We start from the raw sequence: 71,311 nt of genomic DNA, 5'->3' as shown, positions 1-71,311 counted from the left end.
TTACCATTCATTAGAGTGACTATTTTTATTGTGTTTAATTTCTTTGTGAGAGTGTCACTACCTCCAGTGAGATTTTGGGGTTTGACATATCATTCTTGAAAGTAGCTATGACAAAGTCTACTGGGCTTATTCATGTGGATGGTTAATGTGGGTGTGATGTTTCTTTAGACTGAAGATAATGCTTATACTTTTATTTAATTGTTATCATTAGTCTGATTGAATAAACACGAGTGTTCTAACAAAAAAAACATTTTGAATTTGAATTTTGTTTTCGCTTTATTTGCTAAGGACTAGCAATAAGCTAGTTGGGGGGTGTGTTGAGTGTTAGAAAATGCATATTTATAAAGGAGAAAATCGTCATTTTACATTTCACATCTTACTAACAACACTTACTTTTATGTGTTTAAACTTCTTGTAATTTAATTATGTGTATTTTATTTTAATTAAGTATTTTATGTATTTTAGGGGCATCATAGTCATTTCACAATAAACGAGAGATCAAACGGCAAAACAGACATCACTTTTGAACTTAGGACGGTCGAAAATCTTAGGAGGAGCATAAAAGGAAAAATGGCACTGTTCACATGTACGGTACTGTCTACGTTACTGTTCACGACACTGTTCACATAGATGGATCGATGACGTGCATTGACCGATGATGTGGCATTGACTGATGAGGTGTCACGATCCTGTTGGACTAAAATTCTTATGCACTGTTGATCGATGACGTGGCAGCATATCAGTGGACAAAAAATCTCGCGTACGGTACATGCATTACACAGGATTATTTTCAACCAAACTGCGTCACTGTTCACCCGGGTCAAACCGTGTTACTATTCATCCACGTGGTCAAACCGCATACTGTTCACGCGTACTGTTGACTGATGACGTGGCGAAATCCTGAGCGTCCAAACTGTTTTAAATCCGATGGCCACAATTTACTCAATGTATCTATAAAAAGGGGGCCTTCCCCCCTCCCCTAATTTCATAGCTCTGAATCCATTTTTGGGATCCATTTTCTGTAATTCCTTCTCCATCTTGTATTTTCTACGTACTTTAATAAATTCCCATTTTACCCCTAGTTCAATTATGAGTAGCTAATTTTCTTTCAAGCTTAGGTTGAAGGTGAAGTCTCAACATGTGTCATGGGCTTTATTTGGTAAATTTATTTTCTTTTCCTCTCTAAATTTTGTGGATGATTTGACTTTTCATCGACAAATAATAATAATCTTGTCTAGATACCGCCCTGGTTACACCGGCTCCCTAGTATAAGGTTATTATTATTTGGCACGATATGCCCTTAGCACCATATTGATTAGAGCGTGGTTCATGAGGTGTGGATTCCCCCCTCATGATTTAATTGGTATTAATAATGAATATTTAGCCCATGATGCATGTTGATACGGATCCAAATACCCAAGTACGTCAATTTAATAGATTTTCACTTTAATTTCTTCTCGCCATTTTAATTTCAATTTTAGGATAATCCAAATCATTTTCATCACAAATCCAACCACTCGTTTACAAAATTAATTCTACATATAATTAAAATCCACCTCCTCGTGGGATCGACACTCGTCACCATTAGTCTATTCTACAATAGATTCGTGCGCTTGCGAGTTCAATAAAATTTGCACATCATCATCTTTGTACTTTTCCTTTCCTGATTTTTAAAATTTGTTGTAAGATAAAGTGATTTTAATAAAAGTGATTTTGAAAAGTTTACCAAATATTGAAATTAGCTTTTAGCATTTCAAAATCACTTTTGAACCTTCCAAAAGCAATCTCAAATGAACCCTAAGTCTAATAATGAACTAAAAACTATACTTTTTGTCTATAATTTCAAAAAATATTTTTTTCATATAAATAGATATATTTTCTTTTTTCGGTATCAAAATTGTTTCATTTTAAAGTACTTACATTTTATTGTTGCAACATGATAAAAAAATTTCTATATGAACTTTTACCTAATTTCATTTTTCTTTGGAGAGTTGGGAATTTACTAGAGATGATGTTATGGTATTTTGCTAATTAAGAAATTATTTTTTTTCTTTTTTGAGTTAATAATAATTTTACCCAAAAAAAGACAAATAAAAATGATAATTTGAATATATAATGATAGAAATCAACTTTGTTTCTTGAAGAATAACTAATGATTATAGATTGTGGTGCTTCAGTTGATAAAATCTCTTGAGTGCAAATAAGACGTTTGAAGCCTCACATGAGTACATGGAAGTTAAGTTACCATTAAGGCCAATTTAGTAATGTTGTAACTTTTAAAATAATTCTTGTTAGTTGTGCTGTAGAAATAATCAGCTATTCATTTAGTAAAATTTATTTCGAAAGTACAATGAGTTTAAAAGCAGTCGTATGTGTTTAGTAAATCTTACTGTTAAACTGTTGTAAGAATGTAAATGATTGAATTGGACATAAAATTGAATTAAATTTTTTAAACATTTACAAATATGTATATAAAATATTTTTTTATTGTGTACATGTAATAATTGATAACTAAAATAAATATTTTATATTATTAATTTTATATTTTATTTTGTTATATCAATATAATTGGTAACAATAATAATGTATTTAAAGTTAATGATTTTAGTTCTTAATTAATAAGGATAGTTTTGAATTTTATAGTATATATAAGGATATATATGAAATTGTATTAAATATAAAATTGATTTTTAAAATTAAATTTTGAAAAGTTATTTCTTCCTTACTCCTCAAAATTTGTTGTATAATGGGGTGATTTTATCAAAAGTGATTTATAAAAAAATTTACCAAACAAAAAAATTAACTACGGAAAAAAGAACGATTACCGATCATTTTACTTCTTTTGTAGCTAAATTTTGAAAAAAGAATGTTATACTACTCAAAGGAGTTGTATTTTTTCCTTTACAGGTTGAATATGCTGACCGATATTGTAATATTTATTTGGGGTAATTTTCATTCACTTTCTATTTAATGTCTTTCTTGAGAGCATATAGTTGTTTCTTCAAAAATGGTCATTAAACAAGGAGAAGCTCTTAATTTTGTAAGTTAATATAATTCTAATATAATTTGAGAGTGAGTGTCTATTTTAAAAGAACAATCTTGTAAGAAGCAACTTCAGATACTGAATATAATGTTTGTGCATGTCAAGGAGTTGGACGGGTAGCACAGCATCACTATTGACCTATTGGTGATTATAACTTCACAAGAATCATCAATGTTATTATATTATAGAATCAAGTTTTAAGATTTGGTGATTTAGATGAAAATTTTAGAATATTTTCATGAAAGAAAAATATGGGAACATTTATTATTATTATTATTTTTTTTTTTTAATTCTACAACTTAGGATGGCAAAAGCTAGTTTCAGGCCTGGAATGACAATACTCGGATGTGGTTGAACATGTTCTTGGACACCGATCGAGCTTAAAAAGCCTGCATTTTATATTTTCCAATATTATATGTGTATATTTTTTAAATTTATTTTATAATTATATAATATTTAAATTTTATTTTAATGAAATTGGGCATAAAAACATGAACGTTAAATGTTTAAAATTTTAAATAGATGTAATATATGGACTAAATAAATATAACTGTTTAAAATAATATACATTTTATAATTTTTTTATAAATATTGAGTTTCAGCTTGGATCCGGGTTTATCAAGTGATGTCCAAGACCTGACCTCACTCTGGACCAGATAACACTTGCTGCCATTGCCTGGGTCTCGGTCAAACGGTTATTTTTTATATCCCTACTGTAACTTTGAATATAAAGTGATTTGTGATTTAAATAGGTGTATATTTTGAAGAAGTGGGATGGTTTTTGAAATTTTTATGGGGATTTTATTAAAGAAGTGACATTTTTTAATTTGATAAGGGAACATTATTTAATTACAAAGATTCAAACATATCTGATGTTAAAAGTTTTCATTATCATCTAAATTGATTGGGAAATTTATGAAAATAACCATTAATATTTTATTATTTTCGCAATTAACCCTGTCAATTTTTTTCTATCAACATTATCCAAACACAAGCCTTTCTTCCTAAATTACCCTTCTTTACAGAACAAAACCAACATTGTTTCTCCCATATCGCCAAACCAAAAGCAGCTTGTCACTCTTGAATCATCAGCCAACGGCGACCGCAAAAGACAACGATAAAAGTGATATCCGATCATAATCTATCCGGATCCAACACAAATCGACATCACTTAGTGGTATGAATTATTTTCTGAACTTACTGAACTGAGTCGGGTGAATCTGAATCTGGCGACAGGCTACTGTCGCAGTAAAACTCGGTGCGACGGCGCCTGTCGCACCAAGCAAGGTGCGATAGGCACCCTGTCGCACCAAACCTTGGAGCGACATGCACTATGTCGCACCAAACCTTGGAGCGACAGGCACCCTGTCGCACCAAGATTCGGGCGACAGGTTGTCTGTCGTACCCACCCTGGAGATTCGACAATTGACAAGCGAATCAAATGCTTATCAATTTGAAACCATAACTTATCCTCACGGCTATCTTCTTCATGGGCCACTTGCCGCAGTAAAAGATTGTGCAAAATTACCCCACTAAATGGAAAACTTCAACATTCCAAGAAATGCCCAAATATATCCTTTTTGAACATACTCAGCTGCCGCATTGTTAATTTTTCCTCGATGGCTTTTACGACCGAAGATAACATACACATGCTCGAAATTCGACTAGGAAAGTGATCAGCATAACGAAAATACATCTTGCCTACTTCAATATCCGGTGATTCTGATTTCACCATGTATCTATAATATTTATAAAATTATTACATTACATTTACAGAAAAAAATATACTCGTTAAAAAAAAAAATTTCTAATTTTTGGTGCGACAGCGTGCCGCGCATGGGTGCGCGCTGCTGCCCAGCTATGGGCGCGCGCGCGCCCCCTACCCCCCTCCCTCCCCACCCCCAAAATTAAGAGCAATCACTCCAAAATCGAAAACAATACTCCCAAACACCACCAACCACCACAAACATCATCACCACCACTATTATTCTCAAGCTATAACTATTATTATTCTAAAATCTCATTTTAAATTAATGAAAATAAGAAAAATGACTAACCTAGGTTTTGTTGAAAGTTGTAGATCGTAGATCGGATGCCGGTGAGAGATGGAGCCGCCGTCGACGAGGGTTGATGTCACCGCCGATGATGGGAGTTGGATTGGTTTGGGAGAGATGAGTGCAAGGGAGTGTTGGGGGAGAGATAGGGAGGGGTATTTTGGTCTCAAATGTTGTTTTATGGCCAATGTTGATAGAAATATTTTTGGGGGGTTAAGATGAAAAAAAGCAAAAATTTTTTGGTTATTACTGTAAATTTCCCAAATTGATTACTAGAGGACTTGAGTTTTCATGAGAACTATGGAACAAGTACTTATTGGGCTGGGCCAACTCGTTTGGACTAGTCCAACCCATTAAGGCATTCACATTTAAGCTTGAAAACCATGCACGGTTGCTTGTACGGATTAGAGATAGCCAATGGGCCGGACGGTACGTGGAACGACACGGGTACGACACAACACGAGTATATTTTGGTGGGGCATGCGGCACGGCACGGCACGCACGTGGGTTAGGTTGGGCTTAGAATTTTAGGCACGCTGGCCTTAAAAGCACAGTACGACTAGAAATGGGTTAAGCACGGTACGATGAAAATGTCCGTAATAAGCACGTTTTATTTTTAATGAAAGTAAACTTAAAATTTTATGATTTTACAAATAACTTGAAATTGAATTTTTAAATTCATTTAATTCTTAATTTAAAAAATACTAAAATTGATTTATATTTATAATTTATTAAATAAATAATTGATATCATGATTTTATAAATATGCATTAATATTATTGTGAACTATAATCTAAACTCTATGTAAGTCTAAGTTAATAATTAAGTTAACCCTTAAGAAAAATTTATTATGATTATTGTTGTTAAGTGTTAAAAAAAACTCTAATACTATAAGGTCAAATTTAGTAATTAATATTACATTTTCTTACTATTATTAGTTTATTATTATTGAATATAGACTTGAGTTTTAAATTTTCGATTTTATTAAATTTAAATAAAGGTATAGACCTAAAAAAAGTACATAATCTTGAAAAAAGTACACTAATAGTTTAGCATGCGCTCTTAAAAAATTAAAAAAGAAAAAGAAAAAAGCTTGTTGGGCTTTTTTTATTAGGCACAGCACGGCACGGCACAGCACATGTGGGCACGACACGAGTGGGCACGACCTATGCAAACAAAATTAGGCACGGCACGGCACGAAACACATAGTGGATGACACGGCACGAGCACAAGCACACATGGGCCTTGCTTTGATGCGCGGCACGACCCATTGGCCATCTCTAGTACGGCAAAAATATATAGATCTGGGCTGGATCCGTAAAGATTCGGATCTGAAAAAATCTAAATCGCACATTAAAAAATGTGGATCCAGATCCTTGAAATTAAAATTCGTGCGGATCCATATACAAATGCATCCGGAAAATCAGATATTCGGATCATCATTTTTTAATTAAATTATTTATTAAATTAAAATTAAATGAAAAAATATATAAGTTAAATGAGAAAAAACATAATCGGATTAATTAAAAAATATAGAAGTTATATTAAATTAAGAAATATATTGGGATCCGCATTATTTTTTAATTAAAATATTTATTAAAATTAAATTAAATAAAAAAAACATAATAGAATTAATTAAAAAATATTGACGTTAATTTAAATTAAGAAATATATCGGGATCCGCATTATTTTATGTGGATTTGTGATGTTTTTATAATTTTATTTGTGGATTTGTAGTGATGCTAGACTTGGATTTATGTGATTCTTAATGTTGGATTTATGTTGTGGTATTTTTATTTGTGACTTTATGGTGTTGTATGTTATTTTAAGTATTAACTTGTTGATTGTTGAATTATGATTAGATTTTATTTGATATTATTAGGTAAATTATTGAATTTTAAATTATTAAATTTTAATTTTTGCGGATTCGAATATGCAGGATATTCACCTGCAATCCGTGCGGATATTACCCGCGTCCATATCTATATATTTTCTTGTGGATATGAATATAAAAATATCAATCCAGATCCCGATGCACCAACATCTAGATCCGAATCCAAATTTTACTGTCCCTAATTGCGTGCGCAGTAAGATAGTATCGATAGGGGTTTACAAGACCTTCACGCAATCTATTCCCTGACCTCACTTTTGCATATTTAAAGGTTTTACTTTTTGTGAACATCTGGTTCAAAAACTAATCAGCCCAGTAGACTATTCTTGTATTTCTTCTTCTTGTCTCAACTCTTGGCTAGGCAAGTTCAATTGCTTAACTATCCTATCCTGGGTTTATGTGTTTCTACAATTGATCTCTCAATTCCTAATCCAAGTTTTGGCATTTTAATTTCCAGAAGTTGAAAAGGATAAATGCTTTGGGAGAATTTTTTTTTTTTTAAAAAAAAGATTGAAATCAAGGGGTCATTTGGAGGTTCTTGCAATTGGAATTGGAGTGGACACTCCTGTGACAATTTAAAATGTTCTGAATTTGATAATACAATTTGGAACTGAAGCCAAGCTCTATCTCCAATGGTAAAGAGCAACCAATCTAAGGCTCACGTCCTGCGTTAGGGTTTCAATGAGTACGTGAGTTATTAAAAAAATTTGAGCTAATAATAATTAGATACTTGATTAATTTCAAGGTAAAAAGAAGAATGATAATAGCATGCAACTAATTAGCAAATAAAGCAATAAAGGCAAGTAGTAATCAATAATGTTAGTAAATGTACAAATTAAGGCAGTTTTTGCTACACTTTTGTAAATAATTGATACAAAGGATGAATCATCAGCTAAAAATCATCCTGGGTAAGAAAAATTATTAACCTGTGCTTTGGAATTCATTCTCAAGTTTCTGATCAGAGTCATGATCCATAGGGGAGAATTCAAAGTGTCCCTGGCGCCTATTTGACTCGCTGAGCATCAAAACAACTTCCCTCATCGTTGGACGATCAAATGGTGAGATATTTGTGCAAAGCATAGCAATCTTTAAGACTGTAATCATGTGAGAAACGGTTTTCTCATCTTGTAGATTCAATCTAGCATCAAGCATTCCGGATACTAATGAATTATTCCGAATGAAATTCCTCACCCATGTTACAAGATCACCGCCTTGGTCTAGTGGCTGCACGGGTGCTCTTCCCGTCAGCAATTCCAGCAGCACAACTCCGTAGCTATAAATGTCACATTTCTCTGTAACTTTCATCGTGTATGCATACTCTGGCATTATCATAAGAATACAACTGTTAATTAGCAGATATACTACAAGGCCAAAAATATTATAAAAGAAATTTACTTGACTCGTTACAGCTACAAAGCTTAATATTTAAGCTCATTGGCATTAGAAGTTGAAGTTCAATTGACAGTTCTATATGATTAATATAAGTGGCTTTTTTCAGCATCATTTGGAAAATTCGAAAACTAGCAAAGTTATAGTGAACGACAGGGTTCAGAATGTAGCTTACCAGGAGCTATGTAGCCATAAGAACCAGCAATAGCAGACATTGACTTAGACTGTGGCATGTCAATCACCTTTGCCAATCCAAAATCGCCAACATGAGCTTCAAACTTGTCATCAAGAAGTATGTTATTGGACTTTATATCACGGTGAAAAATCCTAGGCTTGCAATCATGATGCAAATAAGAAAGTCCCTCAGCAGCCCCCAAGGCAATCATGAATCTGGTTTGCCAATCAAGAGTACTGGATGCCCCATGAAGTAACTCCCCCAAACTTCCTCTTGCCATGTACTCGTACATAAGCAGATTGGAACCTTGGTGGTAGCAGAAACCATATAGCTTCACAATATTCCGATGCCTGATTTTTCCCAATGTAAGGATTTCAGCTCGGAAGCTATTGTCAACATTGTTATTGCCCTCTCTGTTGGATGCTAGCTTCTTAACGGCTACAGTATGACCAGTTCTCAAGATTGCTCTATAAACTGTTCCACAAGCTCCTCTTCCAATCACAAACCTCTCATCGAAATTGTCAGTGGCAACAACCAAGTCTTTAAAGGTGAATCCTTCCTTTGGGGGGAAGTAAATGTCTGAAACAGTTGAAGATAATTGCTTGTCTTGCAAGGGAGCAACTACCTCAACAGGCTGTCTCAAGAAATATATGATAACTGTTATCAACACAAGAGAGACCCCACCAATAGCTGCCGCAATAATAGCAACAAGTTTACCTAAGCGGGCAGTTGGACTGTTGGTGCCTGAAGGAAAAGGAAGCGAAGATGGTGGTTGAGTACAATTTTGAAGAGGTCCACCGCAAAGGCCTTTGCTTCCAGAGAAGCTGTTAACAGACATATTTTGGAAGGTCTGTGAGGAAGGTATAGGCCCTGTTAAGTTATTGTAAGAAAAGTTGCAGCCAAGTAAGCTTGACAGATTCACAAAGGACCCCGGAATTTCACCAGACAAATGATTGTTGTTGAGCAGGAGGTATTCTAGTAAAATAAGATTCCCAAGCTCTGGAGGTATTAACCCAGAGAGATTGTTATAACTGAGATTCAGTGCAATCTGCAAGCTTGAAAGAGAACCCAACTCAGCCGGTATCCCGCCAGAAAATGAGTTGCCACCCATTTGTAGCTCAGTCAAACGGGAGAGATTTCCTATCTGTACCGGTATGCTTCCAGAAAGTTCATTCTCTGAAAGCTTGAGAAGCTCCAATTGGAAAAGGCTGCCTATCTCTCTAGGTAAAGCACCAACAAATTTGTTCCAGCTGAGATCAAGTCGTTGAAGCATCTTGCAACTAAAAATTTCCAGCGGTATCCTTCCGGTGAGAAAATTTGATGAGACATTAAAGGTCACAAGATTGGAAAGGTTGCCAACCTCTCTTGGCAATTCACCTGTAAAGTAGTTATCTGAAAGATGTAGCCTTTGCAAAGCATTGCAGTTACCAATTTCAGTAGGAATTGGACCACTAAACTGATTCTGGTCCAATTCAACTGTAGAGAGGTTTGCCAATTTACATAAATCAGATGGAAAACTCCCAGTAAAGCTGTTTCCACCCAGGCGAAGCTGCACCAGTGATTTGCAACGTGTTACTCGAGTTGGGATACTTCCAGTGAGCTTGTTAGTCTCCAGGTTCAAGAAAATCAGGCTAGAATTTCTGCAGATATGGCGTGGAATCTTTCCTGTTAAGTGGTTATCTGATAAATCAACCACCCAAAGTTGGCTATATGCACCAAGTCTTTGAGGAATGCCACCAACCAAGGAGTTGTCAAATAGCTGCAACATGATCAGATTGGTCAAATACTGGAACCCCAGTGGAATAGTACCAGTGAGAGAATTGATTGAAAGATCTAGCTTCGTCAAGTTCTTCAAAGTGGTGAGCTCAACTGGAATAACACCTGTAAGCTTGTTTTCAAAAAGGTAAAGCAATTCCAAACCAAGTATCTTACTAAACTCAACTGGTATCTCTCCGGTCAATGAGTTCTCCGAGAAATCAATCTCTAATGCTGAAGAAAGTTTCCCAATCTCTCTCGGAATTGTTCCATTCAGCTCATTTCTGTAAATGTACAAATACTTCAAAGAGCCAATGCTTCCAAGCTCCTTAGGTAGTGGTCCCACTTGCTTGTTATCATAAAGTGCAAGTGTCTCCAAACTGGTACAATTGCCAAGCTCTTTAGGAATAACCCCAGAGAGTTGATTGCCCCAAAGGATCACATCTGTCAAATACTTGAGCATTCCAATCTCTTTTGGGATTTCGCCGCTGAGTTGATTTTGTGCCAGACCAAGATATTGCAAGCTCTCACATCCTCCAATCTCTGAAGGCAAGCTTCCTGATATCAAATTCTGTCCTGCTCGGAAACTCTTCAATCTTTTCAAGTTCCCAAGAGTAGGCGGCAATGATCCACTAATGTTGTTGCTATACGCGACCAATTGTGACAAGGCAGAAAGTTTTCCAATCTCCTTCGGGAAAGGGCCCGAGATCCGATTGTTATAGATATTCAAGATGGTCAAAGAAGAAAGGTTGCCCAATTCTTTGGGAATATGAGCTTCAAGTCTGTTGTTGTTCAAATTAAGAACCTCCAAACTCGAACAATTTCCAATCTCTTTAGGTATGTTTCTTGACAATTGATTAAAAGAAAGATCAAGAGCAGTCAAATGAACTAATCCACCAATGTTTGGAGACAAGTAACCGGAAAGATTCATCTTAGTCAAATTAAGAGAAAAAACAACGGCGCCAAAATCATTGGTAGTGCAATTAACACCTATCCATCCACAAGGAGTGGAATCATTTGGGTTCCAATTACCCAAATAATTGGAATTATCAACAAGCTTACTCTTTATCAGTAGAAGAATCTGACCCTCAATGTTAACAAGCCCTTTGGTTTGATGAACCAAAAGGCAAATGATCGCAAGAATTGAAGCACTAAACAGTCTATATGAATAGGATATTCTCCCCATATTCATAAAAATAAACAACACAAATTAAAGAAAATATATAACCGAATGTTGCTTTCACGTCAAGAATGAACCCGAAACACCAAAATACAAAAAAATCAACCACCCACATACAAATCTGCCATATGTGTACATCAAGATCATTTAATCAAAGCTGAGGAAACAGAGACAAATAGTTTCAATATCCTACAGCTTAAAGAAAGAAGTATTGAAAATAATCTATGACACTTTACATACCTCTTGAGTCTTGTATTGAGGTAAAAGAAGAAAAGGAATATGCATTGAATGAAATGAGCAGTTTAATGTCATTTTTTTCCTGGACTTACCAAAAAGAAAAAAGAAAATTACTCTTTAAGTGCAATGAACATCAACTTTCTTGAAAATAATTATGGGCACAGAAGCCCATAAGTAAATTCATTTCAGTCTTTGCAAGCAATGATTTGGAAAATCTTATTGCTTTTACTTTGTTTGTGCTAATGGCATGGTTATGATAGAGATGGCCGACAAGCGTGAGCATGCCTTTTCACATTCTCTCTTTCCATTTCTGCATTATTTTATGCGGCGGTCAGTCCTAAAGGTGAACTGAAAGTGAATTTTCTTTTATTAGTTTCAGTTTTCATCTTACACAAAAAGATTTTTTGGGACAAAATTTTCAGTGCAGCCTTCAACTGTTCTGTGAATTTGTATTTTAGTCCACGTGTTGCATTTGGCTGAAAGTCTGTTCAAGTTTAGACAGTTATCCTGCAGAATATGATTAGTTAGTGTTGTACAGCCTCATCGGGGTCTGGTTATTTCTGAGATTTGCTTTTAAGGTTGACTTCTACAGCACATCATCAGTAAATAAGCTAAAGATTTAATGCTGAGCGAAACGGAGTTTTTGTCTTGACAAAAATCAATGGTAATGATTGTTATAACTATGACTATTGATTTAGTATCCTACAAAAATTAAGTTCAACATTAAATTCTAATCTTAGTAAATAACCTCATTTATAATTATTATTATTTTTAGTTGACAAGCTTTTACTTATTAGTAACCAGATTACACATATCAATCCATAACAAATATTTGCACAAAAACACCAAATTATAAGCATAAAGAAAAAGTGGTTGCTAATAACAAAGAAAGTTGGTAGGGGATCATTTAGTTGATAGGTAAAATCTTTAATGTTATAGTATAAGAGATATGAGGTTTGAACTCACTCGCACCAACGACACATTAGGCCAAATAATAATAATTGAAAGAAAAAAAAAATGTTATCAATAAAGAAATTAGAGACGCTTCTTTTTTCTGCCCTTTGCCTAACTTTCACGGAACCAATGATTTTAGGGCATAAAAATTCCGACCATACTTTGTGGCATACATGTGTGTGATGATGTAGCCTTTATCCTTCAGTCCAAGAAGAAAACAAGGAAAAAGAAGTGTTGTTATTCATGCATTATAATGCCATGTGTGGTAAAAGGATTATGTTCAATACACCTATGATTCCACTCTATGATTTTATAATTTAATATTGACCTAAGTTTTGTCATTGCTGATGGCATTTCTCACATCATGATTACGTTAAATTTCTTTTTATTATAAATTTTCAATTGCTGTACTAGTTTCTTTATAATTCGGGGACTCGCATGTTGTAGTCTCTTTATTTATTATTATTATTATTATTATTATTTTGGGTTAATATAGCCTACCCCACTTCATCCTCACACTAAGTTTATTTCGCTTAAATAAAAACCTTTAATCTCCTCCTTTCATTATTAGAGGTCAATCAACTGCACTATTTATGTGAGGTTACATGTTTGTATTATTGTTTGTTATGTTGGTAAAAGTACAAATTTTATAAAATAAGGTAAGAAATCCAGGCTGCAAAAAAGAGCTTGTAACTGTGACCGCCATTTGGAGAGGGCCCCAAAATAGACCATGTGTGACGATAAGATGATTTCAATTTTCTTGCCTACGAATAACTTTTGGAAATGGATCAATTGATTTGAATTGATGCAGTAATCTTATAGCATTTTTAATATTATATACTACAATATAATAATAATAATAATAATAATAATAATAATAATAATATTTGTAATAAAAAAATTATCAAGATTCTACCCAGTGACCGCCCAGGCATCACGTGCTTACTTCTAATAACTCCAATAATAAATAAAATACAAGTATTTATTTTCTCAAGAAGTTATTTCATGTAAATTCTCTCATCTCTCTTTTTTTTTTTTTTAACCTAAATCACTGGGAGCTTAATTAAACATTTTACTTAGGGCTCCAATAATACTAGTTTATGTTAGGAATAAGAATTTTTTTTTTCCTAGGGCCTTGGTCACCACTAATTCCTTCATAGATCTGTCACTCAGTCACTCTATCTAAATAATTTTACTACGCATAATTTCAATGTGTCAAAAATATGTTGAGATCCTATTTGAATAAGTCTAATTAAGTCTGACACAATAAGTCATGTTTAAGCAGTTTTGTGTCGTTTTTGTATTGTATCATGTTAAATTACACATACACAAACCCATTGATTAATTTATTGGGTCAAAAAATTAGAATCTCAACCCACTTGTTATTACTACATAGTACTCAAACCGACCCATTTAACCCATTATATTTGGTATCATATCCTTAATTTAAAAAAAAAAAGAGTAATTCTTAAAGCTCTTTAAGAAGATAATACAAAACAAAAGAAAATATTAACATTCCTCACGTTTAACATCATTGATTAAAATAATATACAAAAAAAAAAAAATCAACTATCTAGTTCTACAAATCGATATCAGTGACTAAAATCTTAGGAAACAAATTATAGAAAAAGAACATAGTTAAATGAGAAGATACAAATGTACAATAATGACTACAAATTTTAACCTTTCTCATAATTCTATATAAACAGTCAATTTTATTTTTTTCAAAAATTTATAATTTAAGTTATAAAAATTATTAAATTGATAATAATAAATTTTAATGGGTAATGGGTGAAATGAAATTTTTATCTTAAATGCAAACTCGACCCCTTATTGAATGGGTTTTAATGGGTTGACCCGTTAATAATTTGATATGAAAAAAATCGACTAAATAATCGCTTTTATCTTATGAATTTGCATCGTATTAATAAGTCGTATGAACTTTTGTTAGGTCAAAGCTCTATTATCACCACCCAAATATTTGAGTGAGCTGAATATGCTTTTGGATGAATGAGAGTTTCAACAAAAATAAAATAAATTGTGCAAGCTCTCGTGTTCAAGCTAAATTATTATAAAAAATAAATCGTATTACTAGTTGACGGATTAAATTATTACTTTCTCTTCATAGTAAATTGATTAATGAAATACTAAATAAGATTGAATCATGGTAGGATTTATTGGTTTTTCCAGGTCATTAAAAAAAAAAAAAAAAAAAAAAAGCCTATTTGCCTAATGTAAAGACTATTCGATAGTCGATTGAAACAGTTTAAAATTAAATAAAAAAAGGAAGTGGAGGGGGCTTGACTGTGAGTGCAAATGTGCAATAAAACGATAAAGTAATCATGAACCTTTTGAATAGCGCAAACTCATGGTTGGCCACAATCCACCCATTTTGACATTATGGGCCTCCAAATCCATGAACACCTGCCACCAACATTTTTAAACAAACAAATGAAACAATGAGTTATGTCATGTACATTACAAGTAGTTTATAATTTTATTTTAGATGTCAAAATTTCACATTTATGAGTTATGACCACATCTGTATCATAAGAAAACCCTAGTAGTTATTATAATTGTAGTATGAAATCATTTGAGGAATAAAAGTACAAGCAACATTATGTACATTACACGTATTTGTCTTATTGATGATGTACATAAAACCGTCGGTGAAGCAACATGAAGATATGCTTAAGATTCATAATAATATGCAATCATGCCCAAATACAATATATTATCTCGACATTGAAAGAATTCTTACAATATTTTACATACCCAAAAATCTTCTTTATTAGTAGGTGGATTGAATCAACAACAAAGAAATGTTGGTAGATCAATTTTATAATCTCTTTTGACTGACTTTCTAAACTATACTTTTGTGTTTCTTTATACACCGTTTTTCATTCTTTAATTGTAAGGTTTTGTAGGCTGGTCAACTATATAGAAACAAATAGCATGTTGATAGCACATTGACAAAAAAAGTGATAAAACGGCTTAAAACGATGTCATTTTGCCCTTGTTTCTGTCAGGATACTGTTTGTTTGGCATTTCTCGTCTCTCCGCCCTTCATTGGATGAGATGAATTGAATATAAAGAGATTGACACTTATCCCTACGGATTTTGGGTTTTCTTTCCAGTGAAAACATTAGAGTGAAAGTGTCCATCTCCCTTTCACTTAAGACATCTCTTTACATAAAACATTTTTAAGAGACTTGATGCTGAATTCAATCGGTCCTAGGAATACCCACTTGTTTAGAATTCTAAAATGAAAAGAAAATAATTAAGACTGTGAAGAGATAGGAATGGGGAGGCTTTCGCATTTCCATTTAGAATACATATTTGAAAATTCAACTCGGGGTTAGGGGCTGGAGGTGCTGGCGGCACGGGGGCATAAGACTTTTCTACGAAACTCACAAGTATACTAGAAAGAACAAAATTGGGACATTCAATATGGACACCAACGTTAAGATAGCATTCGGGAGGTATATACATTTCTTTCTGAATCCTAATAATACATAATACATGGAAACAGTTTACAGAATATGACTAAATCTACTTTGTGTCGGAGAAAATAACATAGATGAGAAGGCAACAGCAGTGGGTAAAACTACCGACTATCAGACACCTCTCTGTGGCAGAGTTTCAAATGCCGAGACAGTATTCTCAAACTTAATCCGATGCAGGGGAGCACCACTTTGCTTTATAGCACAAGCTGTCTTGTCTTCGAGGGGACAACGTGCTTTCAGCATGGAGAATACATGGTTGTTCAGTCTCCTTGCTTTCTTCATTGCTTCTATTAGGGCTTCCCATCCCTTTCATCAGAAGAATGCATCTCATAAATAAATAAAAACAATGAAACCCTAGGTGCCATTTCAAAATTCTAAAGTTTCTTTTCAAACTTTTACAACACGAACCTCAACAAACAACTGAAGCTTTGAAAAAAAAAATTCAGATATATAAGCTGTTTGTTACTGTTATGGGCAAGGGTATCATTTTTGTCCAGCATTATGTGTTCTTCCCTTTACTCCTAAGGCAACCTAATGACATAATAGGTAGCAGATCTTTATTTGCTGTTGTGTATCTAAGTCTGAAAAAACTGTCAACTGTTTTTTGCTTTACTTCATCATTGTCAAAAGAGAGAGACCATGAACTTATCCATCATATATGATGTGGACTGATCTCAATCAGGGAAAGTTCTCTGAAGTCAAAAGTGTAGAAAAGAAAAATTGCATACCTGGCCAAAATGGGGATGCTTTTGTGACTGTGGGACTGATATAGCTTCCACTTCAGCAACATTGAGAACTTGATACGAAAAATCAAAAAGCTCAAAATGTAGTTGTTGCCCAAGCAAGTATATTATGGTACAACCACCCCATGCCACTGAATCACCAAGCACTTTGTGATTGTTAGACGGAGTTTGAGAAGACTCCTCTAGATATCCCTATAATACAAGAAAACAATAAATTAGTGACGTGACATATCAAAAGTTCATTCCACAACTAAGCAAGGTATAAAAGTGATGTGCATACTTGATACCTATCACCTACTCTCAGGTTAAGTTCTACAGAACATTAGATACTTAGATCATTGTGTGGTTGTCGCATGGACAGTTTAAATGGTCACTCTTGAGACACCTAAGTCTTTTTACTAGCCTGCCCTCTTCTTTTCACGTCCCACGTGGCTTTAGGGCATCAACAACAAACAACTAACATATATAGTTCATGACTACCAATAAAAAAGTTATTTCAACTGTAGTTGCTGCATGAAGTAATTTGGAAATCTTCTTGGTTATTTGTTGTAATTTCAGTGCAATAGTCATTATATAAATTCATGTGCATACTTGGATCATTTATTGATTATATTCTTAGAGAAACAACTTATTTATTGAAAGAATATGTGTTGTCCAGTAAAAAACAAAAATTTAAAAGAATGAATGAAAGCCGTTCCTTACAATTTGAAGACCAGAATATATGCGATAGAAATCCTTTGAAGTTGTGATGTCAATGAACCCTGTCTTGGGAGTGGCACTCCATTTACTACAGTATTTATCCAATGCAGCACTCGTAAATGCAAGGGCATATTCCAGCACGCTTCCAGTATTCATGTTGGCCTTGTACAAAAGATCTGCAACAGAATGGCAGATACAAAAATTTCGATACTGAAGCATTGTAAAGCAACAAAACACAAAATAGGAATATGATCATGCGTATCTACAGGTTGTGGTAGTGTTTGGTTCAGAAGCCATGCAGGTGAGGGAGTTTTAGAGTTAAATACTATGTTGGGACTTTACCTACTAGTTAAGCTTCTGGTTGAGAGCTATTTATTTAGAAAAGTGTTGATTATGTTAAGATTTCAGAACAGAATATGGAAGTAAAGGCATGCTAAACAATAATACCAACTTCTTTCCACTTTTAACCACTCTTGCTCTTGCTATTTGACATATATAAAGGCCATATCCTTATAAAGTTGGCATAATATTTATTTCACCTATTGTTAGCTAAGTTGGTCAACTAAACAGCAAGAGCAAGATAAGCCATTACACACCTGCAGCTTCTGCCTGCTTTGACATGGTGTGGAAAGATGTTGGATTTGGGCACCCGGGGTTCGACACAATTGCAGCGGTAGCCGATTTGAAAAGGTTGACAACAGGGCTGTCTCCACCATCTTGGTGATAGGATATTTGCCCGTCTGCACCAGGGAGAAAGCCTAACCAAGGGGCCGTTTGCATGAAATGTGTGGTATCTACTTCTCTCTGTAGAGGACATGAAATGGAGATAACAAGAAGCGCATAGAAACTTCAACTAAATCAGAAATCAACTCAATGACCTATCATCAAGATTGACTGTGAAAGATCATATACAATATAGTTTTAGGATATGCAAAATCAATGTAAATAGCCTCCACCACAATCCAGTGCATTCTAATATCAGCGAACATAAAAAATTTCTTATGTGTTTGGATGAACAAGTCAGCAACTAACCAACACAATATCAAGAAGCCCCATCCAATATAACACACTTCCAATCTCCTTAATCCCATGAAGCACCTCTGCTTTGAGCTCAGACTTTGTTCCCCAATTAAGTTGTTCTTTAACAAGCCTCATACAACCTGCATGAATTACACATACATACGAGGAAAGATGGGATGAAGATGCCAACAAAAGAAAAAAAAAATGGATACATAAATTTAAAAAAAAATGAACATGCATTTCAGATTTTCAAACTGTATTGATGTTCTTCTAGACTGCTGGTCCCTGTCTGGTATCTTTCTTTCTGTTAAGAATATTTCCCATATCTTAATCCAAATAAATAAATAAAGAAAGAAAATAAATAGACACAAGTTTGAGAAGTGCCTAACCATAAAATTTTATATCTAAAGTCTAAATTTTATGTAACATCCAGATTGTTTTTTATATTTCACATGTATCTTTTATTGTCAACGAGTTTCCCTGAAGGTTTCAGCTCATAAGAAAAGGCGTTATCATTTCCATTCACATACAGGGAAAAATTTAACTAACGGACTTGTAATGTGGATCCAAAAACAGGCCCAGCTTGCTCATAGGACAGAACCGAACAATTATATTTAAAAATCTTATTACATGCTGCTATTCTCACTGTATATATTAGCATCAAAGGTCTTTTTGTAAAAACCAATAATCTCCTAATATTTTGAAATTAATATATATATATCCATGATCCATCACTGATTTGATCAGTTTAAAGTACAATAATTTTAGCAACAACTGCGTTTTGCTTCAGTATCACCACTTATAAGGAAATATATTATTTGTTAAGAAGAAAAAGATATTCAATTATTTAAAGCACCACACCCGCTTCCAGGCCAAGCAGCACATTTAAGATGAAAAAGAAAGAAATTTTTGTTTTAGATAAAAGCTCAGTAGAATTTATTGAGAGAAAAAAGATGTAAAAAAGGTGAAAAAGCAAGAAACTTCACGAAAGTTCAACGCCACCGGTTACCTGTTACACCACTATCAAAATGCAGTAGACCAATAGACTTTGGCAAGGTTTCTTGCAACCCCATAATCAACGGTTCCAGTGTTGTTATCTGAAACATGTGGTGCATGAAACATTAGCCTGAACCTTCCCAAATGTTTAGTCAAAATACACATGTAATGCTATGTGAGATGACGCAAACACCAGAAGTGTTTCTACTAATACAGGAAATTTTGCTTTTTAAACAATATTTGGAATGATGACAAAGATCCAGATGTATATTAGACTTCGCCAATGTTATTCTCAATGGAGCAATTGACCACTTACAGAAAGTGAACACTGAAAATTCTACTGCAGGGAAAGAGTTAACGAAGGGTTTGGTTCATAGTACTGAATGGTTGAGAAAAGGATTTCAGAGTATGAAACAAAAAGTAGTTGGCATTAAGGATATCTTTGATTTGAACTTTGAACTAAGAAATCAATTCACACTTTTGACTACTAATATGTGCTTGAGCAGGTTCTGAATGGGACATCTCATATCTGTGCCAGAAAGCAAATATTAAGAATTCCACTTTGTGAATTCTGACAGATTGATAACATGTATCCCTCAAAACTTAATATAAATATAATAATCAGTGAACATTTATACAAAAGAACTCTTTGAACTACAGAAGGAATAATTCACAATGTTGATGTTCGGATTGCCCACTGATCCAGAGTAGCACATTAAGGATGGCACATCAATTATAACTTGCAGCATTTTAATCCTTTGCAATGTACATTACAAATATCATTAAAATATCTTAACAGAAAAGGCTTAAGAGGTTCTTCCCAATGGATACTTGCAAGAGAACAATAACATGAATGTTAAACAGTCAGAGAAATGGTTTCAGAGGAAAGAACAATCATTTGCTGAGCAACTTCAAATAAATCATTCAAAAGATACCAAGTTCCTAGTGTCATGCCCCCACAGTTGTGGGCTTTAGGAGCATGCACAGCTCTCTAAACATGGGGTGGTTTTATGGTTGGCATGTCTTACCTTGCTCAGGACAGTTGTGTACATATTTAGGGGATTAGTTGGTTTCCTAGTTGCGTTAGAATTACAGTTTCCTAAAAAGAACATGTACAGATTATTTTTTTTTTGAAATATAATATATTACAATCAGAACGCTACTGATATTTACAACCAGAAAGCAATCGAAACTCTCCTTCATGATGCTAGTATGGCACAGCCCGAACAACGACCTTCACTTAATACTGGAGAAAACTTTATTCTACCCCAAGGCGGGAGCCAAATAAACCCCTATCAGAAGGGGAGTCGAGTCCCAACAATTGCTGGGACTCGAACTCATGCGCCCAAGGTTATTGGGCGCATGAGTTGCCAATGGGCTACGAGCCCATTGGCAACATGTACAGATTTGTATTTCCCTTTTAGACAAGGATACTGCTTATTACATAAGGATACCTCCTTCGAGCAGTTAGGCGCTAAACTTGGCCTGGTTTGGTGGTTAAGGCCGCACGTTACATTAAGGGCGTGACACTAGAAAGTCCATTTTTGAGTAATAATGCAGCACATTGTTGCATACCACAAAGCATGGCATACCTTATTTGATATATGATCTAGTAGTGCTCGGATAAGCCAAGGCAATGATCTGGATCCAAGAAGCCGAACAATAGAAAACATGTGGGGTATTCCAAAGAATCCACTATGCAAACGTGCAAAGCTTTGATGTGCAGAGTTCAAATCCTATTACGAAAAAAAAAAAAAAAAACACAAGAAGAAAATACAATGATATATTAAATTACATATCCAAAAATTACAGCACCATAAAGCTTGATACAAGATGCTGAAACCATGAAACAGTTTCGCTATGCAATATTCAATGAAATAGAACATTGAAGTACAAATCAGAGAGTGATGATTAAGCATTATTTCTTACTTGAGTACCGCAGTAGAAACTAGGCTTGGCATAGGGAACAGAAGGCTTTTGAACAGAAGCAAGAGGAACTTTTGATGATCGGATGAAACGCTGAGTAGTATTACAAAGGATAAAATTCGGCAAGAAATCGCTTTGCATCTCTGACCAAATCTAGAAGAGCGCAAATAAATTGATCAACTGTATAAAAGCAATAGAATGACCCCCCCAAAAAAAAAGAAGCTATAAATTTTAATTTAAAACTCTGACCTATCAACAAAGCACCTTTTTGTGGGGGAAAAATAATAAGAGTATATGTAATTTACTTTTGAACTTTTGCAAAGAAGATATAGAATGTGGGAACTTAAGAACTGCATACGCAATAATGAGTGGCACAGGTTCATCTAGTTAATTATTCTACCATGCATTTATCCAAAGTTTGAATTCCTTGTTGACTGGCAACATGAAACCAATTTTCACATTCTCTGGTCCTAAAATCTAATGCTCATTTTTCCTCCAAGGACACATACAGACCCTTGGGTTCTATATACAAATAGCTAGTAACCACAAGAAAACTAATGAAATATGCTGATTGCATTCTCTCCTGGCATGAAGCTTCATTATTACCCATTTGAAGATATAGATGTCATGAAAGACAAAGAAGAAACATTTACAAAGTAGTTATTCTTAAGTTAAATGTTGGTTTGAACTCAAACTAGAAGAAAGACTCTTTGTTAAGATTAATGGTGTACTATGGCTCACAAGAATCCATAAATATTTAAAACATTATCAAGTTTTCTCATTATGTATCTTTAGAATACCAAAAATTGTAATTGTGTAGCATAGCCTACTGTTTCTTTATTCTTAGTGAATGGGTATTCATGACGGAGAAGCTTAAATACAACGCAATATAAACCATGACTGTCCATTCATGGTAGCTGGACTTATTGCATTTGCAGATATTAGTACACGCATACTAATAAACAAATATGCACGGAGAGAAATAGTTAAAAATAATGATAATAATAAATTAATATAGAAAAGGCAAACCTGAGAAGCAAGTCGACTAGAAAATGACACCAGGGATATGTTTTCTTGCATTTCATTCAAGATGAGCCTGAATGAATCTATTGAAAGATCCTTGGAAAGCAATTCATGGGTATGCTTTAAAATATCCAGCAGCTTTTCTAATTCCTGCAGCCAAATCCCTTGTTCGCTATCATTTTAATGGACTAAAATAGAGAAAATGCCCAAGTATTGACAAGAAAATAGTGAACAAAGAGTGAATATTACCACTATGGCACATAGATCCTGAGACTCAAATCGATCGAATAGAAACTCAAGGTTCTCTCTAAATACTTTATTCATCCGTTCAGCAATTAAACTTCTTAAATTAATGCTCCTCCCAAGTAACTATAAAAATTGAAAGCAAGTGAGGAAATATAACTAGTTAGAAGAGTGTAGCCCAAACTAAGAAACAAGTAATGAAGATAGCTAAAATCCCAGAACGAAGAAGGAAAAATATGGTTGAATTCCTTTGCTTGAGATTGATATAGATATCCCACACGATTCGATGAATCATCATGGTTTTACATGAAAATTCGAAACATTTGGCCAGACACTACAGCATGAAACACACAATATGAAATTACATTACATGATATTACATGACATTTTTTTATTTTTTATTTTTGGCAAAGCTCGATGGATTGTGGGAGATTTAACATCATGATCACATTACATAACATAAATACATTACCTCACCATGCATTATGTGAAATTACATGACGTGATATTGAATCATATGATATCTTTTATGAAAAAATTTATTGTTATATGCCAAATGCTATAATACATTACATCATCTTACGTTATGTGAAAGTACATTATCTGATGTTTAATCATATCGCATCGTGTTATATTATGTCACATTGTTATATATGCTAATGCCATGAGATACAATAATATTATACAAATAATTTGGGCATAAACTTCCAACTGAATGCAGAAATAATTGGACATCCATTGGGAGAAAAAAGTAAACAGAGCAAGCCAGAAGGTACACAAGATAAATCCAAGTATACTGGAAAACTAATTGCAATTGCATGAAGTATAAGTTTATATCCTACTATATGGCTTTTTTAATAACAAAATCGCTTTTGTACAATCAAAGGTTTATATGAATATTTTAAAGAACTATAATTTTGACGAAAATGTTAAAAATTAAAATATTTCTTTTCCAAAATTTCACATGCAGGACAGAAAAATAAGGCTCAGGATTATGGAAACCCATATTATTACCTTCACTCTAGTCATCTTAAAAAGTGCAGATAATCTCATAGGCTGGACTGAATATTTTTCTCCATTGTCCGAGGAAAAAAGGAATGATGGATCAAGCAGCTCACTACAGATTTGGTGACCAACAGAATTAAAAAGCTTAGTTTGAAAAAAGAAATTAATGGTACAAGGCAAAAGGCATACCTTGCCGCCCAGCTTTTGTAATATGTGAAAATAGTCTCACACAATCTTGAAACAAATATGTCAAAACAATGGTCCACCTACAAATTCAACAATAACTCATTTTAAAGAGATCATTTTGTTGTTACAAAGAGTCAGTCAGTTACTACACTACAAATATAATTAGCATTTATAGATTCATACTAACATTTAACTACGAGTCTCTAAATTTTTAAGAATCCCTCTACAATTTTCATGCAAGAAAAATCTTGAAAACAAATGAAAATGGTTTTAGATAATTCATTAAGTAAATATTCCGGACTGGTTTTCCTTTTCTAAGTCCAGAAGCAATGAGGACATTAGTCAAAGCGAGAATTCAAATTTAGATAGAAGGCCTAAAACAATTAGCCAGAGCCAATAAAAGTGGAAACATTGAAAGGTAATCTCTCCAAAGTTAAAGGAACTCCTCAATAAATTTTCTTTTTTCACCAAGCTAAACTGGAGGCACAAAGTTGCCTGTGCAGCAATAGATTTTGCCAAAGTAATTACACGAGCTATGGGAAGTGCACCAAAGATTTCAGTTATTAGTCTGAAGAGACTAAGTAATCAAGTTAACATGACAAAGATACCAGTCACTTTAATAGGGTCAAGAATTTACTTAAAAAAAAAAAATTCTGTATCATGACAAAATTTGCAGATCTACAAATTTGTTGACTAATAGATGGAAGTAATATAGAATCAGTAAAAATATAAAAGCACCTCAGCCTCTATTTCATCATAGAGGAAACGCTGTTTCAATACAACCAATGCCTGCTGCGCCGAATCATTATAGATGTCAAATGGCATCATAACACTTTCTAGAAGACCTGCATTCTGGGACTCAAGCACATGATCCACCAGCATCCAGGGAAGAGAGCATTCAATTGGAAACTAATCACATACAACGACAGGTTCTAATTAATTCGAGAATACTACATAAGAAAGAAAAGAATAAAACAAGGTAACAACTTTTTACAGAAATGCTAAAACTGAACCCGTCAATAATTTTTTATCCAGTTATATTAGCCAATAAATTTTCAGTGAATGCATAACATATCATCATATGAAGTGTCTCAGATTCCTGAAACCCAACAATTATGTACTAATAATATTCATTTTTCTTTACCTGAATTACACGAGAAGACTCCAGATAAAATTCTCTAAACCATAAGAAACCAAGATCCGTCAAAGTAGAAACAGTCGCTGCAAACACCATAATTCCAAAATCAAAACCCACAATATAACTGCAGACTAAATTACTATTGTAAGAACTTTTTCTTCTTAGACAACAAATTGAAATTTTCTATTGTTAACATACAAAGAAATTAACTTTTCTTCTTTCTTTAAATTATTGCACATGCCAGGAGGACCAAAATCATATAGAACAGACTCAGAAATAAGAGCTTAATGAAGAAGGACATTCACAATTAGATGCAAATATTAATAAACAACTTGACATTGTATCATACTGCCTCATCAAAATGACACCAAAACAAAAAAGAAACAAAAGTTTGTTACTATACTACAATCTTTTTCCTTTTTCCTTTTTCCTTTTTCCTTTTAAACTTCAGAAACAAACACTAGAGCGAAATAAAATATTAAATTTCAAGAGCAGATATAAAATGTACTGCCAGCGGTTAAAGCAAACCAGTATGCAGATCCTCTGACAATCTAATTTTATGTATGGTTGATATCAAATGTAACTGTAGGTGATGCTGATTTTTCATACCATGTTCAATAAAGATCACTGTAGGATGAAAGCAGATGAAGGCTAGTTTACCTGTGTAGTCCAATATATGCAAGAAGAAGCTAAGCTTGTAAAAGAAGGATTCCAACTGCTATAATTCATTAACAGGAATCTCAGACCCAGTATTACCGAAGAGTCCCCCAGGCTTCCTTAGATTACCACCAGATACCACCTCATAAATGAGGAACTGCAAGCAATGGACCTGAATAAAGAATTATACATTCAGTTAAATAGAGTGTACAATTCACAAACTTTTGAGGTTGGTAAGTTAATTGTTTAAAAAACATATAAAAAAGGACTTCCCATGCCAAATTTACTTCTATATTGCACACCTCTCTAATGAAAGCTGAACAAAAATAAATCAAATAGAAAAGAAAAGAGGTTTGGAATAGATTTGACACAAGTATGATGACTGCCTAAGAAACAGTTCAGCTGTTATGCAGGTAGGTTGGTGCACAAGGGAGAAAGACTGCCATCAATTTATCATTCTGCTACACCACTGCTACCCCATGTTGCAGCTGTTTGAATTTGATGGTCCGGAAAGCAATATTCACTTTGGCCCAACAGAGTAGGTATCCCCATCAAAATTTTTTTAAAAAAAGAGAGAAAATCAAAAGAGAGGAACACAAAATTGTACCGAAACTTGGGCAAGGAACTTCATGAAAGACATAAACGGCTTAGACATCATAGTGTAAAACATAGTTTTGGATCCTCACTATATATTACTATGCACAAACAGAGATGCTTTTGGCATTGATTTTATCCAGCCAGTGATAGGTGAAAAGAATGAATAAGAAAAAGAAATCAATGTGCATAAAAAGAGATGTACAATTGAGGGAAAACTTTGAAAAACTTTTGATTCTAACAAAAAAGGAAAAAAAAAACCATTGGTTCTTATTATAATCTAAAACACAAGGATAAAGCGAAACCTGTGCAGCTGTGGGTGCAACTGCCCTTGGATAAAAGATATTTCCTCTGCTTTCTTCACCAACATGGTGCATAGATTGTTGCTCTGCTTCAGGCCTGCTATTGTTTGCCATCCAATCTGCTGAAAGGGTCCTCATATCTGAAAGAATCCTGAACAGTTGAAAAAATATACATATAAGTAATTGAAATCAATTAGTTGGAATACATAAAGAATAAGGTTCATAAAAATTAGTCAATTTATATATGTCCACATGACTTCTTTTGGCACATCATAGAAGTTTGAAATACACAGTGATAAATTTATATCTTATGTTAGCACAGTCCAGTTCTTTCATAATTGGAATACATAAATATAAATGAAGAGGAAAGGATTACAAAAGTGAACCAGAGGTGCACAAATTAAAATCGTTCCTACCCTCAGGAAACCGAAAAACTATACAATTAGATCTCTATATACAATTCCAAATTCAGTCCATAATTGGAAAATACTTAAGGAAGCAGGTTCTTAAGACTTAGCCAATTCTACAAGTCCATAAGACTTTTTTTTGCCACAGCATATAAGCTAGAACTATGCAGTTGTGAAATGATAACAGATGTTACCAATGGGCCTACTACCAATTAGTCATCAAGCAATAGTTAACTTAAATCTTCAATTACTAAATATATATAGTATTTAGACCATTGGATCAATGATCTTCAGAGGAATAACCTAGTTGGTCTTGCCCTAGCAATAGGAAGCAAGAGGTCAAGGATCGATTCCCCCTCAAGCCAACTTAAGAGGGGAATGTCTTTAAATTGTGCTTGTCTATGAGGAGGGAAAAAAACTGTTGGATCAATGCACTTTCAACAGTTTAGATTAATAAATCTTACATGTTTTACGTTTAATTAATGCATGATGCACCATAATCCCTTTGAAGTGTGGTGAATCCACTGGTGCAAAATTTGTGATAATAATACATGTAAGCATTAAAATGATGATTAGTGTTTTAGTATTTTTCTCCTTCTTATCCTTTTTTCTCTCATTTCTACCAATCTCAAGTTAGAACACTACCACCTCCCCCAACAATCCTCTCAACCCTGATGCATGTAAGAATAGATCCCCAGACTTATTGTAAAAGTACAACAGACCATACAAACTGAACTAACTGTTAACCATGGAAGAATTAAGATCTTTCTCTTGACCAATCATTTTAATCTCGTGAAACTGATTTACAAGCCCACCTTGAAAGATCTTTCTTCTTTCGGAAGGTAGTCCGTAACATAGTGGCCAATGTGTTTTGGACAAAATCTTGGACTTCTGCATGTATTGTTTCCCATAAAGCATCAGCTACTAATGTGTCAGACCGCAACATCATTGATCCAATGTTCTTTATGTAGCTAACAAGCTCAACTAGTGCTTTCCTTTCTTCAGCACTATAATTATATCGTACCACCTACAAGATAATTTAACATGTAAGCCAGAAGAAATTGCCAAACTGTAGACCATGTATATTATAAAAGGAGTAAGATGACAAATACAAACACATAAGTATGCATAATTTCAGTTTGTTCCAGTTCATAGAAACTTTTCTTTTGTCTTAACTTGTAAATATAACCTCTCAAGAGAGCACAACCAAGCCAAGAATGATTTTAACTTCCCACATTCTACACAGGCTAACATATGATTGTAATAATCATAAATTATTCTAGACCATCCTAGCGCAGCATCCCAATAACAAATACCATGGATGGATAGAATAGAGTACCTTTTCATAGTCAGAATATGATGCTGACGCTTCGTTCGTTTCTGAAGGAACTGCATCCTTGTATGGGCGAGAAAATTTCCATGCGCATTGTTCCCAAATGCGTGCAGTCCATTTACTTAAGAGCTGGAATCCTTCAATAACCATGTCATACATGTTTCCTTTAACTTCTTTGCACCACTCAATATCTGCATTATCTGTTGATTTCAACAGCAATAGCTGTACAAACCGGATTGAGCAGTAGGAAAACACCCATTAGAAATTTCTTACACACAAACACACATGAATACACACATATGCTTCGGATACTCTAATTCTGATACAAAACGGGACACAAACTTGTAAATGTACGTATATCTCAATCCAGTGATTAGTGGATTGAAGTTTCAGACATTAGATCAGAATCAATGGATGGTTAGGAGTTTGTATTCCAGTTCAAGTAGAAAGAATTGACCTAGTAGATTTTATTTTATTTTGTTTAATTTAGCCTAATGGCAAACCAATCCCCACCCCAGTCCTCTAGAGATTTTACCATCTCAACTAGATGGCACCCACAACCTGGTAGATAGATACATACAGAGAGGGAGAGCAGGAAGGCTGCAAGGGTACCTGATTCATGGCTGAGGCAAAGCGGATTGTAAAATCATCATGCTCAGCACGGATTCCTCCAATGTGATTAGCAATCAGGTAATGTCTCTGATAAGTAAATTATGTCAAGGCTTCACTATGATACAAGAGGCTAATCTTTTGTGCAACGAGCAAACTCAAGATATTCACAAAACAAATAAAAAGTGGCATATGTAATGTAACTATAGCAGATATAACAGTGCAATTTGCAGGCAATCAATGAGAACATATCATTCTAAGAATTCAAGTTCCAATAAAATTTCAGAAAAAGTGTTTCTACATTTCAATTGTAGACAAAATTGTTTCATACTAGTAACTCTTTAAAATAATTGGTGCAAATTCTGGTTAGGTGGAAGACAACTTTTTTTTTCTAGCAGCTGATACTTGAGCTCAGACATTAAGTTTGCAGCTCAGAATCAGCCAATGTAGGTTGCAATCAACCACCCACCATAGTGATAAAAAATCAAGTAGTACAAGACATATTGCAACAAAAATACAAGAAAATCGTGCATGGGAAACACTGCCAAAACCAATGTATATACTTGTGTCGGACTTGGATCAACAGAAATTCATTTTAATTCCAATAAGAACCCCTTCCGTTCAGGCAAGAAGGAATACCTCTATTTGTTTGCCTGCACAGATTGTCTATAGGACAATTATATTACTAAATTCATGTTGCTGAAGTTTCATGAAGAATCACAAATATTCTTTGTATTACCTCCAGATCTCTCAGATCATTATTTTACTAAATAAGCAAACTCATCAGCAATGGGAAAGATGGAAATTACATGCTTCTCCAATGTGATCCATGTCCCATCAAAATATTTTATTAAATTTACAGCAAGTAGGGACCATTGAACCATTTCTATAATCTGGCCTAAAACCAAATATTCAATGTCAAAACATATGCTGAGAGTATCATGAGATCTCTACTTCTCTTCTTCTTCTTCCTTTACTTTTTTTCTTAATTAAAAAATTTACCAAGATTGTTATGTTTCCTTTGTAAAGATTTAAGCATAACTTTTTTTTTTGGGGGGGTGGGGGGAGCTCAAGAAAAGACATATTATAATATATAACTAATAGATAACAAAAATGATGTAGCGGATATTCTTGTGCCTCACGGGGTGGGAGCTCATGAGGTGCTGGAAGAGTGAGAAGACGAGTTTGTGCAGAGAATTTTTGGAAGTACATTGATAATTCTTTCAATATTGCAGCTGGTGAAAGATGAAGATCTGGGAAAGCGGGAATGACTGGATCACTCTGTCACAGAGGTACAAGATTATATAAATATTTTCATTCATTTTTACCCCAAAAAAAGATAAAAATTAAAAACTAAAAAAATTGGAAGAACATTTGACATGCAAATGTATACCATATATATATTGAGATCATTATACGAACCATAATACCTTAAATATATTGATCAGTCTGTTGATTTTCACCCTCTTATACAGAGACTCACTATCTTTTTCTGATGATGTTGCTAAGACAACAAGTACAGGCAAGACACGAAGAAGAATGTGCCTCTCTGGAAATAGAAGTGCAAAATCCAGCTCCAATGACTCCACAGCAAAGACTATGAGAACTTGAAGGATGTCTTCAACACTATTTTCAGTCAAGGACCTCAAGAGGGATTAAGAAAGGTTGCAATGTCATTGATTTATGTGCAGGTAGCAGCAACAAGCAAACTCTGTTCTAAGCTCTTCAAAAATTTAACAGTAAATAAGATATTGTTATCACAAGGGCCACTCAGTGAAGCAAATCACACAGTACTCAGGTGTCAAATAGAAATGATAACGGTGGACAGTAGTTAATATGAACATGAAAATTGACAGGATACTTGTTCACTCTGAACATCTCAACATGCAAGTTCAGTAAGATAGCCCACCTTGTGCTTAAGAAAATCTGCGAGATTAAGAAAATTCTTAGACAGAGAACAATCGGACAGATAAAAAAAATCCAATGGCACTTTAAACAGGCAGGAAAGAAGAATAAACTGCAAAGTAGAACTAAACTAGACATTGTTATCCTGTTCATCAGTCCAATGGACTATGGTAGCACAAATGCACAATCACACCTGTAAATCATCTAACTCCTCTCTCATTGAATCTGTGTCTTGCCACTGGACACTAACTTGAGTGAATGTCCTGAAAAATTGCGAATAGATAATAAAAGAGTGTTTCAAATCATGTTTCAGTTAAGCTCCCAATAATGTTGTTTAGCTTTCCAACAGCATATACGACCAAAAAGGAACTACCAATTTGAGAGTTACTAAATATAAAAGTTTACTGCTAACAGTTACCACCCAGAAAAACATAAAAAGCAATGCAATTTATATTCAATCGTCTTCCCACTTATATGAAAAACCACTTTATATACAGAAGAAATGAGGAAAAATTTATGGCTCAATACAGATCAGTTATGAAAATCCAGAAATTCTGTGAACTGCTAGCAAGTATAATCAGAAAATATACATAAATGGGCATATTTACTCATCAGATTTTAATCATAACTGCTAAGGGTTGACCATATATATTATTGCAAATTACATTCTACCGTGTCATATTTCTCTGCTCATCCAGCCGAAGATAATAAAATCCTTGGAACAAAATTAAAATTTCAACTTCATGTATTACTCAATTTAAAGCAGAATCTCCTTGATGAGGAATTAAAGAGGCTCAAGAGAAAACACCCTTAAGGTCAAGGAGACGTCCCAGTATACGTTGCATTCTAAAAAAGTTTTTTAATTAAAAATTATTATTATTTTTTTTTTTTTTTTGGTTCATCGCGGGCTTGCCACTATGCAATACTAATATTGAGATGTGCCTTGAAAAAGGAAAGAACAATTGAATCATAAAACACGAAGTCTGTGAAAGGAAAAAAATCTTAAGTGACTATAACAATAACCAATTCAAATCATAAGTTCACATCAAAATTCGAAAGAGATAAGTTACCCCATACAGAGATTGAAAAAGTACAGATAATGAAAACCAACATACCTCTTATACCAAGAAAAATCATTAGGAATGCTCGCTTTAGCATTTTTAAGGTGATCAAGTTGCACAAGCACATCAAGTAACTTTAGCATGGACCTGGAGTTAAGAAGATATTCAATGAGTAAAGCACAAATATTGCCCTAATTGTCAGAACTCATTTTAACCAAAAGTGATAAGTAAATAGTGGTTTGAGCTTGCATTCAAATGTATATTTAAGTTCAGAATTTGTCGGTGAGAACATACATACACATGAAAGTAAAAAGAAAGGAGAAAATTACCAAAGATGGGTTATTGTGGGACCATTAATACGCCGTTCCGGCCTAGAAAAACGCTGCATATCAGCTGCTAGCTGTATCATGATTTATAGATATGGTCAGTGGAGAACTTAGAACCAGCTTAACCATTGAATGAGGTAATTAAAAAGAAGAAAAAGCAGATTCGTGCTTCCATACTTTAGAAGCAGCTGATGCTTGCCATCGTTGAATTTCACGTAAGCGACTCATTTCCAAGTCCAGAACTTGATAAGTTTCTAAATACAAGTCAGCTTGACTGTGCTTCATAGAGTTAGGAAGCTGCCACAATATTTATGGCCACAGATGAGTTGGAAAAATGAAAAAAGGTATCTGGAAACTGGAAAATAAGAATTTCCAATGCATTTGTCTCATCATTACTAGAATTTCTTTGTGCATTCTCCACCACTGCGAAGTATAGGATGCTAATTCACTGGCGTAACTATTCGGGTTCAGTATGAAGCATTGGAACTTCAACTATGGTTTTTTATTTTTTCTTTTTTTTATGGCTTCATCTCTTGAAGGGTTGCATATTCGCTACCAAAAAAAAAATGTTGCATTGGCACAGATTAAGATGATGATGCACTGAGAAACTACTATGCTGATTGGGCAAATTCTTTAAAAAAAAAAACAATGTACAAAATCTAATAATTGTTGCTAGTTTATTTAACAATTTACAGAACCAAAAGCCAGACAATATTCATCCTGTAATTCCCTTTTTCCGTTAATCACGGATGCATTTCTCCACAGAATACAGTATCAATAATGACAAGTATTCTTGATGTCGAACCATATCATTTTTGTTTCAAACTAAAGCAAAAATAAACCTGAGGCAGAGCTTTCACACAACTACGGTATGTATAAAGCACTGAAGCCATCTCTTTCCCTTCTTGGATAAGGGTGTTCTGTACATGGTCAAAACTACAAGGTTAGAAAGAGCAATAAAAGCCATCAAACATCTTTGCTTTCAGAAGACAAAAGAAAGACCGAGCTGTATACCAACTGATTGAGAGCCTTTGTATCTTCTGAGAGTGAGAGGCGGTATGCGTTAACATCACTATACTCTACAAGAGAAACAAATATCCTCAACAAATAAATATAAAAAAATCAAAACAATAAAGAAAGAAAATCATGTAATCTATAAAAATATAACATACTACGTGTGTGCAAGGTGTGTGTGGTGCAATGCAATAAAACAAAGTGGGCTTATTCCATCATGACCATTTGTGCAGCAAAAACCATTTCCATTTTGATCGACCATAGAAATATAATCGAGAAAACCCATCTAACATCAGTAAAGGTTGGAGTCGAACATTCATTTCCAATATTTCCTGAATCTCTCACAAACTTGACCACATGGAGTGACTTTACAAATTCATCAACCTTAATATCAATACAAAAAGAAGGGGGGGGGGGGTGGTGCACAGGAATTCTCCAATCCAAACATCCACATTTACTGAAAATCTGGACCATGAATTCCCAATTTTTTTTAGAAAAAAAAGTAATCATAATATTTTACCAAAATGAACAACATTGTGACTTATATTCAATAAATAGAACCTAACATTTGTTATTAGTTCTCCCAAAATTTCAAAAATAAAAATAAAAAAATGAGGACCAATTGGACTAGCGGTTGCTCCTCTTTCCGTTGAGACCAAAACCGATGGTCCTTGCACCTCCGGTTGCTCATCCTAAATGACATTAAAATGTTCACCAAAAAAATAAGAAAATAAATTACCGTTAAGAAACTTAACTCGCTTAATTTTCAAGCTTAAGTGAAGAAACTAAAGTAAGTTCAGTGATAAACAAACATTTCATTACCTCTAATGAGAATGTGGACAGAGCCGCAATCGCTTCTTCAACAGGAACTGCCGCCATCACGTGTATGGCAAATTGCCGATTACGCTTCGAATTCAAATCTGCTAAAATTTTAAAGTGTCATAAGATTGAATAAAGCTACTGCATTCTCAGCCTTTTTTTTTTTGGGTCAAATTCCGAGAGAGAGATCGGAATGAAGTGATTTTCTTGATTGAGAATTTGTTTAGTTCTAACAAATAAAATTAAACAAAAATAATTATAAGTTGGTGTTCTAGATTCAGTGATGGTGTCCGAAATTGAAGTTGGGGTGATGCAGGGATTTGTCTGTGGTATACCCCAAAAAAAGGGTATTTATCTAAAAATACCCCCATACTCTAAAATTCCTCATATATGCCTTTTTTTTATGTGCAGTTACGAAATTACCCTAATTAAAAACTTAAATCATCCAAATTACCCTGCACAGTCAGTCACAAAACACACACCCATTCCTGTAGTTGAAGCTAGAGGTGAATACAAAGCTCTTCTTCTTCCAATTGATTACCGTTCGTTCTTCTTCCAATTGATTACTGTCTCTTCTTCTTTAAAGATACAACGCTCTCTCTCTCTGCCCAAAGAACATTCTTAAGTAGCGTAGGTGTAGCAAGAAGCCCCAAATCCTGGATTTGGGCAGGAACAACTGTACTACTTTGGCCCCAGAAGCGAAGGGAATGAGCTCGGCTGCTTCTCCTCCACACTGATTTTTCTCCGTGCCCATTCCGCATGCGCTTCGCGCGCCATTGGCGCTTTGCTCTCCTCTTATTCTTCACCGTCCCCTAAACCCAACGCCTTACTCTCTTCTCCTGACTCTCTGTTGCTGCATTGATTATGCTAATGGTGCAAAATTGGACTGTGCCACTCCTTGGAAAAATGTTTCCACTGTAAGTTTCACATTGTATGCTTAGTTTTTTACATCATATGCACTGCAAGTAGATAAAAACAGTTACCGTATTTCGTAGATATATTTGCCGTTACTTGTTAAAAATATTGTCTATATTTCATAGGTGTATTTGCCAATATTCATGAATGATCATTGGATTCTCGGTGTGGTCGATATACTTGGGGGCAAGATTTCCATTTATGACTCCATGATAGATTTAACAAATGATTCAATTTTGGTGAGATAATTGCTGCCTGTTGCAGACATGATACCTTTAGTACTTCAGAAGATAGCATATCACGAAACACATCCAGACTGTAGTGAGGTTATATTGAAAATTCTTTGGCCCATCGTGCGAGTGCGTGACAGCCCGCAACAAAAATCAGGGTATGTACTATATATATAATGTGTTTTGAACATAATAATGAGAATGATGATTTTTAACAATTGATTTCTATGAATTTGTTTAGTGGTGATTGTGGAGCATTTTTGTTGCGGCACTTGGAGGTCCTAACCCATGGACTTAATGTCAATTCATATTGCCAACAAGATCATGTTACACAATTTCGAAAAGCCTTGGCTGTAAAATTATTTGGGCATAGGTCATGGAAAAAAACTTTGTAGTGTCATTTTTTGGACCATGAGATGTAATAGTTATGATGAGGATGTTGTTGATATTTAATGTCATTAAAGATAAGTTGATAGCATTAATATATTTTATTTCTTTGTTAATTATATTAATGATAGATAAGATAGTTTGTACAATCTATGTGATATAACAGGATTGCCATATATGCATAGGGAATACGCTGTAAGAAAATACACGACTGCAGTCGGGTTTTTGCACAGATACACGACTGCAGTCAGGTATTTAGAAATAAACATGACAAGCTCTCTGTGACAAAATACTCGACTGCAGTCGGGTATCTGGAAATAAACACGACAAGCTCTCTGTGATAAAATACTCGACTGCAGTCTGGTATTTGCACAGATACACGACTGTAGTCGGGTATCTGGAAATAAACACGACAGGCTCTCTGTGATAAAATACTCGACTGCAGTCGGGTATTTGCACAGATACACGACTGCAGTCGGGTATCTGGAAATAAACATGACAAGCTCTCTGTGACAAAATACTCGACTGCAGTCGAGTATTTGCACAGATACATGACTGCAGTCGGGTATTTAAAAATAAACATTACAAGCTCTCTGTGACAGTCAGGTATTTGCACAGATACACGACTGTAGTCGAGTATTTAGAAATAAACATGACAAGTTCTATAACAGAAATACATGATTGTACTTGGGTATGTATACATAATAAAAACTCTTTTCAATCATTCATTATATTGATGACACAATCAATATAAATTTTAACATATCAAACTTCAAATAAATGAAACTAACTATAGTCCGGTTGCCTATCAAATAACATAAATCCAATACTTATTGAAATCGTAAATAAGTCGTAATACAATAGAAGTTGTTTAACATTCATAATAAATTTTTGGCATATTCAACCCAAACACTCGGTCCATATTTTATAAGCCTCTGGTCGCCTCCCTTCAATACTTATTCTTAGAAAGCCACACAAACACGGTTATTCATCTGCGAAACAAAAAGGTAGAAATTTATCACTAAATATGAAAGACATTAAAAAAAATAAACAACAAAAAATAACAAGTATATAAGGTTAATAGTAGTACATGTGCTTGTTTATGTTTCATTTGGTCTAACTACGGGCTCATTGTTAGACAGTGGGATTGGTGCACTGCAAGTTAGTCGATTATGTCCTCGAGAACCACACCTACCACACTTACGGCGCAACTTCTTTTCACCTCGTGATAGTATCCTAATTTGTTGTGGCCGATTTTTTTTTCGCTTTTCCACAGGGGGCAAAAGCATATAAGGTTCATAGTAGTACATGTGCTTGTTTATGTTGTGGCCTACCATTTTGCTCAATCCATTCACCACAAAACATAATAAGCACACGTACTGAAGTCATTTCCTGCAATAATACAACAGTTGATTATACAACAAATACAAAAATAAAATCAAACAAGATTTATAACGAAGTGTGGATTTGTCTGCCTATTTACACGACTAACGTCGTGTAATTGATAGTTTACACGACAATAGTTGTGTAACTTGCTAAAATACACAACTATAGTTCTGTAAATAGTCAGATGATATATTTAATAAAATATAACTGTAATCTTTGTACTAACAGAATGCTAGGTGTCATAACAACTACTATATCTTTCAAACTTACACGATGGTTGTTGTGTAAATTCATACATACATGACAGAAGTCGTGTAAGTTACAAAATACATGACTCAGTAAATAATCAAAAGACATATTTCTTCTTAAAAAAATGTTGGGATCTCATAACAATTGGAACATTTTACATATATACACAATTATAGTATGTAAGTTTATACGTACACGCTAGTAATCGTGTAACTTATTAACACACACGACTATAGTCCAGTAATAGTAAAATGATATATATAGTGAAAAAAATATATTTTTTGAACCAATATAATGATAAGATGTCATAATAATTGAAATTTTTTGCACATTTTCGCGACTATAGTCGTGTAAATACATACATACACGACTGTTGTCGTGTATGTCGGGTGCAGAAAAAAAATTTGACAACAACTTCAGGTTTTAACAAATGTAGTTATAAAATCCATCAAATAACAGTCATATGATGCAAATGTAATGAAAATATGAGTTGCTTTAGTGTTTATCACAAACCAAACAAAACCCTAAAAATAATATTATGTCAACAAATTGAATAGATAGCCCAAAATTAAAAAAAAAAACGAGTTTCAAATACCTTATTCATGGGATGAATAATACACCCAGCTGCAAACAAAAATCTCAGTGCATTAGCTGTTTGTGAGTGATTTTGTGTGTGGTGTGGTGTTTTTCATGAGTAGGCGTTTGTGTTGTGAGAAATAAAGAGTGTTGTGAGTTGTGTGTGTTTTATATTTTTCTTTAGGGATATTTTAGACAATGTACCACATAAAAAGGCATATTTAGATAATTTTCAAACATGGGATATATTTAACTAAATACCCTACTTTTAAGGCATATTTAATTAAAAACCCCGGGGTGATGAGCCGTTGTCTCTGCTTTGATGCTTTCACAATATTAGACATGACATTTTCGTTTAATTACTTTAGTGCCATTTTTTTGTTGGCGAAGTCGTATTTGATTATGATGGTAAGGCCCGGGTTCGTTATGATTGTTCATTAGGTGGGGGATTTAATTTAATTAAACTGTGGGTCCTATGACGACTTCTAATTTTCATTTTCACTTTTTCATTTTTTCTTTAAGTTAAAAAAAAAAATCATTATTTTCGCTTCCTCAATTGCTTGAGGGTGAATCAAACATGAATTGGAATTTCCTTTCCTACTAGGAACTTTGATTACCGATTTACTATCAGTCGTATGATTGAAGCATCAAACAGAGAAAATATTGTTTCTTTTTCCTCTCGCGTCATTGCAACTCAAGCTGTAATAGAAAATAATAAATATAAAATAGAAGCTCATTGACTTTTGTTCGAATTGTGGGCACGTTGGCGAAGGAAAGACAAGCATCACCAGGGAAAGTGCACAACTTCACAAGGCAAAAACTCAACGTAGCTTTCACATAGGATAATTCCACTACGAATATGTTGATAAAATTACACTTGCTAAAACTACAACCTCTAACTCGGGCTACCACTTTGAATTTTGCAGCATCCAAAAACCCTAGCAGTCGAGCCACTTTGACGAATGCTGCATTCGACTTTAGAATAGAACTATACAAAGAAGAAATTTGGAGTTTACATTTGCAGCTATGACGATGCATCATCAACAGAAGTTTCACCTGTCTGTCTAGCAGTTATCACCCTGTCCAGGGTTTGGTCAGGCACTGCAATTCCAGTGGTCTCCATATCTGCAACAATTGCAACAGCTGCATCCAGCTCTCCAAGATCAAGACATAATGAGATTATTTCGTCATAAAGGGGACTGCAATTGGAAAAAATAAAAAAAAAGAACGCGATTAGACTTGAAACAGAAACATCTATAAACATCTATAATGCGACACATTTACAATCTGAAAGAGAAACCGAATTTGCATGCTACATTTACAGCCTATTGAAAAACAAATAAGAGTTATAACAGACATCTTTGTAGTCAACATAAAATTCAACAGCTAAAAATTAACAGCACATGAGATATTTCAATTATTTCAAAATCAGAAAGAGGGAAATGGAAAACTTTGAATCCTGCGGTAATTCAATGTATTAAGCCACCCATAAGGGAGCTTGTATAATTTTCCCCTAAATTTAAGATATGTCCTCGAATGAATTTATGTGATTCTGAAACCTGACTACACCCACAGCAAAGACCTCTTTTCCCCTTCTTCTAGTAGAACACCATAAGCATGAAGAATTGATAACCACATTTGATCTAATCTGACAAATACTCCTTTTGACACCAAGAAAACTTAAAAACCAAGCAGCATGTCCTCATTTGATGACAGAAAAATCTTACCTCCCAAACACATAGCCAAGACTGTGTGTTTTCTGTAAGATCTTCAAGAAAGCTGAAGGCAAGGGAGCCCTTATGGCTGCATGTATTATAACAGCACAATCCCCAATAGTCGGCATTCCACCCAATTCAATTACCTGTAGCATATTCCAGTTCAGTCTATATGAGCACATTAAAGCAGTCAACACTTTGGGGATATGGTGATTATTCAACTCCAAAGGCAGAAAATGTAGAAAATGTAAATCAATGTTATAATGAACACTTAATTAGGTTATGGATAGTCATCATAATAGATAGCAATGTGGAGAATGTAAAACAATGTTATTAATGAACACTTAAATAGGTTATTGATAGATTTCCATGATAAAATACTAGATCAATCTGGCAGTTGAATTGTAGAATCTTGGCATTTAAAGATTAACTTAGGAAATGATTCCAGATAACCATCAAACTGAAGAGCAAACAAAAAAGAAGATTTTAAAAATAAGAGATAACACATTGCTGGAAAAGAAGGAAGCGCAAGATAAAGGAACGTGCCTTCAGCATTATTTGGATAGCTAACTCAACTTCCCATTCCTGTGACCACTTTTGGGGAGGTCTATTCTTTATCTCTCTCTCCCATGTCCAACCCCAAGCATCGGCTATTGTATACATGTCTGATACATCAAACACTTTCCTTTTCCTCATCTCCTTAAATGCTTCAAATGGGTCCTCAGGAAACCAGTCTTCATCATCGTCATCCTGCATACATGTCAAAAAGATGCACATAAGATATCATGACCTCAACACTTTTAACTTCTGATAACTAAATCCCAGTGTGAACGGAAGGAGACAAGATTTTAGGAAATTATTTACACCACTGCTCTTCAAAAAGCTGTTTTTTTCCCCTTTTCCTTTTTATTTTCCCAGATTATACCTTGGAACATCAGATCAATTGTCTGATATTTTCTTAAATTGCCCAACAAAAACAATTTTGAACAGTTTAATCCTTAAGTTATTGAAAACATCATTTCTCAATGCTTGTAAAGTATGTTCATTTCGTAACTATTTACGTTTCCAGTGCATTTTTTTATCACTTTATTTCACACACCATATTTATCAGTGTAGATGCACATACATATATTCCTTTACATTTACATGCATGCGACCCATGTCTGCACACATGCTCACACACATATTAAAAAAAAAAGTCATTCTCTTCATTTCCTTTACTTACAATGAGAGAGTATTAAGAAACACTTGAAGAATTTTTTAATAGTATTTAGAAATTCTCACACTTGCACATGCATATGAGGCTGCCATTCCTACAATAAACATCTACACCATTTAAAATTCATAATGGTTTTTGGATAATGTTATTACCAGCAAGTGCTGTTATTCTCTTTGTAATTTATTTCTTTTATTTTTTATTATTTTAACAAGTATTGCAACTTTTTTTCTTAATCATTTTTTCAAGAAATCCATTATATCTGAGGTATTTTGGGGATCACTGCATATTTTGCAACATTGTACACCAAGAAGTAAGTTGTAATTGAACCTGTCAGTATACTATGACAGATACCAAAAGACATGCAGTTTCTTCAGGACTTATGGCAGTATACTCCAACAACACCAGAATATATATATTTCAATATGTGCACTATGGAAGCAGCAATAAAGACAGTTAATCTCTCACATAAGATCAGCCAAAAAACATAAGATCAGCCAAAAAACTGTTTAGCAACTTGATAAGTTGATTCCCCATAAAGCATTAACTTGAAAATAACTATAGATAAAAGTTACTGTCAATACCTCAACCATTCGGGAACTTCTTTTCATAGATCTTTTTGATGTGGTAGTTGTTTGATCTGAATCTTTCAACAATTGGACTCCAATCATTTGAAGAGGCTTCTTAGCTTCAACTAACTTCTCCTTAACCCTGTCAACATCTTGACTCTCAGGCTCGGCTTGTTCTACTTCCTCCTCCTCATCAGCCTCTTCATCAGCCTCTTCATCCTTTGCAACATACTCCACATCAGTTACATCATCATCCAACACATCTGAAAGTTCTGATTCGTCCATCTCCACCGCCTTATCATGTCTACCATTCAATCCTTCTCCAAGAAATCGTCGTTTCCAAAACTCGGTATTTCCTTCTTCCAGCTTGATCCGTGAAATTAATTCATCCACCTCTTCATCAACCTGCCAAATGAATCACTTTTGTATTTGATATTAATTTAAGTGAAACCTCCAGTTGCAAGACAACAGTGTCTTTATAGATATGTGTAATCTAAGAAAAGGTTGGGATGCACATATTAAAGAATATTAGTCAGAGGGGGAAAAAATTATCTGAGTCGTTAACCTCTTCTTCCTCCTCCTCCACTGGTGGAACCCAAAGGGGCCGGCCACGAGAGCGGTTTATTCTTCTTGCCTTTTGCACACGTTGGTAAAGAACATTTCTTGTTCCATCAGTTGGCAGACCTTGTGCATCTAGTTCTTCCTTTAACTCAGATACTACCATCTTGCTAGCAGCCTTAGGTTTCAGAACATGCTGTTCTGGACCCTTTATTAATTTCTTGAGTCTCTCCTCCACTCTGACATAATCAGATTCAGATACATCTCCTAGAACTGCAGGTCCTTCATTCTGCAACGTTCTCAAAAGCTTTCGATGATACTTTTTCCCATCCTCTAGACATCTTTGCTTGAACGAGGTTTCCATGGGGTTTGAATATATAAAACCAACAGCATCAGGATCAAGAGGGGTTTTACCTCTTCTGGGCACCCACCGCTTGCGCTCACCAGTAAGGCCACCCTCAGAAATGTACCTGATTTATGTACAAAGACAATTAATTAAAACCACATCATGCATTAAGTCATTGATGATACTCATGTAAGAAAGAATGAAAATAATCAATGCAAGGCATATTCATAAGGTTCAACCAAAGGACCTTTGCTCAATTTGATTAATTTCTAAGGCACAAATTAAGTTACAGATGGTGGAACAGTTTCCTGACAAAAACACAAAAGTATATGAATTACCAGAGGTTACACCAATGCGCTTGTCATTCTAATGACAACCAATCGAAATCACATGATATCTATACACTATCTTCTCTTTCTCATTTAATCTCATGAGAAGCAAACCCAGCAGCCACTAATTACTTGGTCCCCAAACAACCAACCCTGAAGAATCGCTAAATGTTCCAACAACCGAGCTCTACAAATGAAAACAGATGGACAAACAACTAAACAAAACAGAGGAAGAAAGTAGTTGTCCAATATATGCATGAGGATACATTAGATTCTGGGAATTGGAAACACTGAAAGGGAATAGCCATACTAACTTTTCAAGGTTTAGCCATACTAAAGTGAATGCCTTGTAGCATTTTATTTGTTGATCCTAATAATTATTTGCTTCAATTCCCATTTTGAAAAGGCTGCAGGATGTAATGTATTGATACCCGATAGCTAAGAAAGTTTTGAAAAATATGGTGACAGACATAACAAATGCCCAGTATTTTTCCAATGCAAATTATTAGTTTATGAAGGAAGCACACCTAGCAATGTAATCAATCTCATATCCGAGTTCAGCTTCTTCTTGTAAAGGTTCAATCCACGAGCTAACCAATGTCCGATATTTTCTGCTCAAGATCATAGCTCTTGGTGGAACTGGTTGGTTATCTTTGGCCATGGCTTCTAAAGCTTCTAGTAACTCAATAATCCTTCCTAAATCAAACATGAGACCCAGCTGTAAACATATAGAGATTCAAGAAACAAGATTTAAATACAGGAAAATAATCCAAAGGAAAACAATAACAAGAGTTTAGCCTATCAATTAGGCTAAGTAATTAGGCAAATTTGAGCAAATATTATCATAAGTTTTAAAGGTAAGCAAGGGTAAATGATATCAATATAAACTATAGATGAAAGAACTTTATGTTTACATGAGCCTCACGCCATATGCAATTCATACAACCCGAGTATGTCATACGAAGTTTAGGAAAGTGCTTCTGTCTATAGACTTATAGATGAATTTGTCTAAGGAAGTCCCTATGAGAAGGGGAACTCTCAGGTACCTAGAAAAGAATAAACAACCAGCATAGCAGAGGCAACTGCTACTCAGGCAACCCGTTTCCTTAGCAGAGGAAATCGTGCCCAGTATAATAGTCCCAAACGCAGTCAGAGCTACTTCACAAGACCATATTATGATTTTGTCATGCGGTCAAACTAATCACCTGCAGGCCCTAACCGTTTGTATTTTAACAGATGGTGATGGTAATTTGTCATACAGGGTGATTTACTATGACCTATTAATGTCATAAATTAAGAATCAATCTTCCTTGGCCACAAAATTTGAAACTAAATTGATGAAAAGATTAGGAGCTATGATTAGGAGTTTTATTAGTAGGAAAAGGAAAAAAAAATAAAAAAATTGCTTGTAGGCTTTAAAGTTCCCTTTCCCAGTATGGTAGAATAGCTCAAATCTTTAAGGTAAGAGTCATATATGACAGCTAAGCTCCTTACACATCTAGCATTGTCAACATTAATCTTACAAATTTCTAATTCATGCAATTTCAATATCTTTCAGGCGAGGCAAACCAGAATTTCCTATTACATTTTCAAAATCTCCGACGGTACAGTTTGCAGTAAGAAAGAAAATACTTAAAGATACAAGATTCTTTCACCGAGAAATGGGCATACCTTCTCGACATAAAGCCCGAAGATACAAAGATAGTGGATCTCCAAAGTTTCCTTCATTATGTAAAACTTTTGTTCCCCCTTCATAGTTTTGAAGTGCACGGAAGTGTCGAATAGCTTCCGTTACTGCACAATACTTGGTAAAACACTCCACTAACAGCCTGAGCATTGGACACAACAGAAAAGAATAATAGTTCAGAGTTATGACAGTTACCAGTTGGAATAAGGAGATGCATAAAAAGGCTACATAGTGATATCAAAATGCACAGCTAATAAATAAATGAAACATTGTTATGACTGAAAAGGCCAGACAAGCGTCAGCAAGCACTTCAACATACATCACTATATAATTTTTTATATAAATATTAAGAGTTTTTACATGAAAGAACTTCTCAAAAGAAGTGAATTTTCCTCAAATGCTAGTCAAAACTGTCAAGATGACATTTTGGTACATGAGCTCACATATGTCATAGTTCCAAGCTAACATTCCAGCTACGTGTATTTCTCATCTTTTATTCTAAGAAAAAATATATAAATTGCAACAGTCAAAACAACTGATTTTTCTTTTCTTTCTTTCTGTTTTCAGGTACATGAGCCATAATTTGATTTAAAATGAAGTGATAATATAGTAAAAACTTTAGTAACACTGTCTGCCCAGAGATTGAAGCTTCAGCATTTCTCTATGGACTTCCAACTCTGGAGAGTTCCTCTTGTCAACTTCCCATCTTAAAGTGGCAGTCTCTACCATACATTACCATTCTCTTATCACTTCTTATACATGCCAGAATCCTCTTCCTTTTTTCTTCGAAATTTGGAACAATAAAAATTACCAATTTTGCAAGCATATTTGTTGTTTCCAAATTAGGAATTTTTCCCACAGGCATTTTGTGTGGTTTCCTATAACCTAAAAAAAGGGACCCAGTGAAAGATTACATGCCAAGTCTCACCTTGCTACAATCTACAAGAGATTGTAAAAGGTAAAGGACAACAATATACATGCCACCAAAGAGCAAAACAATGCTTCTATACACCTTAACATTATTCAAATCCTGTCAATCAAAATTTTCCTGCATTACAGCAACAAACATGTTGGCTTGCTAATTAAAAACCTAAAGATCAGAGGTCTAACATGAATTAAATCCTTATTTTGTTTGCATCTTTAGGTAAAATACAAGTTCAAAAATAATAGAGCCAATTTTCTTGAACAGAAAAAGAGAAAATAAAAAGATTTCTAAGACATAAAGTTAATAGCAAATGATACATTGATAAGTTTTACACAAACCAATGCAACATATATAAATTAATTGACAAATTTGCTTTTTAGATGGTTAAGAATGGCAGAAAAAGGTTTTTCTTACGCATAAGTTTTCACATTAGGTTGCAGACGCTTGTGGTCTTCGAACATCATGCCAAGCAACTCAGCAACATCCTGCACTCTACATTACAAATCAAAACCATAGAAACAATGTTAGTGAAACTCTTGAGAATATTACGATTTCCAAAGAACAAAAAAATGTCCAAATCCGGTTAGCTCATGTGAAAGAGTGATCATTCAACCATAGAATCAAGATCACTAGTAGAAACTCTATACATATTAGCACGTAATTGGCAACAGAACATAACTAGAACAGGAGATTAATCTAATATGCTAGACAGTGAAAATTTCTTAGAAGGGCGTCTTTCAACAACAAATAAGTTCGAAAAACCAAAGAAATATATATAACCTCTTTCCTTTTGAGTCCTGGATTCATTTAGATCCCTACCATAAGCCATTAGCAGATGCGATATGTGAGAATAACTTTTGAACAGAATTAGATTCATACTCAAGTAGCACAATTCTTCTAATCAACTGTTTCGCGAATAAGTATTTAAATTTATTCCAGGAAAGAGATGCACCCAAAGTCTTTCAGGGGAGTTTGACTGAAAATAAAGGATTCCATTACTCTTTTATGAAAAGAAATATACAAAATATTGAACCTTATTGCAGTCCAAGCTATCTCCTGTAGAATGCAACTTCAACAAAAATGTAAATGCTTCAGAGAATACATTTTATCCTTAAAGAAAAACTCAAGCAAAATGAGCTCTGTACTAAGAATTATGCAGAACAGGCTACAATCAAGGCCATCCTAATCATGGATTCTAAATTGTTGCAAACTAGATAGTCCATTAAACCAAACATTCATAAGCCTGAATCATAAAAGTCACTGACTAATACCTTGTGTCAATCTGCTAGCCAATGACATGTTCTCAGGTAAGACTAGAAGAAGATTAGCTAGTCCATTATCTTATGTTATAGTGGCAGTACCAGGTGCCATGTACGGGTATTAGCAGCAAGGAGAAAATAAATAATAGGAAATGAATAAAGTGAAATGCATGATAACAATCCCAAGACAATTAAACTTTCGTATCCATATTCATATCATGGTTTTAACTGGAAGAAACAAGGCAACCTAAGTGGTCCAATGAAGAATACCTAGAAACAACCATATTTACTTATAAAAAAGGTAGACTGTCAAAAAGAAACTTTGCCAATGCCTATGTGCTATAAAATTCACCTGTCATAAGATTCAGCTCGTGTGTATGCTTGGATCACCCAATTATAAGTCTCTGTATCAGGTTTCATATAATCTGGTACAAAAGGACAATAAAAAGTGAAAAGGAAAACTTGGCCTGACAAATCAAAAAGTTTAAGAATTTCATACAACTTAAACAAACATTTAATCCAACTCTTGGAAAGGTAGAAGTGTCCACCACAAACTTTACTTATTATCTACATATTTCCATTAAATCCAATTACTTCCAACTTCGGTATACAAGATATCAGTTTGATACTAACCAGATCTAAGAGAAGCCAGAATAAAAATACGTGAGGAAATGATTTGAGAAAATATGAGAAGTTGAGAAACACATGACCCAAGTTAACCAATCGTATGATGCAAAATGAGAAAAAGATTGAGTAACAGCACATTTGTTCCCAGGGCATTGACACTGATTCTTCTGGAGGCAATCAATGTTACTTAAATTTGCCTAAAATTCATAAAACAGACACAAGAAATAGACAAAGTAAAATTTTATAAGAGCAAGCACAATTAAGTGGACCTTCTCCATATTCCATGTTCTCAAATGTTGCAAAAGCTACTTCAGGTATTCCACAAGTAGCCTAAATATAAGAAATAGACAATGTCAGTGTGATGTTAAAAATGTAACAAGAAATAGCCATGTTGAATTCAAACAAATTTGAAATCTCTAGTTAGTAAAGAAATCACTAAGACATAATTAATGCTAGATGTCATCCTGATGATAGACCTCAGCTACAGAGTCTTGGTGTGATTTTCACAAACATGCACTGTGTCAGCTGGAGACTCTTGGTGCAATTTTCACAACCATGCACTGTACAACCAAGCCATTCTAATCAACAAACATGGAAATGTCTTACACGTGAATTTTTCAACTGGTGAGCATATTTATTATTTCTGGGAGAGAAGTGAATAAAGTAACTGAATGAAAGCGGTTTAAAACAAAAAAGAGCAAGTGACAGCAATCACATTAACATTAATCATAATCATTGAAAATCAAGGTTTATGAAGAATTAAAGTATATGAGCAGCAAAATTGTCTCACCACCATAAGTCACAGATTGAAATTTCACAATTGGTATTAAAACAATAAAGATATGGACTTTGAATAATGGTTCATTCATTCAGTTAGAAACAATGCTTTAATAAATCTTTTTCATATGTAAAATAATCGACCATGAAACCAAAATTATCCGTCAAGACCTTTACAAGCTGAAAAACAAATAGACAGCAACATCTGCAGTAAATATATCTCCACATGAGCTGATTTTTGACATAGCCCAAACCAATGCACAAATAAATTTGGATGGTACTCATCTCTAAACTTATCAATTGTTGTAATTAAGGTATGGACAAGAGAAATATCAAACAGACTAGAAATGATAGTGATTAGACATTAAAGAACTACTTTTCACAGAGTTAAAACCGCTTAGAGAGATTATGGATTATAGAACCTATCAGGTTATTTGCAGAGATTGATTTGAGACACCAGAAAGTCCTAGCAAATTTCTCCCTTTTAGATATCTCCTGTTTGATTTTTCTCTGTTCTTAGAGATACACGACTGTTCTATCATTTACAGACAGTCAATCACATGCATCTACTGTTCTAAGAAAATTCTATTATTACATTACCAAATTGTTGTCTCTTAAAGAGCTCAATCAATCACATGCGTCTACTCGATTCCGGTAGTCAACATAATCAAAGCAATTGAAGAATGTATGATTGCCAGTGATTACCAAGTTTATTTGGCAGTAAAGAACTGTTCAAATATGACTAATAAATCCTTAATTTGAATAGAAAACAAACCACATTCAGAAACTTACTTGACAACTGAGGAGATGATTAAAATGAAACGTGGTTGCCATTCTCCCAGCTGCCTCCATTTCATATGCAATTTCAAGGGCATTGGAATGATCCCCAGCTTTACAGTCTTCCGCAATCATCAGATCATAGATTTCGTCAGTAGCTCTCAGGCCACCTTTGGCACCCCTCAAGAAAACCTTGTTGGCATCTTCCAGATACTTGTTTCTGACAAGCTCCTCTAATCACAAATGAATTGGCCAACTTAGGCAAAAACAATCCCAGTAACATACATCAACTAAAATTTCATTCACTACAATTAATGAAGTTAGCAAAAGACTGTATCTGTACCAACAAGAATCAGCCATGCTTGGCGAATATCATAATTTATTTTCTCCATTGCTGCAAGTATTTCTAAGCCTTTGGTTGCAAGCCCTTTTGACCCAAACAAACGAGCCAGTGCAATAAGCGTTTCATGAAGAGGACGGACTCCTGTGCTCAACTCTCTCTTCAATGAATGCATCTGCACTTTTATTACAAGAATCCTTCAATGTCAAGGCATCCAAATTGGTGTAAAAAATAGGTAAATAAATTCAACTCATCTTCTCACATTTCCTTGTACTTAAACATACTACATCTATAAAACTATACTGTTGAATTCAATTCATTTCTAAAGAAATATACAATTACAAATATAAAGAGAGAGAACTTAAGTAATTCTTACAGCGCCTTCATGGTCGCCATTAAGAGTATAAGCGACAACGAGTCCATGAAACGACCTCGGGCCAGGGCTGAGGCCGGCGGCAATCATGTCATAAATGACATCATTCACGCGAGGGGCGTCGCGATTCCGCGCGTGCTGCATCAACTCCTCCATGAATATCAGCCTCAGCCCTTGCTCCGCCGCCGACACGACAGAACCGTTAGTAGATAGTAAAGAATCGCCGTGTTTTTGTTGCCGCCGTTGCTGCTTCTTTCTCCGAGTCTTTTTCTCTGGAGATGACATAGCGGAGCGGATTGGAACGACGCCGGTTTGGGATTTGGAGAGGACTGGGGATATGAAAGGGAAAGGAGTGCGGAGGAAGAGAGACATTTTATTTTAATTTTTTTTTTCAATTTTGCTCTTCTTTTGGAGTGTGGATGAGAGAGGTTTATAGAGGGGTTTGAAATTGAATGGAATTTTGTTGACAGAAGATAAGAGTTGCAGGTCATGTGCGCGGCACGTTGCAACGGTAACTGGCGCTTTTTTTTTTTTTGTTTTTTTTAAAAGGAACCGGGTATTAATAACTTATTTAGGGATGGAAAATGCCCACCCTGCCAACCCGATCATTTTCTTAAAAGGTCGAGCTGGGCTCAAGCTTCACTTAAAAGTCCGATTTTGATCAAAAGGTCTAATAAATATTTTAAAAATAAAAAATATTTTTTATTTTAATTAAGATGTACTTTTTAATATTTATTTAACACACTCATCAGTCATAACATATATTTAAGGTTTTAAATTATTTCGGCCTAACTTTTAAAACATAATCTAATAAAAATAAATTTTTACATCTATAAATTTGTATGATATAATGAAATTTTTTTTTCAAAAAATGTAACACATAAATTCCTGCTTTTAAGCTCGACCTAAAGGAATCCCAACCGAGCTAGAGATTTTGCCAATTCTGGATGCGTTTGGTATTGAGGCTAGACAGCTGTAACTTAAAAGATACAACACTAAAATTTTCGGTAAACACTAGTTGTTGTACCTTAGAAGATATGTTGATATGATATTTCACTTGTATAATGAAAAATCTATTATATCTTTAATAATTTCATCAAAATTATTATTTAAATTTTATATTTGTTATATATTACTAACTTTTATTTCATAATTACAACTTTTTTTCCACAGCAGCTATAGCTTTTAAGTTACAGCACCTCAATCTCAAACACACTCTCTATTTGCTAACTACAAAGTATTCACATTGATAAAATGTATCATTTTATGAATGAGTAATATTAGATCTTTCAATATGTAGGCCATATTTGATATTATGATTGGGTAGTTATAACTTAACAGTCAAATATAAAAATATTTGATAAGTATTTACTATCGTAGCTTCAAAGCTGAATTGATTACTTGATTTATTGTACACTTGTATAATAAAAAACCTTTAATATCTTTACTATTTTTATTAAAATTATTTAAAAATCTTATTATCACATATTATCAACTTTTATTTCGTAGTGACTGTAGATGTGGCTTAAAAGTTAAAATACCCCAATACTGCATAGGGCTTTAATTCTAATTTGAGCATTAATTGATGCAACATCAATCTTAATTTAAATAAGTCAATTTACAAAATTTAAATTTTTTTATCTAGTAACTGATTGACAAAAAGAATTAAGATTCAAATATTAGGATTTCTAGTAGTATTGTTCATAAATAGCTACATTATACAACTTATAGGTTTCTCAAAAATTTTGTCAATTTACAATATTTTAAGAATTAAAATTCCTACATTATTTATTAATAAAAGAATTGATAGAGATACTTCTAAAATTTTATAAAACTATGGGGCTCTAATCAACTGTTTAATTTACTTATAATGTTGATAATCTTAATATCTTTGCTTCCATTATTTTCTTATCCTATAATATATTATTCCTACAAAGAATAATTGATTGTTTTAAAGGGTGAGGTTATTTGTCATTTTAAAAATTACTTTGGATATTCTAATTCTAGTAAAAAATTATTACAAAAAAACTCATCATGTAAATTCCTATTAGAGATAAATTATTATAAGTTAATATTACATAATTACTTTTAACTACCCATATAATACACTAATTATTCAATGTATAATTCTCATGTCTTAAGGGCTAAAACTTTTATTTCCAACATCTTAGTCCATACTTAAATGAACAATGAGGAAATCAATATTTTGAAACGTACCTTTTGTTTTTGACAAATAAAATAAATATAAGTACTGTAAAAATATTATTTTTTTAAGCTTTTGGCCTTCTTCTTCTTTTTCACTATTTTATTGGGTAGTATCATTAGGATATTTATTATTATTCTGTTCTTATAACAAGTTGTCTTGGGTGCAAAATCTAATACCGAACACAAATAAATAAAATTAATAAATAAAATTGTGTTAAACAATTTGTGTACCACATGACTTGATTATATTATTTTAAGCATGTGTTAAATCTCTTAGAATTGGGTGTATTAATTGAATAGTTTAATTGTGTTTTAAGTAAACAAAGTTAATTAACTTAAATAGTTTAAGTGAAGATTTTTTTTTTGAAATTATAAAGAGTGTACAACATATAAAATTATTTTTCTAAATTTATATATGAGTGTACAGAATAATAAAATGTTCACAATAAATTTTAGCACCCCACCCTTTTTTAAAATAGTTTAGAGATGAAAATGATTGCAACGCAATAAATAAAATGAAGATATATCTAAGAAAATGTATACATAAAAAATAAAAGGACGAGGTGTTCATAACTCTCAATCAATTACCAGTTTGCTAATTTGTATTAGGCCGGAAAAGAAGGAAAAAGAAAAAAAGAAAATAAATCGTTGGGCTTTGATGTATGACATTTGGTTTATATACTTTTTGGAACTTATAATCGGCATCATCACTAGTAGCCATAATTTGATCTTTATTTGTTAAGACTTGTACGTTTTTATTTTCATCATATACGCCCAACTGCATACAATAGCACATTCAACCAAGTACTGAAGATTTTTCTTCTGAAATACACATTCATCCGTTTTATTAAAACGAAATGGTCCACAAATGTGACCTACCCCAATATAACTTTTTCCCTGGCACATTAACTATAAATATTAGGGTCACATATAAAGTCTGAAATAATGCAACTTCCAACCATCCAACTTCTACTAAAAATAACACGAGAAATTTCCTGTTTGTCTTACACATAACAATATTGCTTCTTAATTTTGAAAGAAGGGGAAAAAAAAAAATAATATAAATGCCTTTTTATTTGGTACCATGTGACATGCATTAATCGTTTGCAACTGGTTAAGCATCATGGAGCAGTACTGTTCTTAGGTCTCCAATGGCACAAAAGTTAAATGACATGTCATCTCTATATTAAGTCAACTATATTTTTAGTGCGGCCATCGATAATTTCAACTGTAAATGTAAATTTATGCTGGACAATGTGCTAAAATGATCTCGGACATGAAAGTTTACACTTCTATACATCATTAACTCGCATTCAAATTACTTGGCGTGCATCAAAGCAGCATATCGGTATTTTAAGGCATTGATTAGGATAAAGAGGGTAGCTGCTACTACGGCTGCTACAGTTGTGTTACTTGCTGCATTATACAACTACCTTTGCTAGCAAGCTCGCTTTTGGTTTAATTTATGGTACCTTTTGTTTCACTCAATGTATGCAAAACCACCAGCTATATAAAGTCACCATTCCCATATCCTTTCATCCCACATCCAAGAAGTATATATCCATATATCTAATTAGAGTTTCGAAACAATTATGTCAATGGCTATTGCGACTTCATCGGCATCAGTAGCAATGCGTTCTTGGATGATGATTATTGGCATTGCATTTGCTTTAGGATCAATTGTTCGTCTTGCTGAGGGTCGAGCTTTCTTCGTGTTTGGCGATTCACTCGTCGACAGCGGCAACAACAACTACCTCGCCACGACTGCCCGTGCAGACGCGCCGCCTTATGGGATTGATTTTCCTACTCACCGTCCCACAGGCCGTTTCTCCAATGGCTTCAACATCCCTGACATTATCAGTATGCTTCTAATATCATGTTTTTTTTTGTGTAATGTGCATACATATATCTCAATGTTGCTTCATGGGCCTTGTTTCCATTCACACAAACACGCACACATAAATATAACATATGCTACACGCTAAATAAATAGTGGGGGGGCGGAAATCATTTTCACGGGAAAAAAAAAAAAAAAAAAGGTAGTGGCTGATTTGAAATTTTGCCAATGTCTTCTACATTTTTATTTTTATTTTTTTTTTATGTTACAACCTACTCACATTTTTTATAGTTTCTCCATTGTAGTCCTCTCCAATGTGGTCGGCTCTCTCAGTTTTTTTCATTTTATATTATAGCGTACTTAAGTTTACGTATGGCTTTTTTTATTACGGCCTCAGGCGAACCAAAATCCTGATTCCTCCATTAGTTACAGATTAATTTCATGCAATGGTGTCAGGTCAGAGAATTGGGCAATCGGAAGCCCCATTGCCATACTTGAGTCCAGAACTCAATGGACAGAGACTGCTCATTGGTGCCAACTTCGCTTCAGCGGGAATTGGAATTCTCAATGACACCGGCATCCAATTTGTAAGCAATAAATTTCTCAAATTTAAATAATCTTAATGTAAAATAGTTTCTTATTTAAAGAACAAAAGTTCCATGGTAACCAATATTTATATATATATATATAACTTGAAATTAATTAATGATACATTAATTTGCAGGTAAACATAATTAGAATGTTCAGACAATTGGATTACTTCGCGGAATACCAGCGTCGAGTGAGTGCTGTCATTGGAGCCCAGCAAGCTCGCCAACTTGTAAACCGAGCACTAGTACTCATCACTGTCGGTGGCAATGATTTTGTGAATAACTATTACTTGGTTCCGTACTCTGCAAGATCTCGCCAATTCACTTTGCCCAATTATGTCAAGTATATCATCTCTGAGTACCGAAAATTATTAATGGTAATTCCAATTTTCGAATTTTGAATCTTGCTCTTATCATTTCAAACGTGTAGCTTGCTTGAAAACCAATCGACTAAGTCCAAGAGGGCATTTTTGAATTTTGCAAGCTTTTATATGCAGTATTGTTTTTGTCACTGCAGAGGTTATACGAATTGGGAGCACGTAGGGTTCTTGTGACGGGTACCGGACCACTGGGTTGTGTTCCAGCAGAGCTGGCCCTGAGGGGTTCCAACGGTGGATGCTCAGCTGAACTGCAAAGAGCCACATCCTTGTACAACCCGCAACTCGAACAAATGCTACAAGGAATAAACAGAAAAATTGGTCAAACCGTCTTCATTGCCGCAAATACTCAACAGACGCACATGGATTTCGTAAGCAACCCACAAGCATACGGTACGCCCGCAACCAAAAGACTATGACTTAATAAGGACACAACACGATAGTACAAAACATACATTAAAAGTGGTGACATTGATGTATGTTTGTTAATTTGGCAGGATTTACAACAGCAAAGGTAGCATGCTGTGGGCAAGGACCGAACAACGGGCTTGGTCTCTGCACAGCACTGTCGAATTTATGCCCTAACCGGCAACTGTATGCATTCTGGGATCCATTCCATCCATCGGAAAAGGCCAACAGATTAATCGTTGAACAAATTTTTAGCGGCTCTACAAACTATATGACCCCTATGAATCTCAGCACCGTTATGGCCTTGGATTCGTTGACCAGCTGACGATCAGCAGCTTCTTTGTTGACAATACATTGAACCACTTCATCTGGAGAGCTTTACTTTGTTTATTTATGCATAATGTCATGGATTTAAAAGTATATTTGTGATCAGTTCTTTTGTATATTTATGCAGTGTGTCATGGGTTGTAAAAGTTTATATGTGATTCTTCATGAATAATACAGTTTGAGGAAGTGCAACTTCTATTATTTTGCTAATCTCATTACTATCTATGCAGAAGAACTGTTGAAAATATTGATATTGAAAAGCAGTTAATCATGGTCTGTCAATCAAATTTGCCCATTTAGTCAGCTTTTTATAAGAGCTCTCTTCCAGTGAAAACCACAGCACCCTAACTCACGCTCATCATATCCTTGGTTCCACATAGCTGCCAGGTATCAAAACTAACTTTCTGTATCTGAGAGCCATCAATGCCTTTTGATACAGCATTTAAACCTGAACCAAAATCATTTTAAAAATAACAAAAAAAAATGCTGATAAAATTCTCATGAAAATATTACAAGTGTAGGATGAGGAGCCCTCTTTTTTTTATATATATAAATATACATAAAATTTTAGTATTTCAATTCCAACAAGATCCATGATCTATGATCCATGATCCATGGATGAGACTAAATACTGATTTTTATTTTTATTAATAGTACAACTGAATAATCAGTGGGTCCCAAAACGTATTATTAATTATTTTTAATCTCTCTCCTCTATTTTCTCTCTTATATTTAATGTCCCTTAATTCTCTCTCTTTTCTCAACGTTATCTCTCCCTTAAAGCCTATTATGAAGCATCACTGCATTAGCATACATGAAAAAGATAAATTAAAGAAGAGAAAAGAGAGAAGAATTCATTAGAATCTTAATTCATCAAAGTAAACACTATTGACAACTTATAGCTACTTTAATGAAAAATTATTTCCCACAATTAATTTTTACTAGTCACAGGCTCATAGCTTCATCCTTGCAGAAGATAATAGTGAGAGCTGCTTTTGTCTAATTTATTTAAGGATCACAGCTTCATCTTTGCTCTAGATAATAGATGCCTTTAGAAGCTAGAGGGAAATAATAAAACCACTCTATTAAGAAATAATCAAAATTAGTTTATCTTGTAATCATGTATTGTAATTTGTATGGGTGAAAATACTTAGAAAATTCATCTTGGTTTAAGAATTAATTCAATCCAGTTAAGAACATAGCTTAACCTTTCGAATTAAGAGATAATCAGCTTAATTAATTCGTTTACGAATTCAAATCTTATTAATTTTAGGAGAAAAAACAGGAGGATACAAAATAAAAAACAATTAATATGATCCCACCTATTATTTGAGTTTCAGTGTCAATAGAGATAGAAATCAGCAATTAATCTCACCCATTAACGTTGATGTTTGTTTAAAGGCTTAGATTCTGTGTATATTTTTGTGTCCAAAAAAAAAAAAGAGGGGGGCTTCTGATCCTATCCCAACAGTATATGGATTAGGTCTGGTTTAATTTTTGGCAATTGAATGAGTAAACCAGGTCTAGTTTAACAGTATTTTTGTGAACATTTTGTCTGAGTATTCATATTATTCTAATATATTTTAAAGCTATCATAGCTTTACATCTGTCAAAGCTCCCATTATATTTTTTTTCACTTACTCTACAAAGCTATTACAATATATTATGGTAATTTGTATGTTTTAATTACATGTATCCGTCTGCCAAAAACTTGGCCTACGTTGCATCGGGTGTTTGTCGTACGGCAAATTTTATGTGATTGATATCAAGTTTTTTGCCCATGCAATAAATGTCTTGCTACATATACATTGAATTTTGTTAGTGGAAAATGCAGAAATAGCGTCCAGATATTGCGCTGCCGACATGTACAAAAACCCAAAAGAAAACTAGCGACTGCTAGGTGGGTCTACTTGTTAGGATCGATTTGAATCCGGTGCAGAGAACTTGTAATTCATTCTTGATAATTATTGTTTCTTGAGAGCTAATAATTCATCCTTGATGATTATACTTTTTTTTTTCTTTTTAAGTGATTCAGTACATAGCGGCAACTGATTTTTCTTTAAACTTTTGTGGTCTTGTTGCATCAGTTTTCTTCATCGTTCTTCAATTAGCTAGGTTTTCTTCCCCTTTTTACCGGCTGCATTAATTAAAATTTAAAGGACATTTACTCCCCAAAAAAGGAGTAAAATTCCTTTTAAGCTACGTGACATGACATTCTTGTATCAAAACATAAAAGAAGGAAACAGAAGTAAGATTTCATTGAACATTACGCATACAATTGGCCAATATCATAAGTTACTACAGCAACGAAAAATCACAAAAGGCAACAAACAGTAGTACGGGTTTGAAGATACATATTATTCTCAACACAGACACACGCAGCATTAATGGCCCTAATTGCCTTGAAACAGGCCGATATATATTAGCTCTGTGTGTGTATGTGTGTATATATATATATATATATATATGTATATGTAACAAAGGTGATTGATTGATTATGTCCTTGAATCCAAGGCCATGATGGTGCTGAGATTCATGGGATACATGTACTCAGTCGAACCAGTCATGAATTCTTGAACAATAAATCCATTTGCTCTTTCAGATGGATGAAATGGATCCCAAAATGCATACACATTTCTATTTGGGCATAAGTTGGATGCCGGAGTGCACAATCCTAGGCCATTGTATGGCCCTTGCCCGCAACATGCAACCTTTGATGTTGTAAATCCTGCACACAAAACAATATTAATTAAATTTTCTGAGATTAATTCTATATAAAAACTGCTGAGTATTAATCGATTGTGGTCCATGATCATAAATTGGTGGTTATCTACACTTTTTGTTATTGAAATAATTTGCGCTGTTGTGTGAATAAATGCAGTCGTTCACTTTTACGAGTCTCAGCTCACTTAATTGGTCAAAGTTGATTATTACCGACTCTTTTTAATTGAAATAAATGCAGGGTTACCTTTTTTTCTTGGGGCTTGTTAGCTTAATCATATAATTGGTCTACAAATGGTCATATCCTTAATTGTCTTCTCAGCCCACAGCACCGAAAGGGTTACTATCTCTATATCGTGTATCTTTATCTAATACAATCATAATGATCTAGTGACTCCTTTTTTATTTTTATTTTTTGAACTTAACAATTTTAACTCATTTGAATTTCCAACTCCACTTGTGATACGAAGTTATTATTTAAACGGATAAGGATTCGGTGTTTTTACTTCAGATTTTAAAACCTCTCAAAATTCTAACAAAGAGATTTAGCACGAGAGTGAAAATGATTGATTTATTAGAACAACAAGAGTCTCCAATAATTTTTTCTTTAAACAAACCATACATAAAGAAGGGATTGGTCAACATACCGAACGCTCGAGGGTTACTGATGAAGTTATATTGCATCTTTCCGGTATTAACAGCAACAAAGATTTCTGAACCGTATTGACTATTCAGATCTTTAACCAATTGAACAAGTTGAGGATTATACAAATCGGCAGCTCGTTGAAGATCAGCAGCGCACTGTCCATTTCTGCCCCGCATAGCTCGCTCTGCCGGAACACACCCCAACGGCCCGGTTCCGGTAACCAAAACCCTTCTTGCTCCAAGGTCGTGTAGCCTCTGCAATATGCATAAATTGTTTAAACCAAACAGCTTTAGTTAGTAATTCTTAAATTCCAAATTCATTTGTGTAGTCATTCTCTGTGTCCGAATTTTACAAAACTTTTTATTTGAATTATAGCCAGGATACTACATAAAATTATTTTAAAGCAGTGTACGTAGAATCTTGATCGTAGTTCGTATTTAATTAAATTTCATAAATTTCAGACGTCTAGACCTGATCACCATTTTTCATTTGTCTTGTACTAGAGTTTTGCTGCAAGATAAATATAGCAACAGTGTAGTGATACGGTCCCTACAATATTTCAACTTATTTCAATGGATTTGCCAAATTAAATTTCTTGTTGTATCTGTCAAATTTGTTGTATGTAATTGCCTGAAAAATGTACACGTGAGGGCATAAAAAAGCTGAAAAAAATCTTATACATATAAAGTGACAATTAATCGAACCCATCCCATAAAAAGAAAAAGTTTAGTAAATTAGATATTATACCGTTAAAAGTTTTCTGTACTCGGAGATGACATATTTGACGTAATCCGGTAGAGAAAACTGACGAGATCTTGCAGAGTAGGGAACCAAGTAATAGTTATTGACAAAGTCATTGCCACCGACAGTGATGAGGATGAGTGCTCCATTAACAAGTTGCTTAGTCCGCTGCGGTCCGATTAAAGCTGTAACCCGGTTCTGATATTCTTGGAAGTATTCGAATTGCCTGAACATTCTAATTATGTTTACCTGCACCATTAATTTTTATCAATTACTGCTTATCGGTCTACTTGAAACTTCTCTTTTTTTTTTTCCAAAAATAAATTGCTTTTTACAGAGAAGTGAAGAGTCTTTCTCTTCAATGCGGTTATTCGTACGTTGTAAAATATGAATTTGATATTTTTGTAATAGGTATAGTGTCCAATTTAGATCGTATAATACGATTCTCCGCGTCTGAGGATTCCTTTGATAACAGACTAGAAATTTGAAAGTAATTACACGTGCAAAACTAAAATAAAAGTATTTAAGCAAGTGAAAATATTTTTGCTGGGCCATATGGTGGCTTAAAAAAATATGTATGTACTGGACTTACAAATTGAATTCCTGTGTCATTGAGTATTCCAATTCCAGCAGAAGCAAAATTGGCTCCAACAAGTAGTCTAGACCCAGTGAGCTCTGGACTCAAATACGGCAATGTGGGCTCCGAACCAATGTGCTGACCTGCACATATACGGACACACATATTAATGTGTTATAGCTAGTCAAGTTACTATACAATAAAAAAAAATTACATATATATATAACAAACAACACAAAGATTAAGAATATGATCAATTAAAAGAACCCAACTGATGAAATCAGGAATGTTTAGGCCATTGGAGAATCTTCCTGTGGGTCGGCGAGTCGGATAATCAATGCCGTACGGTGGAGAATCAGCCCGAGCAGTGGTGGCCAAGTAGTTATTGTTGCCATTGTCAACAAGTGAATCACCAAACACAAAGAAAGCACGAGCGGCCTCCGCAGCTTGAGGAGCCAAAGCTCCCAATGCCATCACAAGACCTAAAATTGTCCGTACACCAAAAACAAATGAGCTTGCCATTGTATTATATTTAACGCGAATCCTAGAAAATCTAAGCTTGCTGTGCAGTTTGGGCCTGTAAATGCAAGAGCAGATAGTGGTCCTTATATACAATTTCATTCGGAGAGTACTCGTAGGTGAAAATTTAAGGCACCAGGGCCTACAAAAGCAAAAGCCGTGCAGCTAATCTAGATGCAAGGCCATATCTGATGTCACCATGGCTCCACTGCCATGCAAATACCTACCACCTTTTTGCTTCCACGTTCTAATTAATCTTTTGAAGATATTTGTAAAATAGGACGACTATAATCTACCCCGAAAATCTTCTTGTCCGAACGCTACAAAATCACTGAAATTGATAATTATACTAAATGAAAATACATATTTTATACTATCACAAGGTACTGATTAGCTAAAGAGTTGAGAGTTGTCTTAAGATTATATTTTATGGGGTAATATTCTCCTCAACCCCATAGTTACGTAGACAATTATTTTTATTGGTCCTTGTTACATGAAAAAGTAATATGGGCCCAATGATACATAAGTCGGGTTCTAATTAACACCATATAGAAAGAAGTCCAAGAACTTGTCTTCTACTAAAAAATTAACTTGAGATTTGAGAATTTTCTCAAGCTTATATTATTGGTCTAGTTCAATTCTCTTGGTTTAAATGAAAAAATATATTTGTATTGACATAAGAAGTGTGGGATTCGAAACTCACTCAAAATGGTGAGGAGATTTAGTTACAATCACACTACTATATTTTCCTTATTTTTTAATATTTAACAAATTTTTAATGAATTTTTTAAGTTTAGACAATGAAATCATCACTATATCCAAACTTTAGAAAACTAAAAAAAGAAAAAAACAAAGAATGACAGAACCAAGAATCACTCAGCTCAACCATCTTGAGACTAATAAAAACGAACATTGAACCTATTGTTGTGTAATTCGATTCAAAAAAGGGATGATTTTGGAAGATAAAATCAGCAGGATCATTAAATGTCACCCAACTTTAGTTTCATTTTCCGGGGACCGTCCTCAAAAGATGGGGATCAAAGATTGCTTTGTGTTTTACAAAAAAATTATGTTGGGATTCAGGTACCTCCGAATTAATATATATTCTGGGCTTTTAAAGAAGTTCTCCAAACATGAACCCAAACTAGTACACTTTGGTCAAATACTCAAATGTCAGGTTCTAAAAAGTTTGCCATTATGATCAGGGTCACTCCAATATGAAGCCTTAAATTATTGTTTTTAATTTTTTTTTTCTTTTAGCCAACAAATGAAATTATATATACCCAGAAGATTTTTATAACTAGGCTCCCTTTTTATATTAACAAGATTCATTCAATTATCAGAAAAAGTTAGCTATAAATTAAGTGAAGGTTCATGTGATCGTTTTGACAATCAACCAAAAGTACTTCTGGAACTTTTCGGTATATTAAATGTCCGTAATATATAGTTAGTTTCAGAACCGACAGTATGTGGCCATCTAGTTCACCTATCATAGAAGCCTAATCTGGGCAGAAAAGTAAAATTTTCCTGGAAAACTTTTTGGACCACTGAAGTGAAGTGCAGCAAAATTTGAGCTGTAGTGATGCTGAATGCAACCTAACTTCGCTTTAAAAATGGGAGAAAAAAATAGTTCAACTAATACCAACTTTCGCCGGGATTTCAAATAGATTCAACTATTATTTTCAACCTGCTTTTTAGGCCCTTTAATTGCTAGAAATTAAGATCAAGAACATAAAATATCATGTCTAAATCAAGCAGCTGAATTGACCTTGCGACCGCAATAATTTCCGTCATGGCTAGTTAAATGAGGGAAAAACACCGAATGAAGTGTTGGGAAAATATGCTCTTTAAAAGCATATGTGTTTATTTAATTGTAATAAATATTTTTTCTGATTAATAAAATTAATGAGGTATTTTATTCAAATATCTTAATTGCATTAATATTTTGATCAAAGTCCATTTAATCATATTATATGTATTTATGTGATCACCATGTGGGTTCATAGAAGACATAAATATAAGTTATCTTATGATTAAATAAATTTAGTTCGCAGTTGATAAACAAAGTTGGGCACTTTATTTAGGTATAGACTGTAATGAATTCATTGAATGATTTGTCTTAATCATGTATGAATTTATTGATGTAGTACGACTCTATTGAACTGGATCACATGTGAGATTTAATTAACTTTATAATAACTGTCAGACTTATTAAATCTCATAGGCATTAATTTTACTGTAATCTTAATCTTGAGTTAATTATGATTTCATTATTGTAATTGTTATTCCATTTGAGTTACCAATGGGCACGACACATACTTGTGGTCAAGATTACCCGGTATCTTGGTGGGCGCAATTATGAGTATTGGAGTTATGGATTAACAATATAGAATTTGTACAACACATCTCTTGATGGGTTTTTCGGCACTTGATCATAGAATTCTCTGGCCAGAGTGTGTCAACATATTTAGTATGTTGAAAATGATCATTAGAAAAAACTAGTAAGTATCAAGGAATAAGATGTAATTAAATTGATTGGACAGTTGAGATATTGATTTAATTAATGATGTGGTACAAAGGATTATACAGTAAAGAAATCAATGTGGCTTGGGACGAATTATTATTCGAGCATACAATTATGGAGGTCAATTCCAATCTTTTAGTGGAGTAGATTTGGAATTAAATAATTAGACTGTTTTAATTATAGGCCTAATTGTTATAGCTACTATTGTATGTTCCCAAATGATCCTCGGGTTAGCTCATTTAATTGACTGCACCACTACTGGATTAATAAGCAAGATAACTAGCTATTTGGGTCAAAAGCCTAAATATATCATTTAGTGAGAGGCTCCATTTAATTAGCTTGTGTGTAAGGGGCCTTATGTTATTTTACAAGGTGTGTCCCCTATAGAAAAAGCAAGTAACGTGAGTTTTGATTTTTTGATTATTTAGAGCCTAGGGTTTTCACTAAAGGGAGATATAAAAAGGCTTATTTTCTCTAAAGAAAAAAAAGAGCAGCCATTTTATACAGATAAGAGAAAAAGATTTTTCTCTCTATTGTTGAAAGAAAAATTTTCTCATGCTAGTTGCTTTGGTAGTGATAAAGGCGCCCACACGTCAAGTGCAGATCAAACCTGAGTCATAACCTGGAAGATCATTGGTGACAGTTTGTGATCTAACAAGCGTGGTGGTAATGGATCGTGATCTAACAGGCGTGGTGGTGACGGATCGTGATCTGGGAGCCTAAATCACTTCAGCGGAAAAAGCTAAATCGGATTTTTAAGGTACGATTTCTAGATTACAAGTTCTTATATATTATATGATAGCGATCTTAAAAAGGTTTTATAATAAATTTAAAAAACTGATCTTTCCCCAACATGAATAACCACTAATCGATGATGAGCCAGTCATAGCAAAGGATTTACTGACAGATCACCAAGAATGTGGTTCTTTAAACCATTGTAAATGCAATCAATTTGAGTCACTAATAAAATCAAAATAAATAATTATTTAATATGGCGTAATATAAATTTGTTTAGGGTTATTGCACTTGGTTTTGGAAGAAATTAGTGATGGTCACATTGTAAGTGAGGAAAAGTGTCACCTAGTGATCTATTTTTGGGATAAAAAGAGGCCCAAAATCAGTTAACACAAAATTTTTACAAATCTTATGTCATGTATTTATTAGTGATAGTATATGGTTGAAATTTAACTACTTTTATATTTTTATTATTAATCACCAATCACACATTTTACACCAATCGCTTGTTTAAGTTTTGCTCATAAGAAACTCATACCATGAAAGATTTTTATTCCCACTACAAGCCCCTATAAAACATTGCATAACAGAATTGAAAAATGTAAGATATAAAACAACTTTGAAAATAATGATAAAACCGAGACATATTATTAACGTCTATATATATTATGTGAACAAATAAGATTTAATCGGAAATCTGTTAAGACATGTCTAATATTATTCATATCACGGTCTAATTGAAAATTTTATTCTTAAATTAAGAGAAATTCTAATTCCACATTAACATGAGGAGACTTGAATCATGAACCTTAAAAATAACAATAAGAATCTTCATGCTCAGTGTAGGAGCCTCACCGTTGCTATCATGGATTATAGAATGCAAAATATCTTGACATTTATGAAGATATTTTCAGCTTGAAATAATTTGAAAACAAAAACAAAAATTAAATGAATAAGACCATCCTCGCTTGAAATAATGAAATGAAACTTGACTTTGCGGACAATATTGACTTCCTTTTATTAATCAAAGATTAATTGAGTTGGATGGGGTAGATGAAGAGAAATAAACTGCAACTTATGATTCAACAAATTTGGAGGCTAACTATATTTTGTACAGAAAATGTGGGGCACATATATAAATCGCTTCTTGTCGTGAAACATTAAATTATGAAACCTTTAGTTGTACTCTGGCTTCCTTTCTTGCATTATTGCTCACTGGCTTCCATACATCTACATGCTATTTATTGATTTAAAATTGAATTAGTAATGATCCAACTATCTAATGATCATTATGGGATAAAGTTCCAGATTTACTAATCATCCTCAAGTGTAAGCTCCCTCATTTTTTTCTTAAATGCGAATATGTTATTAAACTGTGCAGTTTAATAAAGTTAGTTTTCAATACATTATAAAGTTGTACAGTTTAATAGCATTTTTCATTGACTCTATTAAATTATACAACTTAACAGCATATCTGTGTAAAAAGAAAAAAGAAAAAGTGCACCCATACATATGTGTGTGTGTATATAAAATTCTTGTGAATGTTATTTTAATGGTGATCTTGATTCATGACTTGGTAAGAAGGAGTTAATATTAGTTTTATAAAAAAAAAAAAGTGTAGAAATTGATATTAGCTACCTTCTATTAATTTTAGTTTTAAATGGTGTGGCTATTTTCTAAATACTCATTAGATTCAACTTTTTATAACTAAAATATCCAGATTATAAACTACTATTATGGTCATAATATAAAATAAATGAAAAAATTAGTTCATACTTCCTCAGTCTCTAATCTATTTCTTCTAGAACTGAAGATTAAATGAAATTGTTTTATGTTTGGATTCAGCCAAAAATTTATTGTTGGTAAAAGTTGTAATCGGCCAATAATATATTTTCTAGGCAATTTCTTTGATGGGCTTTAATTTCTCTCTCTCTCAGTTAGTCCCGTTTTGTTTATATATGTATGAAAAGGAAAGAGCCCATGAGAGATAAAACGTATTGTCAAGAGCATGAATTTTGTTGTTTAATGTGATTACAAATATAATCTTATCATGTTGTGCTTTCCCTAATCTTTTGTATGTTTTTAGCGATTTTATTAAAGTATGTCTGAAATTGAAAGGGAGATTTTCACATAAAACTATGGAAAAAGTACAGACAAATGGAGGCATGGGAAAACAATTTTAAGGAGAAAATGTTGTAAAATTGTAAAAGAAGTTGCATAAATCTTTATAGTTTAACACACACAGAGACATACACAAATATAATTATTCTCAGATGTAAACGCTCTAATTTTTTTTTTTTTAAATAACGTAAACACATTGTTAAGCCATACAACTTGATAGAGTTAATTTAATTTCAATACACTTAAAGTCATGTATTTTAATAGTATTAAAAACTAACTCTATTAAACTACATGACTTAAAAGGTGTCTCCATGGAAAAAAAAATAAGGGCGCTCTATATATATATTTGGTAATTAAAATGGGTTTGTAAAGTAAAACATAAATGTTTAAATTTTTTAAGTAGATCCATTAAATAAATGGGTTTAGTAAATATTTTGATGGGTTGAAATAACCCACCCAGTCAACCAATTTTCAATTACATGCCAATAAAAAGGTATGTATATAAGTTGGATATTTTTTGACTGATTTGTGCTCCTACTGTACAATTTCGCTATTTGATGGTCATGAAGTCAATGTCTTTACAATGTCTAAATAACGCGCAATCTTATTAATAAAGAAGCAATTATTCATTTATTATTTGTTTTAAATATATTTTACTGACTGTTTTCAAAGATTATCGTCCAATTATTCACTTCTCAATATCTTTTCAATCATTAAGGACTAAGTATTAACCAATACCATGGAATTAGACCCAGAGCTCATGAAAACGACCTACCCTACTGTTAAGGATGATTTCTTAACCAAGCAAGGACTAAGTTAAGAAAGAGAAGAATCATCCAATCATAACTTTCGAAGACAAATTAATGGAAGACCATTTAGCAAATGAAGAAGAGATGATTGGGAGAAAAGATGATTTAGACTTTGACTTAGAAGATGCTAAAGGAGGGATAAATCCCCTAAATCTCTTTCTCACAGAGGGTGCACGCACAACTTGTGAAACTAGGGTAAAATGCTTTGATTGTGAAACTCTTTAGGAGAACCATGGGACACAAACCATTGTGCAATCAGTTAAGAGTCGTTGTGGCGAATGTCGCCAAAACTCTTTTGGAGAATGACTTCTATCTAGTTCATTTTAAAACAGAAATAGATGTCGCTTATGCCCTCATTCAAGGACCTTAGACGATCCTAGGACACTAACTGATTGTTCAATAATGACACCTACATTTTGACAGTTTGTCTGAAACAATTAATTCTATTGTTGCTTGGATTCGTCTCCCTAGAATGCATGTCCACTACTATCACAAACACATTCTAAGAATGTTGGGATGTATTATTGATAATGTGTTATAAATCAACTACAACACTGAATCTACGACAAGGGTAAATTTATGCATATTGCAGTGAAAGTTGTGTTAAATAAACCTCTCGTTTCGCAATTTTTATTGGATGGAAAAGTTCAAAAGATTGAGTATAAGAGCCTGCCTTCGGTACGCTTTGAATGTGGGAAATATAGGTATATTCTAAGTGAGTGCCTGGAAAAAAAGAAAGTTAATGAACAACTAGTGAATTTCATAGAGGCAATGCCAACGGGGGTGCGAAAGACATGACGGTGGCACCACTGCCAACAGACAACCATACAAGCACTTCAATGTACAGACCCTATATCTCGTAGCCAAAAAAAGAAGTCAGAGACAAATAAAAGAAACTAATATGGGTAGGGAATTCAAACATTTTTAAGAAGGCAAGGGTAAGATGGATTACATTTTTCTCTCTAGCTAATGATGATACATTGGACATGGTCATAAATTTAGTAATGAGAGTCCTGGCAATTATTTAGAGGAGAACATGCCAACTATACCTCATACAAACCAAGCCAGTTTTACTAAAGTTAACCCAAAGACCAAATCTTCTGTGGGGACAGAGTGGAAATTCCTAGTGATAACGTCCCAAAGCTCAATCACCAGAAATCCCACATGACTATACACACACCAATGATTCCCATACAATAACTTTCCCAAAAGACACATCCACGTCCAAAATCATGCACCACCCTATGACCACCTGCACCAACACACAATAACATGCAATCACTATTAAGCATCAACATCCTAAAAATAGTATAACTGCTCTTGAACCCCTAGAACACTCTGTCATCTCCTTTACTACCCAACAGAAGATAAAATTAATAACTCTTTGGCTACTCAAACCAACCCTTTGTTCGCTCTTTTGGCTAACAGGGCTCAAGTTTTAACTATTGGCCCTTGTAGTAAACCACCTGATGCAGAAGAACAAAATATAGGTAATTTATTGAATGATTTTGATGACAATGATTATACAGCAGACAGTGGGGATGATGAGGATGCCTCGTCAGAGGAAATGGATTCATTGGAAGAGGAAGAGGCCATGGACTTTGAACAACGAATTGCAAGTCCCACAAAGTAAGGGTGTTTTCTCTCTACTCTTTTATTAATTTTTAATGATCCATTCTATCATGTTTTAGAATTGTCAAGGTGTCTTTATCAAGAATTTAATCGAATCTTTAAAGCTTTTATTTGGAACTATAATCTTTCTACTGTCGTTTTGGTTGAGCCTATGATTAGTTGGCAAAAAGCCAATGACTTTATTCTTAAAAGTGATTTTAATCGCTCTTATAGAATTGAGGCAGTGGGTTTTTCAGAAGCTATCTGGGCGCTTTGAAGGGAAGGCTGTTCTGTGCAAATTATATTTAATCATAAACAGTTTATCCATATTTGTCTATCTAATGCATATAAGTTCGTCTCTTGGCTGATCGCAATTTACGCCAGTCCCATTCACTCCGTTAGAAGTCATCTTTGGACTTACCTTGACGATATACCAAAGACAGTTAAGGGGCCATGGCTTCTTAGGGGTGATTTTAATGCTATTTTACATCTTTTTAAGAAAAAATGTGGCTCTGCTTGTACATATCGAGTTTGTTGCCACTTCAAAGATTGGTTCTATAGGAAGTAATTTTGTGATATCAAATTTCTATGGTCTGAATTTACTTGAGGTAGGGGTAATTTACATGAAAGGCTGGATAGAGTAATTTGTAATAATGATTGGTTAGTGAAGTTCCCAGACGCTCAAATCCTTTGTATTCTGAAAATCAGTTCTAATTATTGTCCAATTTTAGCTCGTTTTGCTAGAAGTACGACAAGGGTTTGGGTTCCTATACCTTTTTGTTTTCTTGCAGCTTGGCTTATGGACAACAGATTCCCTATGTTTATCTCTAATAATTGGGTCAAGGATAGAGATTACATGCATTTGGCTAGTATTTTTGTAAGGAAAGTTAACATAAGCAACAAAGAAGTGTTTGAGAATATTCAAAGGAGGAAAAACAAAATTTTAGCTAGACTATGAGGAATACAACGTGCTTTGGAGTTATATTCTTTTAGATACCTTATTAAACTGGATATATCTCTTCAAAAGAAACTTGAAATTACTTTATCTCACGAAGAACTCCTTTAGTACGAGAAGTCAAGATGGGATTGGATTACCTGGGTGATCGAAACACATCCTCTTTCATGGCCAATCCAAACCATTCAACGAAGACAAACTAATAGAATAAATATGATTAAAGATAAAAATGACAATTGGATCCGTGATGTCGATCAAATAAAAAATTATGTAATGCAATTTTTTCAGAAGCTTTACTAAGGAGAATGGATGTCATAAAACTTATCTTTTTAGAGGGGGACTTCCTCACACTTGAGGACTCTATAATGGATAATCTTAGCCTGGCATTGTATAATGATGATATTCAACAAGATGTTTTTAGCATGCACCCTTTCAAAGCGCTCAGAGTTGATAGGCTTTTGTGTTTTATTTTGCCAATATCAATAGGAAACGGTTGGTGCTTCAATTTACACTTTAGTGAAAAGTGTTTTTAATGGTAGCGATATTCCTAATGAAGTCAACAAGACCTTTATTATTTTAATCACAAGAGCGAATCAACCGAGCTATCTTAAGATTTATCATCTGATTAATTTAAGCACTGTAATTTATAAGACAATTATAAAGATTATGGCTAATAGACTGAAGACTATTATACCTGATTTGATTGTCTTAACTGTTTGTTTTGGTAAACACGTTATAGAGAACATTGTCATTAATTACCTGGGAAATTATCCACACCATGCAACAGGAGAAAGAGAAGTTTGGACAAATGCTTATTAAGGTTGATCTTGAGAAGGCTTATGATCAGTTAAGCTGGGAGTTTATCTATGAGACATTGAGGGAAGTCAATTTACCCACTGAACTCATCAGATTAACTACTGATTGTATTTCTTCAACCACTATGTAGGTTTTGTGGAATGGTGAATACAAAGATTATTTTCCCCCCTCCAGAGGTATAAGAAAGGGTGATCCTATCTCGCCTTATATCTTTGTACTATGTATTGAGAGACTTAAGTTATCCTAAAGGGCTACACATATTTTAATTTTGATGATAACAAACATTTGTCTTAAATGATATGATAAATATTGTATTTCACATATTGTTAGTTCTTGAAGGATAATATTTATGCAAATAAATTAGGTGAAATCAAGCTTCAACGGATAACGGCTTAATCAAGAACAAAGTTTAGCTTAACAGAGTCATTCTAGCGACAAATTCTTGTAAAGCCAGTATGATTTAATATATGCATGATTTAGAATTTGAGAAGCTTAAGATTTTTTTTAATAAATCATTATTTTTCATAAACTATAAGGTTTTATATTTATTAGACAAGTATTTTATGGATTTGAGTGTTTTTCAAATCTTGGATTAAATTGAAAAAGTTTTGAAATCAATAAACATTATGAAAAGAACCTCTTTGAAAAGTACTATAAAATTTTAGGCTATATCATAATTTCAAAAAGTTTTAGGAATAATGAGTGTTATTTAAAAAATTCTAGATTTGGATCTACTTGTAAAAATATAAACATTTTAGGTCACAGTATAATTTATAAAACATCTAGGCTATATTTTAATTTTTAAAAGTATTGGGTCTAAAAAGTAAATATAAAAAATATGGTGAGAAGACATAGAGTTAGAGGCTAACCGCCAATGGTTAGCGGTTAGCCGTCTGAGGAAAATTTTTAAATTTCAAAGTCAAAATTTGCAACGGTAATTTGCACTGTACTAAGCGGTGATCCGGCTAATTAAGAGGGTAGCCGGCTATTTGTTGATTTTATCTATAATGACAAGTTTTTATGTTAAAACTATATAAACTCAAATCTAATTCAATTTTTGTAACTTTTTCTAGAAAGAATAAGAGCATACATCATATTTTGAGCTTCCATTTTACAAATCATCATATATTAAATCTCCATTGTACTATCATTTGTATATCGACTCTAAAAAGAGAGTTGTTTGTTGTAATTTTCATTTCTTTATCAAATTTGTGAGAATTTGAGTATGAGAAACATTTGGGTTAAAAGATTGAGGGATAATATCTTATTGTAAATGTCTATTAATATCTTGAAAGTCAATTGAAAGAACTTGAAGCCTTGGGAGGTTTCGATAGTGAAATCCTCAAGCTTGGTTTGTTTGG

General features: G+C 33.8%; 6 protein-coding genes across 8 annotated transcripts; 1 reads left to right on the top strand and 5 right to left on the bottom strand.

Annotated features, from left to right (window-relative positions):
• Positions 1-7,812: 7,812 nt before the first annotated feature.
• On the bottom strand, positions 7,813-11,517 carry LOC18049654 (probable leucine-rich repeat receptor-like protein kinase At5g63930). Its single transcript, XM_024187634.1, has 2 exons — positions 8,553-11,517; positions 7,813-8,307 (listed from the first exon to the last, which is right to left on the bottom strand). The coding sequence occupies exons 1-2, from the start codon at positions 11,497-11,499 to the stop codon at positions 7,910-7,912; spliced, it is 3,345 nt and encodes a 1,114-aa protein (XP_024043402.1). The 5' UTR covers positions 11,500-11,517; the 3' UTR covers positions 7,813-7,909.
• Positions 11,518-16,075: 4,558 nt separating this feature from the next.
• Positions 16,076-34,497, bottom strand: LOC112095420 (protein PIR-like). The gene is made up of 30 exons (XM_024187981.1): positions 34,194-34,497; positions 33,991-34,063; positions 33,372-33,436; positions 33,200-33,277; positions 32,535-32,654; positions 32,361-32,431; positions 32,086-32,178; positions 31,164-31,233; positions 30,927-30,991; positions 30,496-30,691; positions 30,195-30,346; positions 29,069-29,162; positions 28,463-28,678; positions 27,939-28,150; positions 26,720-26,867; positions 25,824-25,992; positions 25,170-25,246; positions 24,764-24,934; positions 24,029-24,105; positions 23,849-23,951; positions 22,841-22,960; positions 22,598-22,741; positions 21,572-21,721; positions 21,235-21,378; positions 19,656-19,743; positions 18,659-18,786; positions 18,223-18,430; positions 17,630-17,802; positions 16,913-17,119; positions 16,076-16,490 (listed from the first exon to the last, which is right to left on the bottom strand). The coding sequence occupies exons 1-16, from the start codon at positions 34,248-34,250 to the stop codon at positions 25,882-25,884; spliced, it is 1,821 nt and encodes a 606-aa protein (XP_024043749.1). The 5' UTR covers positions 34,251-34,497; the 3' UTR covers positions 16,076-16,490; positions 16,913-17,119; positions 17,630-17,802; positions 18,223-18,430; positions 18,659-18,786; positions 19,656-19,743; positions 21,235-21,378; positions 21,572-21,721; positions 22,598-22,741; positions 22,841-22,960; positions 23,849-23,951; positions 24,029-24,105; positions 24,764-24,934; positions 25,170-25,246; positions 25,824-25,881.
• LOC18049653 (protein PIR) lies at positions 16,296-25,259 on the bottom strand. Its single transcript, XM_024187528.1, has 12 exons — positions 25,170-25,259; positions 24,764-24,934; positions 24,029-24,105; positions 23,849-23,951; positions 21,572-21,721; positions 21,235-21,378; positions 19,656-19,743; positions 18,659-18,786; positions 18,223-18,430; positions 17,630-17,802; positions 16,913-17,119; positions 16,296-16,490 (listed from the first exon to the last, which is right to left on the bottom strand). The coding sequence occupies exons 1-12, from the start codon at positions 25,257-25,259 to the stop codon at positions 16,296-16,298; spliced, it is 1,734 nt and encodes a 577-aa protein (XP_024043296.1).
• A 4,111-nt stretch (positions 34,498-38,608) lies between the features above and the next one.
• On the bottom strand, positions 38,609-49,925 carry LOC18049652. Of its 3 annotated transcripts, none has more exons than XM_006443230.2 (13): positions 49,435-49,925; positions 49,062-49,233; positions 48,734-48,951; positions 47,434-47,494; positions 46,890-46,962; positions 45,693-45,770; positions 44,338-44,495; positions 43,194-43,362; positions 41,999-42,461; positions 41,449-41,838; positions 40,195-40,398; positions 39,661-39,794; positions 38,609-39,132 (listed from the first exon to the last, which is right to left on the bottom strand). In XM_006443230.2, exons 1-13 carry the CDS (start codon positions 49,801-49,803, stop codon positions 38,958-38,960), a joined length of 2,664 nt encoding a protein of 887 aa, XP_006443293.1. In that variant the 5' UTR covers positions 49,804-49,925; the 3' UTR covers positions 38,609-38,957. The 3 variants fall into 3 exon arrangements, with proteins under 3 accessions (XP_006443293.1, XP_024044059.1, XP_024044058.1); XM_024188291.1 differs by having other exon boundaries at positions 49,062-49,238; positions 49,435-49,756; XM_024188290.1 differs by lacking the exon at positions 39,661-39,794 and having other exon boundaries at positions 39,039-39,132.
• Positions 49,926-53,174: 3,249 nt separating this feature from the next.
• On the top strand, positions 53,175-55,385 carry LOC18049651 (GDSL esterase/lipase At5g18430). Its single transcript, XM_006443228.2, has 5 exons — positions 53,175-53,496; positions 53,930-54,060; positions 54,198-54,440; positions 54,581-54,833; positions 54,938-55,385. The coding sequence occupies exons 1-5, from the start codon at positions 53,229-53,231 to the stop codon at positions 55,171-55,173; spliced, it is 1,131 nt and encodes a 376-aa protein (XP_006443291.1). The 5' UTR covers positions 53,175-53,228; the 3' UTR covers positions 55,174-55,385.
• A 2,024-nt stretch (positions 55,386-57,409) lies between these two features.
• LOC18049650 (GDSL esterase/lipase At5g33370) lies at positions 57,410-60,428 on the bottom strand. The gene is made up of 5 exons (XM_024189868.1): positions 60,133-60,428; positions 59,876-60,003; positions 59,290-59,532; positions 58,544-58,796; positions 57,410-57,903 (listed from the first exon to the last, which is right to left on the bottom strand). The coding sequence occupies exons 1-5, from the start codon at positions 60,380-60,382 to the stop codon at positions 57,671-57,673; spliced, it is 1,107 nt and encodes a 368-aa protein (XP_024045636.1). The 5' UTR covers positions 60,383-60,428; the 3' UTR covers positions 57,410-57,670.
• Positions 60,429-71,311: the final 10,883 nt, after the last annotated feature.

This window comes from Citrus clementina, unplaced genomic scaffold (assembly GCF_000493195.1).
Source record: "Citrus clementina cultivar Clemenules unplaced genomic scaffold, Citrus_clementina_v1.0 scaffold_3, whole genome shotgun sequence".
NCBI lineage: Eukaryota > Viridiplantae > Streptophyta > Magnoliopsida > Sapindales > Rutaceae > Citrus > Citrus x clementina.
The sequence above is the reverse complement of the archived record's forward strand: the minus strand, read 5'-3'. Positions and strand labels throughout refer to the sequence as shown.

What these genes read in the sequence shown, in the direction of transcription:
- LOC18049654 (XM_024187634.1), bottom strand. Translation starts at nt 11,499, where the DNA reads ATGAATATGGGGAGAATATCCTATTCATATAGACTGTTTAGTGCTTCA. An exon ending in TTATGGCTACATAGCTCCTG is followed by an intron (nt 8,308 to 8,552) that starts GTAAGCTACATT and finishes TGATAATGCCAG; the next exon opens with AGTATGCATACACGATGAAA.
- LOC18049653 (XM_024187528.1), bottom strand. Translation starts at nt 25,259, where the DNA reads ATGGTGTTTGCAGCGACTGTTTCTACTTTGACGGATCTTGGTTTCTTA. An exon ending in GTTTCTACTGCGGTACTCAA is followed by an intron (nt 21,379 to 21,571) that starts GTAAGAAATAAT and finishes TTTTCGTAATAG; the next exon opens with GATTTGAACTCTGCACATCA. An exon ending in TATATTCTGGTCTTCAAATT is followed by an intron (nt 17,120 to 17,629) that starts GTAAGGAACGGC and finishes CTTGTATTATAG; the next exon opens with GGATATCTAGAGGAGTCTTC.
- LOC112095420 (XM_024187981.1), bottom strand. Translation starts at nt 34,250, where the DNA reads ATGGCGGCAGTTCCTGTTGAAGAAGCGATTGCGGCTCTGTCCACATTC. An exon ending in AAGCATCAGCTGCTTCTAAA is followed by an intron (nt 32,432 to 32,534) that starts GTATGGAAGCAC and finishes ATCATGATACAG; the next exon opens with CTAGCAGCTGATATGCAGCG. An exon ending in CCCACAATAACCCATCTTTG is followed by an intron (nt 32,179 to 32,360) that starts GTAATTTTCTCC and finishes TCTTAACTCCAG; the next exon opens with GTCCATGCTAAAGTTACTTG.
- LOC18049652 (XM_006443230.2), bottom strand. Translation starts at nt 49,803, where the DNA reads ATGTCTCTCTTCCTCCGCACTCCTTTCCCTTTCATATCCCCAGTCCTC. An exon ending in ATCATCTCCTCAGTTGTCAA is followed by an intron (nt 47,495 to 48,733) that starts GTAAGTTTCTGA and finishes TCTTATATTTAG; the next exon opens with GCTACTTGTGGAATACCTGA. An exon ending in CTATCCAAATAATGCTGAAG is followed by an intron (nt 39,795 to 40,194) that starts GCACGTTCCTTT and finishes AATATGCTACAG; the next exon opens with GTAATTGAATTGGGTGGAAT.
- LOC18049651 (XM_006443228.2), top strand. Translation starts at nt 53,229, where the DNA reads ATGTCAATGGCTATTGCGACTTCATCGGCATCAGTAGCAATGCGTTCT. An exon ending in CAACATCCCTGACATTATCA is followed by an intron (nt 53,497 to 53,929) that starts GTATGCTTCTAA and finishes CAATGGTGTCAG; the next exon opens with GTCAGAGAATTGGGCAATCG. An exon ending in AAGCAACCCACAAGCATACG is followed by an intron (nt 54,834 to 54,937) that starts GTACGCCCGCAA and finishes TTAATTTGGCAG; the next exon opens with GATTTACAACAGCAAAGGTA.
- LOC18049650 (XM_024189868.1), bottom strand. Translation starts at nt 60,382, where the DNA reads ATGGCAAGCTCATTTGTTTTTGGTGTACGGACAATTTTAGGTCTTGTG. An exon ending in AGTACAGAAAACTTTTAACG is followed by an intron (nt 58,797 to 59,289) that starts GTATAATATCTA and finishes TGCATATTGCAG; the next exon opens with AGGCTACACGACCTTGGAGC. An exon ending in CAGTAACCCTCGAGCGTTCG is followed by an intron (nt 57,904 to 58,543) that starts GTATGTTGACCA and finishes TTTTGTGTGCAG; the next exon opens with GATTTACAACATCAAAGGTT.